This window comes from Nothoprocta perdicaria, unplaced genomic scaffold (genome assembly GCF_003342845.1).
Source record: "Nothoprocta perdicaria isolate Ctin4 unplaced genomic scaffold, notPer1 scaffold_6, whole genome shotgun sequence".
In the NCBI taxonomy this organism is placed as follows: domain Eukaryota; kingdom Metazoa; phylum Chordata; class Aves; order Tinamiformes; family Tinamidae; genus Nothoprocta; species Nothoprocta perdicaria.
This window is the reverse complement of record NW_020455865.1, coordinates 4,024,686-4,093,748: the sequence shown is the minus strand read 5'-3', so window position 1 is coordinate 4,093,748 and position 69,063 is coordinate 4,024,686. Positions and strand designations below refer to the sequence as shown.

General features: G+C 46.9%; 3 protein-coding genes across 7 annotated transcripts in view; 2 read left to right on the top strand and 1 right to left on the bottom strand.

The window, feature by feature from the left end:
* Positions 1 to 6,006, top strand: part of AIF1L (allograft inflammatory factor 1 like) — a 10,755-nt gene extending 4,749 nt beyond the window's left edge. Inside the window, exons 2-5 of the mRNA XM_026049327.1 lie at positions 205 to 271; positions 2,852 to 2,893; positions 3,920 to 4,082; positions 5,755 to 6,006. Of these exons, the coding sequence (XP_025905112.1) occupies positions 205 to 271; positions 2,852 to 2,893; positions 3,920 to 4,082; positions 5,755 to 5,842 (360 nt within the window). The 3' untranslated portion in view covers positions 5,843 to 6,006. The remainder of the gene's footprint in view (positions 1 to 204; positions 272 to 2,851; positions 2,894 to 3,919; positions 4,083 to 5,754) is intronic.
* A 2,706-nt stretch (positions 6,007 to 8,712) lies between these two features.
* On the top strand, positions 8,713 to 47,688 carry NUP214 (nucleoporin 214). 5 transcript variants are annotated; one of them, XM_026049338.1, is made up of 36 exons: positions 8,713 to 8,793; positions 9,912 to 10,107; positions 10,565 to 10,716; positions 10,853 to 11,057; positions 11,568 to 11,638; positions 11,934 to 11,997; positions 12,609 to 12,712; positions 12,889 to 12,995; positions 13,449 to 13,515; positions 14,095 to 14,218; positions 15,843 to 16,004; positions 17,115 to 17,571; positions 18,816 to 18,991; positions 19,691 to 19,782; positions 20,083 to 20,172; positions 20,555 to 20,704; positions 20,957 to 21,115; positions 23,128 to 23,231; positions 23,764 to 23,946; positions 24,518 to 24,603; positions 24,791 to 24,874; positions 25,136 to 25,372; positions 25,982 to 26,152; positions 26,655 to 26,763; positions 30,274 to 30,349; positions 30,872 to 30,980; positions 32,165 to 32,267; positions 33,233 to 33,306; positions 35,165 to 36,922; positions 38,433 to 38,506; positions 38,952 to 39,108; positions 41,004 to 41,153; positions 43,765 to 43,936; positions 45,845 to 45,987; positions 46,825 to 46,849; positions 47,556 to 47,688. In XM_026049338.1, exons 1-36 carry the CDS (start codon positions 8,752 to 8,754, stop codon positions 47,587 to 47,589), a joined length of 6,267 nt encoding a protein of 2,088 aa, XP_025905123.1. In that variant the 5' UTR covers positions 8,713 to 8,751; the 3' UTR covers positions 47,590 to 47,688. The 5 variants fall into 5 exon arrangements, with proteins under 5 accessions (XP_025905123.1, XP_025905122.1, XP_025905119.1 ...); XM_026049337.1 differs by having other exon boundaries at positions 25,136 to 25,381; positions 38,436 to 38,506; positions 38,955 to 39,108; XM_026049334.1 differs by having other exon boundaries at positions 25,136 to 25,381; positions 38,436 to 38,506.
* Positions 47,689 to 52,793: 5,105 nt separating this feature from the next.
* On the bottom strand, positions 52,794 to 64,227 carry FAM78A (family with sequence similarity 78 member A). The gene is made up of 2 exons (XM_026049464.1): positions 63,344 to 64,227; positions 52,794 to 56,590 (listed from the first exon to the last, which is right to left on the bottom strand). The coding sequence occupies exons 1-2, from the start codon at positions 63,604 to 63,606 to the stop codon at positions 56,062 to 56,064; spliced, it is 792 nt and encodes a 263-aa protein (XP_025905249.1). The 5' UTR covers positions 63,607 to 64,227; the 3' UTR covers positions 52,794 to 56,061.
* Positions 64,228 to 69,063: the final 4,836 nt, after the last annotated feature.

Below are 69,063 nucleotides of genomic sequence, written 5' to 3'. Positions count from 1 at the left end.
TAGAAATCTGAAGCCCTAGGAGCATTTCCCCCATACTAATGACAAGGCATGGAGGGATTCAGCCGATTTTCAGTCCTTCCAGCACCGTAGTTCAGATTTGGCTCCTGGGAATTGCTTAGCTCTTTTGGGTAGTGTTGCTGTGTGCATCCCATCTAGGCTGTTCTGCTTTGCTTTAACCTTGGGGATATTGTCTCTGTGTTTTAGGAATTTCTCTGTGACCCCAAGTTCAGCGATGAAGAAGATCTGGAGGAGAAGTTGGCAGTGTTCAAAGGTGAGAATTGGAGCTTTTCCATGTCCTTTTTCAGCCTGACTACTTGGTCTGAACACACTATTCTTCTCAGCAGTTGGATCTAACCAGCCTGGCACTTTGTGCTGAACAGTACGTGCGGCTGAGAGGGAAGCCCCACTTTGCACATGGAACTGAGATCTGATGTGCAGCCCAACACCGAGGCTCCTTCCCAAGCCCCTCGATGACAAGGCCAGCAGTAACTTCTCTAATTTTCTGCCCAAAGTCGGTCTGTTTAACTTCATGGCCTCAGTAGGTCTGAGGCTTAGGTCTATACTGAGTAGGCTGGGCCAGAGGATACAGAAACAGCTCAAAAGCCTGGATTTTGAGTGATTTTTGAGGCAGTGTCCTCTAAGGCTTCTCCGCAAGGTGGTTCAAGGGCAGGATTTGGCGGGTTTGTTCCGAGTGCATCCACTTCTCCTTCAAGAAGCGGCCAAAGGCAGTTCCTCTCCCCGTGACCGCCAAGGAAAACATGCGACCTGCGTCACGCTGCCCGGAGGTTTGTCCTCTGCCTGGCTATAGCCAAATAAAGCCTGAGGCTGCTCCCGTTGCAGGCACTGCCCGCTACTTCCCTTTGCGTTTTGACTTGGCTATCCCACGTGGAGGAAGCTGGCCGGGGAGCTGTGATCCTTTACCCTTCTAGGCACGGAGGAGCCTGATTTCCCCTTTCTCACGAGGCTTTCGCTTTTGGCTGCAGCCTTGAATTATTTTCCTGCTCAAGTTGGGAAAATTGCAGAAAAATCTCTGCAAACGTTGCAGTCGGAGGCGCAGAATTCCCTGTAAGGAGAGCCCTTGGCATCTGCTCCGCTGCCTCGTGCGCTTGTCTCCACAGCCTGTCCTGCTCTCCAACACCGCCAACAATCCCAGCAACAATGGGCTCATTGTGTGTTGATGGGGGTGCCTCTTCCCTGCCTTCCCTTCCGCTGCCTCCCTTACGGGAGTCCTGGGAGCCCTTGTGCGGTCGGCACACGTGTGTAAATGCACTCGGAAGAGGGACTATCGCTTTGCGGCTAGGGTGGAAGGGAAGGACGTGTGAGCCGAGCTCAAGGGCATGTGAAGCTGCCTCTGTTTCTGAGCTTCTGGCTGCATGGCAGCCAAGGAGAAAACGCAGGGCACAGCAAGGTCTGTGTCCCCTGGCACATGCTGCAATGCCTGACCCCTGCAAATGAAGGCTGGAATTCCTGTGAGCAAGGCCACTGCAGTGGGGCAGGGTTTGGGGAGATGTACCACATCAAATGTCACCTCGCCCTTAATTAAATGTGCAGCATGTGCAGCAATCCTGCTCGGTTCCTGACAAGAGCAATCCCCCAGCTAAGAGCCAGGGAAAGACCCGTGGAGCAATTCCCACTGTGCTGCTCATCGGTTTGGTTAACGCGGGATTCTCCTTCAGGAACACAGGTTTTGGAAAGGTGCTGATGTGTGAAAGAGCTCCTCTTTCCTTGGGCTCCTGAGATCAGCCTGACGCTTGGCAGTTCACCCTTATCGGCTTGCTGGTATCCCTGGAGCAGCAGAGGAAAAGATCTTTTCCCACTGGGGAAAAGAGCCTGAGCCTTGGAACCCTTCCTTAAGGAGCCCTTTGAGGCAGTTCTGGGTTCAGGCAGGGATTTCTCCTGCTATCTTTGGACGGATGGTGGCCACAGGTATCTTGCTCTTTCCCCCTAGCTGGAGGGAGGTGACAAGGAGCCCTCCTGTGGTGCTAGGTGCTATATGTTCCTTAAGTAAGACAAATCCTTGCATCAAGAGCTTAGCCTAAATGAGGAACAGATGGCAGGGGAAGGGTGGGAAGTGGAAGAGTGTATCTCGCAAGACCAGCAGCATGGGACTAAAATCAAGGTTTCCTACCTCAAATCAACGCCGTTTGCTATGCCCTGCCAGACTTCTTCTGCCCAGACCTTCTTGGGCAGGCAGTGCCCGCTCTGAGGATGCTAAAGCTGCCAGGTTCAGGGGTTTGTGGCATGAGATGGAGAGGCAAATAGCCTGACCTGGCATTACAGCTCCTAGGCATGTTCTCAGCTTTGCCCTTTCCATGCTGTTTTGGAGCATCTCTGCTGGCGGGTGCTGCTCTGTGAGCGCAGCACGGGCTTGGGAAGGCTGTAGTTTGCCCCTTGCTATTGCAGGAAACCACGTCATTTAATTCCTTCCCTAATCCGATCAAGCTTCATCTGAGAAGCACTCAGGGGGTTGTTTTTTCTTGCTACTCCTTCTGGGAGGCTGGTCCAGAGCCTTGTTTTTCTGGCTGGAAAGACTCTAAAGCTGTTCATGGCCAGCCGATACCTGCTTGTTCTCGTGCCAGCTGTTTCCCTTCAGCTTAAAAACAACGCAACCATAATTAAAGAGCACTTTAGAGCCCTGGACTTGAGGTGAGGGCGCTAAAACCAGGTTTTGAGACTGTTTTCCTCTCTGAACAGTTTCCTTCTGGCAGTATGTCAGTCTTATCCTCAAATCTTCCCGTTTCTTTAGTCCAAACAGGTAGCACTATGAGGGTCTGTGGAGACCAACTGCTCTAGTGTCTGCCCTGCTGGGGCAGCTCTCATCTGCTAACACGCTTCTCTGTGTCTCTTCCAGAGAAGTACATGGAGTTTGACCTGAATAACCAAGGCGAGATTGGTGAGTGACTCTCTGGAGGATCTCTGCTGAGAGGAGCTCTGCTGGATCTGCTTCCCTCCTTCCTCTCTGCTGCCAAGGAGGGAAACTTGCGGGTTGCTCCTGTGTCCAGCTTGGCTTGGCTCTTGATTCTCAAGCAAGGTCTTCCTCAGCTTTCCAGTTCCTGCCTTTAACTTTTTTCAGTCTTTCCTCACCTGCTTCAAGACCTCAGTTCCTCTGAGTCCTGTCATCTCCAGAGTCCTTCTCATCTCCTTTGCTTCCTTCTCTTCTAAACGCTTTTCTTCTCCCTGCCTCTCCACTGAGGCCTTCATCTTTGCAGTCATTCTTTTCAAAATGGGGAAGCTGCAGGGCTTGCACTGTTCTGGGTTGCCATGTAAAACCATGAGCTTTTCTACCACAAGCAAGTGCTTTAGTTTGGGAAGGAAGCAGCAGAATTGGGCTGTGAGTCTGGTCAGCAGTGTGGCCTGGTTTGGTCTGGAAGGGTTCACTTGCACCCGCTGTCTAAAGATCCAAGCTTCTCAAGACCTGGAGCTGACACCGAAGTGTCTGTGAGCTGGAATAAAGCCTGTCCTGCTGATTCCAGCTGGGAAGGAGCCACAGGTCACTGCACAGTGAGAATAACCTGAAGGAAATGACCTGTGGTGGTGGGCAGGGGTGTCTGTTCCATGGAGCCAGTTTGTCTCCAACTTACTTTCACACCGCTTCCCTCCTCCGCATCCCTGTTATTCTTGGCACCGCTCTCTGGGTTAGACAGCAGCATTCCTAAGTGTCTCTGGAGCATTTTGAGAGCTGTCCCTCTTTGGTATGTGTGGGGCTTTATTCTTGAGCTGTGGAAATAGGAAGGGATGGTTTCTACTGGAGGACTTTATTTTTTTGGCTCTTGGATAACTGTATAGCACTGTCAGTGCCAGAGTAGGTAGGTGAGGTGGGAACTCAAGCCGGCATCCCTAGGATTGATCTGTATCCCTAGGATTCATCTGTACTTAGGGCGTTTGCTGCTTGATAGCACTGATTGCTTTGCCCTTGCAGATTTGATGTCTGTCAAAAGGATGATGGAGAAAATGGGGGCTCCGAAGACCCACCTAGAACTGAAGAAGATGATCTCTGAAGTGACCGGAGGGGTTAGCGAGACCATCTCGTACCAGGACTTCGTCAACGTAATGCTCGGCAAACGCTCTGCTGTCCTCAAACTGTGAGTGCCTTTGGGGAGGAGTTGGGGGGAGCCAGCACCTGAGCTGGGGTGCTGGGGGAGCCTGGAAGCAGAAGGTGCTCTGGCTGGTGGAGCTGGGTGCTCATGAAGGGCGAACTCACCAGGAGATGCGAGGGATGGTGCAAAACCTCTAGCTTGAGATCCCAGCGGGATCTCAGCCCCAGAGCTGGTTTTTGAGGCTGGGCTGTGGATCGTCAGGCATTCGTGGCAGAGATGCCTGCTGTGTGTTCGTGTGGGCTTCCTCCTACATGCAGAGCACTAAGTTATTCCCCTCTTTTTCTCCCCGCAGCATGCAGGCGGTGAGCTTTGCAGGACCTCTTGTCTCTTCTCTTTGGCCTTTGCTAGCTTTGCACCCAAGTTTTGCCTGCAAACGGTGTCAGGGCTGGAGCAGCGTGTGAGCACCCAGCGGGGCTGGCTCCCCTTTGCCCCAGCACGCGCCGTCCTTGCCCGGTTTGGGGCAGCCGGGCAGCGTGCGTGCGAGTAGGTGGAGAGGGGCCGCGCGCTCCAAGCAGCTGCCTTGTGCTCACAGAGGTTTTCTGTGGCTTTTAGCTGCCAGCAGCAGCCTCCCACGGCCCCCTCTGCACAGGGCTCCGAGTCCTGCCCTAACAAACGGCTTCTGAGCTCGAGCTTGGCTCCCGCCAGCAGTGGGTGGATATGGAGCCGAGACAACCCACCCCCATTGAAACCTGCCTTTTGCCATCTCGGAGCAGGCTGGCTCTGCTTCTGTGTCTGCTGCTCCCCTCCAGCCCCCTCGGCCTTTTCCGAAGGCGGCTTTAGCAATGCAGCCGTGGCTGTGATGCTTTCCAGGGAGGAATGCTTCCTTGGGAGGAAGGATCCTCTTCCCATCTGTCCCACGTTCCCTCTGAGCTGCTAGCTGCTCACGAGCCATATCTCTTTTCTTCTCCACGTGCTGCCCTGTCTCGGCATGTCGGGGTGTTACTCTCCCTGGCACGGACCCAGTTTTTGCACCCTATTTGCAGGCTGAGCCTGCAACCAGTCCCAAACCTTCCCTCTCCCTTCCAAACTGCAGCAGCTTTCACAGATGAGCCCCCTTCTTCGGCCAACAGGCACCTCCTTGTCTGTTGGGCTCTGTTTGAAGCAGCAGCAGCAATGTAAAACCCGTCCCAAGCGCAGGGAAAGCTTTGATTCACCGGGGCAGCTGGCATTCCCAGCGGGGCCGCAGGCCTCGGGGAGGAAGACAGTGCTGGCGGCTGCAAAATGCTTAGGATTCCTTTGGCCGCTGCCTTACTCCTCATCTCTGCTGTCTTTCCTAGCCGCAATTCCTGTTACTTGCTTGGTTTTGGGCTTTTGAATGTCGTGTGGTGTTGGTATGTGTAAATATGCTATTTGTTTTTACACATCAGAAGTATTTAGCATGCAATGCCTGCCTGGATGTTGGAAACGGCCGTCTAAAGCAAACATGCTGCTACTCTGTGCTCTGGGAGGGAAAACCAGCAGGGGCACTGGGAAAGCCACCCCTGGAAGCCGCTGGAAAAGCAAAGCTGCCGGCTGCGCTGCCAGCACTGCCCTCTGCCTTTGTGTCCCGTGTTAGTTAGGGGACGCCTTTTGCATTGGAGACAGATGAGATAAATCCTGCGATGCCGAATAAAAGATGGACTTGTTCTTTTTATCTGTACCGTCTGTTGTCTTGCAGGGTCATGATGTTTGAAGGAAAAGCCAATGAAAGCAACCCAAAACCTTCTGGCCCTCCTCCAGAGAGAGACATAGCCAGCCTGCCTTGAAGAGGACAGGCTGAAAAATTGGATCCGTTTGCTTTGCCGGGCTGTGACGGAGGTTACCTGTGCTTTGTTACTCTTTACTTTGGACAGTCTTAGTTTTCAACTAACCTGCCTTAGGAGGAACAGCAAGGGAAGCTGGGGAGCCAGCTCACATTTGTCTACTTCATTCCTTAGCCAGGCTGATTTGTTAGACAAAAGCTGCAGTATGAAGTGTATTGTGAGACCAAAAAGGAAAATCCTGTGATTTTTTAAAAAATTTTTTTAACTATTTCCCCTGTCCTGTCTGCATTTTTTAAGTGACAAGGAGCTGTTTTCCTCTCAGCTTGGGGATTTGGAGCTGCTTGTGTTGCTAGGTGCTTCAAGAGCCCTGGGCATCTGCTTCATGGGTGCAAAGAATCAAGTGCCTTCACTGCTCCATCCTCTGCTTCCCGACTTCGGGCTAGTTCTTCCCCTCCTGAACCTGGCCAAAACACAAGCCAGGTTCCCACCTCTGTTGTCTAGTCTCTTCCTAAGTGAAGATGAGAAGGTGCATTGACACCAGAGATCTACTTGCAGGGCCTTGAAGCCTGGAGGTGGGCATGGCTTCTTGCAGGGACAGGCTTCTGTTTTTCCCTCGTGTTCCTGCAGTTAGGTCTTGGTGAATCTGAGCCACTGAGCTATTAAAGATCCCTTTCTAGTGCTCTTTAAGCAGATCTTAATCCCAGCTCTCAATGTATGCAGTAGCACACGAAACAAGAGTTTGTTCAGCCAGCATGTGATATTCGTGATGTGCCTGGGTCTTTGACGACCCTTGCCTGCTGCTGAGGTTGGGGTGGCTCTAGAGGACATCTTCTTTAGCCACCAAGTTCACAGCGAGGACGTTTCTTTGGGCCTCACCTGGAACAAAGTGCATATCCTAAGTATTTAGACAAAAAGTAGCTGGCTGAAGCCTCTACCCCCGCCAAATCAGGCTTGGTTCCTGAAGGGCTTGGGCCCTTCCACAACCACTTGCTTTCTGAGAGGACCGGATGAAATCTCAGGCAGAAGCTGCCAGCAGATCAGCCGTGCAGCCAGGATTGCACTGGTTCCTACCAAAAGTGAGGTTAGAAATGGCTAAGAATTTTCCCCACATAACTGCTTATTTGCTGCTGGCTGCAAAGCAAAGACAAGAACTTTCCACAGGTTGCTCTAAACCACAAGGCAGACTGGAGGGTGCAACCACGATGCCAACCCACCTGAGCCCTGAAGTCCTCCAAACCTAAAGGAATAATTATGTTCTACAGACCCAAAGTAGCAAGTTCTGCAGTCTGTCAGCTGAGGAAAAGTGTCAATATCTTGGGGGCCTTCCTCCCCTTTCCTGGTTTTCTAGGCTTCTCCTTGGCCTCCAAGACTTCCTGGTTACTCACAGGAAAAGAAAAAGCAAGCAGCAAGTCATAGACCTGATCTTAAAAAAAAAAAAAAAAAAAAAAAAAAAAAAAAAAAGGGAAGCTGCAACCCTATCCTGGAGGGGTGGAGGGTGCAACACCAGCCAGGGCAAGTGAGGAAGGCCAAAGCTACCTTATGGCTCATCCCTGCTAGGTCTCCGCTTGCATGAGATCCAGAGAAACCCTCCCTGGGTAGCTGTCTCCTCCATAAAATGTAGACACAGGCCTGCTCTTAGGTCCTTACAGCCCCTAAGGAAGGCCTAAGGGAAAGCAAACCTCGCAGGCGAAAGGCACCTGGGCGACTAAACCGAGCCTTGCAAGGCCTTGCAGACACAACACTGAGGACGAGGATCTTTATCCCGCTGCTGCTCTGGCTGTGGTTTTGCAGATCTGTTTCATTTTGTCCCATGAGACAATTAGGTGCATTTTTGAGGTAAAAAAATCTCTATCTGCAAAACAAGAAAGGTCGAGAGTGTGCAGTAGGATGCTGGGGTCCAGATATAGCTGGGACTGCTATCTGCCTTCTGGATACAGTGGTGATTCTTGCTCTGTGCATAAATTCTGGAATCCAGATAGTCGCTTACTTCCCCTCCCCAGTCTCTTACATGTTCTTGGCAGCTTTTAATGTTTTAAAATCACCCTTTAATAAATAATATTTTTTTTAAAAAGGAAATACGGATGATCATCACTCTGCTAGACTTATTGTTCCCGCCAAAGGCTGCACTTTTAAATAAAAATCTCACTACTGTGTGCGTGAAAAATGAAACTGTAATGGAGAAAAAAAAAAAGAGCAGTACCAGTCTACTGTAAAGACCAAAAAAATAAAACTTTTGAAACTCTACCCCGTGTCAGCCTGTTCCCTTCAGCTTCCCTGCAGCTCAGGACAGATGTGGGGGTCAGATTAAGCAAGCTGGTTTAATATAAACCCTGAACAGAACCTGCCTTGGCCTCCGGGCCTCCCTCATCTGATCTTTAATAACTGACTGTGCTTGGGGTATGGAGGCTGCCTCCTGTAACACAGCATTTATTTACTTATTTATTTATTTAGAGGGATATTTTGGGGGGGAAAAGTGTTTTAAGGAGTGAGAGGAACCCCTCATGAGGCACTTTTTGCCCTGGAAGGTTTATTTTCTGCCCTCTGAGGGTTTTTTCTGCCCTCTCTTCTCTTGCCGCTGCCACTCGCTACCTCAGAGCAGCTGAGGCTGGAGGCGAAGGGGGCGTTTTCTTGTGTTTTTCCCCTGTTTCTCCCCCAAAAAGGTGGCCGTGCCCTCAGCTCTGGGGCTTGTGGCTGGTGCTTGCAGCGCAGCTGGTGCCGGGGCAGAAAATGAGAGGGAAGAGGGCGGCCGTAAAGCGGCGGCCCTGGAGGACTCGCTCCCGCCGCCCGCCCCTTGCGAACCATCGAGAGCGGCGCCACCTCCCGCCGCCGGAAGCGGAAGCGGGCGCGCGGGCGGGCGGGCGGGAGGGTAGCGCGGCTGTGTGGCGTTGCCGGCGGCGCTCGGCGTTGCCGCCATGGGCGACGACATGGACGTGATCCCCGAGCGGGAGATGAAGGTGAGAGGCGGGGGGCGGCCAGGGGCCGGTCACACCGGCGCCGGGAGGGAGGCGGCCCGGGGAGAGGGGCTCCTTGGGCCGGCATGTGGAAGCAGCTTGGCCTGGGAGGAGGGAGCAGCCTTGGGGAGGGGGGAGGTTGGTTTGGAAGGGGGGCGGCTCGTCCGGGAGGACGTTGGGCCGAGAAGGAGGTTTGGGGGAGGCCCTTGGGGACGCCGATGGGGTGCAGGGCCTTTGGGGGACGTTTCTGGCCTTGGGGGCACTCGGGGCCCTCCTACCAGGCTCTTGGGCAGGCCCGGGGGCACGGGAGGGTTCACAGGCCTGGCCTGGCCACGAGGGGGGTTTGTTAGAGGGGTGAGGAGGGTAACAGACTTGGAGATGGCTCTGCCCCTTTCCACAGATCTTAGGGGAGCTGCTGTCTTGGGAAAATGGGGGAGTTTGTTTTGAGATTGGATTGATGCTGTTTATCAGTTCTGCTGTCTGTGCGTCTAGCACTGGAGGGGTCTGAGAATAGGAGGTGTGAGCACATCCTGCATGTGTCGGGATGTCACCTGGAGTGTTGTCTTGACCTTGCCCTTCCCTGCCCCTTCCACCCTGTCTCCAATTGTTTAGTGGGGGGACAAGGTGGACAGGGCTCTGTGCAGATGCCTCAGGCCCACATACCTCTTGATGCAGCTGCTTCTTGTTGAGGCATCTCCAAAAACAAGGCAGTGGGGCTGTTTGTCTCGCTGGAGGTACTGAGTTTCTGCCCTTCCTGAGGGCTTTGGCACCGTGAAATTCTAGTCAAGTGTTTAGTTTGTGTTGCTAGCCTTAGAGTCAGTGCTTTGTTCAGTGATCGATGCTTTGGGAGACCGGGCTCATCTTAGAGGGCCTAGTATTTCACCTGGTAACAGCATAACCTTTGCTGCTTAGTTCCTCTAGTTTGTGTTTCTGTAGTTTTATGGCTTCGGCAGGTTTACCTCACTCTGTTCTTCATGCTTTTACAAATGATAATGTAAAATGCTAGAGAAATGAGCACGCAAAATACGTTTGATTATACGAAGTAATCAGTGTCCTAGAGAAATTGAGTTGTTCCTCTTCAGTAGCCTACAAACAGCTCTTTCCTGGCTCTCTTGCAACAGGATTTTCAGTTCAGAGCGCTGAAGAAAGTCCGGATCTTTGATGCTCCCGATGACCTTCCCAAAGAGCGCTCCAGTCTCCTTGCAGTGTCCAACAAATACGGACTGGTCTTTGCTGGTGGAGGAACCAGCCTCCAGATCTTCCACACTAAAAATCTTCTCATGCAAAATCAGCTGGGAGAAGATCCCAATAAAATTGGTGAGGCATATTGATGTATTTTGTGGATTTTTATACGGGGACGTGATGGCAGAGTGCTCTATGCTAGCTCGTGTTCAAAAGTCATTCAGGTTTCGTGTCTTAACGTTCAGTGCCACGTGGTAAGACTGGCTTTTCTCATGGGAGAGTGTGCTACTTTCCATGCACCCCTACTCTTGACAGCCAAATTTGAGGCTTTGCTTAAGGTAAAGTGTGTCGGGTTATCTTTCCTCCTGCTTAGTGACGAAGGAAGGTGGATTTGAGAGCCTCTATTGAGTTTGTATTGATCAAGATGGAGGTTTTGCTTTCCCGTGGTGAATTTTCCATGTATCATCTCTGACAGCTGTTGTTTATAGGACTGTGTATTAGATGTGTTTTTTTTTTTTTCCCCCCCAGAAATTTTTTCTAACTGTATTTGACAAACTTGACCACTTCATTCTGCCTTTTTTTTGTTTTTAAGTTGAGAATGTTCAGAGTACCGTGGTTCCTATGAAGTTTCCTGTACAGCACCTGGCTCTGAGCTGTGATAACCTCACGCTGTCAGTCTGTATGATGTCCAGTGAGATCGGTTCCTTCGTTGCCTTTTTTGATGTCCGTACATTCCTAAACCAGGTAATATCAGCACAGTTCTGTTCACTACTCCTGTCTCTCACTAATTCATAGCAAGGCCAAAACCTTGCTGGATTAGGAGTCGGGGAAATCTTATTTTTGTGCTCAGCTTGGCCTATCTTTGCCTTTTCCCTAAAAGGCAAAACAGCAGAAACGTGCGTTTGCGTACCACAAACTAGCCAAGGACTCGGGCAGCGCCGCGATGGTCAACGACCTGAAGTGGAACCCTGCTAGTCCTGCCATGGTGGCCATCTGCCTGGCCGACGGCAGCATCTCTGTGCTGCAGGTCACAGACTCCGTGAAGGTCTACGCCACGCTGCCTTCCTCTGTGGCTGTGACATCTGGTGAGTGGCAGCCTGTGGAAACCTATAGAGTGACAGACACTTGGGAATGAAAATGGGTTGGTGGGTGTAAGAGGACAGGCTGTTTGTCTCAAGAGGTTTCTTCTGCAGTTGTCACAGAGGTGAAAGACTTAAGCTCCCTAAGACTCAGAACAGATCTCTTGGAATCTGACTGTTCTGTTGCGGTTGACTGGAAGGACTGCATCTTGTGAAGTGGAGCTGAATGTGTTTGTGGTTTGCTGTCCATCAGACTCGGCTGTCATTTTTGCAGTGAAGTAGGCGAATGAAAGTTGCTATCTGTTGCTTTTTTTTATTTTTTTTATTTGAGCAGCCTTGTTTTTTCTCTGACTGCATGTTTCTCGCACAGTCCAGGGTGCTGGGCAGGCTTGGAATAAATCTAAACTGTACATAAACTAAACCTAAGTTGTAGCATTTACTTCGTTGGTCCTGTTTTTGTGGCATCCAAATTCTCCTATTCCTTCTTGTTGATGACATTCTTCTTTTTTTGCCCAGTGTGTTGGAGCCCAAAGGGAAAGCAGTTGGCTGTAGGGAAGCAAAATGGCACCGTGGTCCAATATCTGCCTGTAAGTATTTTTGCCTGTAAGATGTATGTCCCCTTTCTCATCTCCAATGTGCTTTGCTTTTCTGCACCATCAGCTTTTTGGGTGAAGCTGACCAATCACTTCAGTAATATTAAAATATCCTGGATCAATGCTGGGTTTAGTTGGGTTGCCTCAAACAGTTGTGTTTTCAGGGTCATGTGATCAGGAGCTTGTGAAACAGTTTAACACCAGCTCTGTAGGCTTTCCGCAAAACTTGTTGGCTTTCTTTGGTAGCTGTTTGTTTTGTGCTTAACTGTAGCTTTCTTTTTATTTACAGAACCTACAGGAAAAAAAAGTAATCCCTTGTCCTCCATTTTATGACTCGGACAATCCTGTTAAAGGTATGTCTTTTGTTTGTTTCCTCTTTATAAATGTTTTTCTTTCTTTTAATACAACAGCTGCATAGTGCACTAGTTATTTAGTTATAACTTAATGTTAATTATTTAAAGAAAAGAAAATTCCTCTGGGTTGTATAGGAAAAGGTAACTGTGGGCTGAAGTCCCCCTCTCCTTCCAGAGTGCTTTTAAATATATACTTTAAAAAAGTAGTCAGTGCTCCCTGATGTGATAGGCTCAACTTGAGGAAGGTTGGATTTGCACATTAACATGAAGATTTCTAGATATAAATCTATTTTCATATATTCAAAAAATATTTCTTCATTTTGAGTCTTCAAAGAAATATAAATATAGAAAAACAGAAAAGTAGCAATTGGATATGCCAGAATGCTCTCTGTGTTTGGAAACACTGACGTTGTCTGTGATATCACCAAGCAAACCAATAAATGCTGCTGTTCTGCACTGCAGTCATCTAGAGTCTTGGTATTTCAGTGATCCCTCCCTAGTGGGGAGGGATTTTAGTTTAGCTTGTTAGCTGTGCATGGTTAAAATCACTATAAAAGCAAATGTCATTTTAACATTTTTTTGGTTGAGGTTCTTGTATTCCTCTCTTTCAGTCTTGGATGTTCTGTGGATTGGCACATATGTCTTCACTATTGTATATGCAGCTGCTGATGGGACACTAGAAACACCCCCAGAAGTGGTAGTAGCCGTATTGCCTGTAAGTACCAATGAGTGCTACCTACATTTCTACAGTCATAACTGTAGAAATATTTGTTCATTCTTGACCTGTTCATTGCAATGGCAAGCTGCTTTTATTACCCATATTAAAGTCTTGTAGAGTGGGTTAACTTGGTCCCATCGTTGGAAGGTAAACTATCAATTTTGGCCCTACAGAAAAAGGAAGAGAAGCGACCAGAGAAGTTTGTGAATTTTATGGAGCCTTGTTATGGGAGCTGCACTGAGAGGCAGCATCATTACTTCCTCAACTATGTTGAAGAATGGTGAGTGCCAGAAATTGTAATACAGTTGTTTTTTTTCCACAGAATCACAGAATGATTGAGGTTAGAAGGGCCATCTAGAGATCACCTAGTCCAATGCCCCCGCTCAAGCATGTGGCTTGGGTTTCTTCCTGCTGCAAGCTATGTAATACTTGAACATGTAGAAACTGCCCCTAACTTTTCAACCACCTGACTTCCTATTATCATAAATAATAGTGGTTCTCGACTACTGAATGACTCTTTGGTAAAGGGAATTGGCCACTAGTGAATAATTAAAATTGTTCTAAAGTAATGTAGCAAGTCATTTTTCCCCTGGCTTGTGCTGGTTGACAAGTCATTTACATGGTGAAATAATTATATTCATAGCTAGGAATTTGAGTAGGTGGTAACATTACTGTGATGACCTCATTATAGATTATTACATAGGTTTTAACATATTTGGTTCCATATTCACAGGGATCTAGTTCTGGCAGCATCGGCAGCTTCCACAGAAGTCAGCATTCTTGCAAGACAAGGGGATCAGGTAGTATTTTCTTCCTTCTGCATTAGTGTCTACGTAGCTCCCATTTCTACACATGCTAAGTAAATGAAATTTATAACAATGTATAATGAAATATTATGTTTAAAAAGAAAAAAAAAGGAAGAACTTGGGTTTTGCACTTAGTTGCAGAGCATCTTAAGTTAAATAAAAGCCTTAGAAGAACAAGAGTTTCTACTGACAATAAAGACAGAAACAGTAAACAAATATAATCTGCTAAGCAAGCACCAGAAGTCTGTTTTTCATTATTCACTTAACAGTCGAAAAATTTGATCAAGGGAGAAGTAATTCGTGGGAGGTCATGAGTTGAAGTGAAACATTAAGTCCGTCTGAGCCTGACCTCAACTCTGGCATGCAGTGCTGTTTGGGAAATCACAGCTATCTGTGAAGAGCACTGATGTTTCTGGCACTTCTGTTAATCTGACAAACTTAAACCTAACAGATTTAAAGGGTTACTCTCTATCTATTTCACAATTTCATATTTCAGCACACTTGATTGGTATTCCAGAGAAGGTTGGGAACAGACAAGCAGTAATCAAAACTATAATCTTATTTTTTTGGCAGACCTGGGAATCATGGGTTTTGGAAGACTCCAGCAGAGCAGAACTTCCTGTGACAGATAAGAGCGATGACACCCTGCCTGTTGGTGTTGCCATAGACTACACCAGTAACATGCCTATCCCTATCAGTAAGCTTTGCTGGTCTGTCTTGTGGAATAGTGCAATAATAGTAACATGGGATATTCTTGAGGGGGCAATCTACTGCTCAGGGTCCCAGGACAATGCTCTTAGAGAGGCATAGAAAATCTATCCTGGCTTTTTTGTGTCAAGCCTACAGCATGTGTGAGACTGAATTCTATGCATATGTATTCAAGTGGCTAAGGGTTAAACAGTTCTTCCTCCAACCTTTCAGCAGCTTGGAATACTCCAGTAATAGTCATGGGGAAAAAACACCTAGTTTCTTTCTGGTTTTCTCAGAGCCAGGATGATAAGGATGTTAAAGGAGTCGCATTCTTAACACTGGGAATTTTAAGCTGTCTGTGAGACTTTCGTTCTGCTTGTGGCATAGGTAGTTTTGCAGAACGGTTTTGTATTAAGTACACTTGCACTGATCTAAAAGAAAAGCGGGTTAATTTCAAAATCTGAAAAAGCAAAAAATCACTGAGTGAAATCCTTAGGCTTTCATTCTGCATTAAAGCACAAGTTCTGAACTGACTGTACCCTGCTGTGCCTTACATCCAACTGCTTGTGTTACTGCTGTACCTTCTGTGCTGCCTAAAGGCTCTTAAAAGCACCTTGTCAGAGAGTGAAGCTGAAGATGAATCTGAGCTATTGTATTGTACCCTAGTGAATTCTGCAAATTCTCCCCAGAAACCCAGAGAGAGATTGAAAGAGAGATGCCTTTAGGCAGAGTGGAAAGTTCTGCAGTCAGGAGTTTGTGAAGAGCACAGGAGGGTGCCGATTAACTGAGAACTGCAGCAGCCTTTACCTGAATGAAAATCTGCTGTAGGGAATTCAGGTCAAACTTGGTACTTTAATGCAAAATGGAATTTGAAGCGTATTCTGTGATAGCCTGTGTGCTTAGTGAATTAAGGAATCTGTCAGAACAGGTTTTTTAAGCACTGTAGTACTCCCTGAGAGCTTTCTGAAGGAATTCTGAGGAAGATTTTTGCAAGTTTTTTGGAAGCATGTTTAAAAAATGAGAGGAAAAAAAAATGCTTTTTGCATCTAAGTTGTACAGAATGTAAGCTTTAAAAGAACAGGAGTTTCTTGTCCCGGGCCTTTCTTGTCTGGGACTTTACTTCTATGTGGAAGAATCACATAATCAGAAGGATGCTTGCTTTATATTGCCTTTCTTCAAAGCAAAAAAAAACTTCCTACCTATCAATTCTGCTTTTGTACTCTGTGCAGTTGAATGTTAATGATCTGATGGGAAGTGAAACATGGGGATTGCTGAAAGGAATTGAAGGTTGGAGAAGGGAAAGTCATATAGGTGAAAACAAAATAATTACTTCAGAATGAGGGGAAAAAAGTTTGATGTAGGATTTCTTTGATAAAGTTGGCTTTTTGAACAATTCGGCATAGTTTGCCAAATGAAATAACTTTCATGCTTGAATTTATTAAGCATGAACTCAAGGAATACAGAAGAAAGAGACATTCTTGGGGAAGTAAGGGAAGAAAGGTGTAGGTGAAAGCAAGCAGGAGGTAAAGTGACAAATACTGTGCTAACCAAGTCAGGTGATGGGGACAACACCAAGAACAACAGAATAGGAAGCTTTGGCTGTGGGTTTCATATGTGTGGTTTTTCAACAGGTGATGAGAAGACCCTCCCTCCAGCTCCAGTTCTGATCTTGCTCTCTACGGATGGTGTCCTCTGCCCGTTTTACATGATCAACCAAAACCCTGGGGTCAGGTCGCTTATTGTGACACCCGAACCGTTGTTGTTAGAAGGGGAAAGAGTACCAAAATCAGCAGGTAAGTGCTCTGGTGTGCTAGGGAAGCACTTGCGTTTAAGGATCTTTGTCATCCTCAGCTGTAAGTTTGGTATTCAGAAATTATATTTATTTTTGTGCTGATAATGGAGAGATGTTCCTGGATGTATTGTGCTGCCAGTACTGTTTTCCTTGCCCTCTACAACTGAGTGAAATTGCCTAGCCCTGTTTATCACAAGGAATCCCAAACCCGTCACAAACTGTGTGCACTTAGACTCTATCATGAAATCAACCTCTGAGGCACACAGCCAAAGTAAATTAAATGCCAGTGTTGCACAGGATGCTCTAGTTCTAGAAAGCCCCTTGCCTAGCTTTGGGGTGATATGATCAGAGCAGCTACAGTGGCTGCAGCCTGTCCTTGGGGACCAGGATTAAACGTTATGCTTAATCTAAAGCAGGGTCTGCCTGTTTTTAAAAGATGATGGTTTTCTTCCATGTGTTTTGCCACGATAAAACATGATATCCAAATAAGATGTGAGGCTACCACGAAACTTACTTAAACAATAGTTTTCTACTGCACTGTGAGGATTGCTTTAGCAAGTGGTAAGTAGTATTATCAGAGTTTGTATGTATAGCCATATGTATCCAAAGCAGGCAGGCTCCTGTGCTGGGGTAGGCAGATAAGTTGGTTCTTTTGCTTCCCTGTATGCCTGCAATAAAGTTTGCAAAGATCCTGTTTTCTTCCTCAAGCCTCCTTCTCCACAGACAATGCTTTTGTTTGGCAGCATGCCTCTCTGCAGCCCTAACTGACCTGTGTGCTGACAGGCTGTTTTATTTGAGATGGCATGGACCATGTCCAAATCAATGGAGAAAGGTGAAGTCTTTTCATTGGAAATTCTAGGCAACATTAATTTGGACTGACTGGGGGAAAATTACATTATTGATTATAGCATGGAGTTTGAGCAGCTGCTATGTCATTGATCAGGCTTGGGCCTGGAAACTGCTCCCTTTTTTTTTCCTCACTATACCCTATATCTAATGGTGAGATGGTACTTAACTGTTCCCATCCACTAGCATTTGGCCTTGAGATACCTCCTGCCATTCGTTGGGACAGTGGAATGAGTGTCTTTCTCCCTGATTTCTCTCTCTGCAGGAAGTTCTGCCACACCCATGACCACTCCTCCAGCTGCTTTAAAGCCTGACACAGTGCCAGCTGTTCCTCCTGCTACTCCAGCCTTAAATCTCCCTCCAGCTGGGGGTGGAGCAGCTGCGTTTTCCTTCATGCCTTCAGCTGTGAAGGTGCCTGGCTCTACAACCGGTGACCCCCCGCCTTACCCCTTTGCAGCTGATGCCTCCAAGCAACCCCCTGGCCCCAGTCTGACTGGAGCAGCAACGTTCTCATTCTCCTCTGCATCTTCCAAAACATCCATGACTTCAACCCCTTCTGCGAGCACTGCTACAGCTACTACCACCTCCTTTTCTTTTGGATCCATGAACTTTAAACCAGCTGCAGAGAGTTCACCTGGGCCACCACTGTCCTCAACACCTGTGGCACAGAAGTCATCTTTCACCTCTTCAGCTTCTTCAGTCAAAGTGAACCTCAATGACAAGTAAATGGATGAAACAACTTATACAGTGCTTGGGTAGTTAAATCACCACAGACATGAACAGCATATGGTAGTTTTAAAGATCACACAATAGTTTCTGTCTTTTGCCCTGATAATATCCACCACACTCCAGAAGGAGCCCCAAGGAAAGCCCTCTGTGTGCAAAGTGTTGTTGTCTTGGCTATAAAAACCACACAGAGCTTCCCAAGCTACAGGTTATGTTCATGGGCCAAACGTTAGTCCAGGGAAGATGCCAAAAATAGTGATAATTTGCCAAAATATCAGCATTATTTTTCTGTCTTTGTTTCATAAGCATGAAACAGTTTTCTACTGTTTGGTGAAGGCTTCTTATGCAGAGCCAGAGAATAACTTGTAGGGCTGTATCCATAGCTGACAGATTCATTTTCTACTCCTGTGTTCAGTGTAGCAGCTGTCAGAGCTTTTATTTTGTTTTCAAATGACTCCTTGCCCTCTGAACACTGGACCTGCAATCTTCAAAGCTTTTTTCTTGCTGAGAATGTGTGCCAACTGGAGGAAAACTGATATTGACTGGAAATTACCCAGAATGAATTTGAGTGATAAACATTCTCAGATTTCTTATTCCCACTGTTCCCTCCAACTCGCGAGCCTTGTTTTCTATTTTTGGAAAGAAGGATTAAACCACAGAGGTATGTTAATTGTTGCTACTTTCTGTGGAAAGCAGTTTTCGCTTAAATATATCTTCAGAAATTTCTGATTGTTCAGATGATTATTTTCTAATTAGAAAAATCCTTGCACACCAGGATCTGATGGTAACTCTTAATGGCTTTTAGAATTTGATATTGTATACAAAAGGAAATGATATGCTTGCGAGTTGGCTGAATATTTAACTTGGCTGCCTTGAGGGCCCAGGTTTGAAGATGAATGGAAGTTTTTATTCGCTTGCAGAATTTCTGTTTGAAGTTGCTTCAAGGTTGGCCCTGAAAGGCAACTCGGATTTAGTCTGGTGGGGACTTTGGTGCAAAATGATGAGGTGCTTTTTGAAACAACATAGTCCTTGCTAGCATTTAGCTCTGCTCACTGGGTAGATCTATGCTAGCAGTCTCTGTGGGTCCATGTATTCTGCAAATATTCCTGAGTGACTGCTCCCTGCTTTTCCCGGTAGCCACACTTGTGATTTTGTATCTGGACCTTGGTTCATTTTTGTTTCCCAAGGATGCTAATTGTGTAGAGCTTAACGCTTCCTTTTGTTCTGTTCTTGCTTGCAGGTTCACTGCTGTAGATGCTTCTGCTCCCACTAGCAGTAGTGGTCAAGCCAGTTCCACGATGTTTTCGTTCACAACCGCTTCAAAAACCACCACTGGAGGCTCACTCAGCCAGTCCACCCCTGTCCCAGCCTCTCCTGCCACACCACTGAAAGCTTCTACCCCTGTACCTGCTGCTGGTAGGGATCTGTTATGTGCTGCTGAGAATAAGGTTCTCTTATGAACAATGCTGTAAATTTTAGCATCCAGTGGGATTAATTTGACTTTTTTCTTCTTTGTTTTTTTTCCTGCTGCTTTTACCAATGTCACAAGCCGCTTGTTTTGCACACAGTGATGATGTGATAGAGCCAGTACTGAAACTGATTTCTTTTTCCATTTGTGCACTTTATTCTTCACAAAGGCAGCTCTCTTTTCATACGTGAAATAAGTTCTTAAGTTCAGCCAGAAGTTCTGGCATTTTCAGTGCTCTGCAATACAGCTTTGGTTATGAATATTCCCAGGCAGTGTCACAAATCAGTGCCCTATCTTGCATCTGAGGTGGCTAAAGTTCCAAATGGTCGTGAGTTGCAATTAAATAGTTTTTACTTGTTAACAGAAATATATCTCTGAAATGCTCATGAGGCTGGAAATCTCAAGTTCCTTCAGAAATGGTCCAGCCAGATATTCAAGAGTGTCAGTCATAACTAGAGTCTGCAAGTCTAGCACAGAAATTTTGGGTGGGAGTAAAACAACACTTGAAGAAGGTGTTATTACGCTGGGACCTGAGCAGCTATTGCTGTTGGATTTGACAACAGAAATTGGGCTTCACGTCTAATCACAGCCTGTTTTACCAAGCATTATACGAGTTTGTAATTACTATTCTTGTCTTTAAATTTCAGTGGCACGTCCTGCTCAAAATATGCCTTCAGCTTCTTTATTACAGAAGACTGCCAAAGTCACCCCTTCTGCAGCGAAACCAAGCTCTGCTCAGGTAGTGATGACTTGATATCTGAACTTTTCTGAAAGGGGTGAATGTTTTTCTGTGGCCTATGAATTATTTGGAATTCATTTGACAATACTTTGAGGTCAAAGGCTCCAGGTAGTCTGCAGCATGCTTTGAACATACACATGCTAATGTTACTTTATTGTGAGGTGAGCACTCTAGGTTTATAAAAATTGCCTCACTGATGATGACTGGCTGAAAATAATTTCTATCAGCAGGCCTTTTGTGAGCTTCCTGTTGCTAAAATTACATGATTAATGTTGTTACATGATTAATGTTGTTTTTCAGGGCAAATCAGCACTCCCCAGCACTGGTACTGAGAAGCAGGTCCACCAGTGGAAGGATTCAGACCCTGTCATAGCAGGAATCAGGGAGGAGGTGAGATCTCGTAGGTGGTTAGGTTCATCTTGAAAGCTAGAAGACCACTGTGTGGGCACACAGATGCTTCTCTCCAGTTTATCCATGTCCCCCTTGTATCTTTCAGTAACTTAGGAATCAAAATAGAGGCTTTTCATAGGGTAACTTACCTATTTTGTGAGTTCATCTATGTCCTGGTTGGCTGGCTGATTTAGTTCCAAACACTGCATGTGCTGGAAAGTATGGATGTTCTTTCCCATTAAAATACGAGAAGAATTTCCTGGTTTGCCCACAGTGGCTGGTGTTGATGACACTGTAGAAACATTATGCTAAAAGCTACAGCATTTGTTTTGGTCCCTGCTGTGTCTCAATGGCTGCACTTTCCTATCCCTTAACTTTGTAGATTGCCCATTTCCAAAAGGAGATGGAGGAACTGAAAGCTCGCACTTCCAAAGCCTGTTTCCAAGTGGGGACTCCAGAGGAAATGAAGATGTTACGAACTGAGTCTGAGGATCTTCACACCTTCCTCTTGGAAATTAAAGAGACAACAGAGGTGAGTAATGTGACTAAATATCCTCAAGCTATTTGACTCCTGCTTGGAACTTCTCAGCAGTGGTTTTTAACTCACCTGACATTTCTACTTAACCTGCTAATACAAAAGCAGTGTAGATGGAGCATCTGAATACGCTGCTTTACCTGCAGGTGGTGGTTGCGTTTATGCTTTCAAACACTTCAGGAAGCCTCTGTGTTAGAGATGGCAATGAAAATGTTGCTGTGAGCCCTGTACTGTCTGTTCTCTCTGCAGTCTCTTCATGGAGATATTAGTATTCTGAAGACAACCTTGCTGGAGGGATTTGCAGGAGTAGAAGAGGCTAGAGAGCAGAATGAGAGGAATCACAGTTCGGGATATCTACACTTGCTCTATAAGAAACCTTTGGATCCCAAGAGTGAAGCACAGCTTCAGGTATTAACCACATTATTTAAAATTCTAAATTAAAATTTTAAATAAAACGAACTTGAGACTTGTGTTTACAAGCTTTGTCGTGCCCCCATATTTGCTGTCCCAAATTTGCAAGGCAGGGCTGAAAATCCTCTCCTAAAGCTACTCTACGTTGTTTTCATTTGTATTGATGAGACAAGACTCCTGTGGAAGGGAAGCAGTTCTCATGAGATCCAAGTCTATCCTAAGCTTGGCATAGGATTCTTGCCTCTGTATTCCTTTTCAGCCAGTAGTGTTTGCTCAGGGGATTTTATTTAAGGAATATTTTTGGCAAATGTCAGTTAATTATTTCAACACGTAGAAGTAATTCCAAGTCACTTTTAGAATCTTCAGCAAATGCTTTATAAAGTACTTTTATAATCTTCAGCAAAGGCTTTAGAGTAATTTGATTTATTATGACTTACAGAATTGTGCAGATAATTTCATGGATGGCGGAGCATAAAGCCAAATGATTTTCTGAAAGTCAGAGCACAAAGGCAAATAACCAGTGGTACCTAAAGAGGCTCTCAAAGGCACCAAAGAAGCTAGGGAGGAAGCTTTCTTTTTGTCACAGTTTGCTGATGAGAGGAATCTACTGTTGTATTTCCCCCAAAGCAAAATGAAGTACTTTACAAATGATATTTGGTCCTTCATATGCTGGCATGTTCCCCTGTTAGAAGTTTGATTAGCCAGCTGAGGACATAATTGCGTGTCATTGTTGTTGCAGTAGGGATCAGGAGCATAGCAGGGCGAGCTGACATGCAGGGATTTCTTTACAGATGGGATCTCTAACGTTCACCTGGAAGCTTGTCCATCTCGCAGGGAGCTGTAGGCTTGCTTTGATGTCTGTTATTCCCCTGACTTTTTGCAAGTTATGCTCATGACTTCAAAGAGATGATAATCTGTCTTGCAGTGATGACTTCACTGATATTTAGAGAGGATTACGAGGAAAGAATAACAGATGAGAAGGGGGTGGAATATATGGAAAGGGCTTTCAGGTCAACCTTTGGGAAGGTTACTAGAAAAACAGCTCTGGTCTGTTGTAAGTCTTGTTTAGTTCACTTGTCGTTCCTATTCTATCCAAAAAAAAAAAAAAAATTGAAGGAATTAAATTTTAAAGAATTGAATTTTAAGGAATTTGGAAGCTCTTGAGGCTTTGTTCATGTCCAGCCATAGTGATTTGCTGCTTGGAGAGTTGTTGATATATAGTGCTCATAGCTGCTGAAGAGAAGAAACCTGTGCAAAGCCCACAGTAATACTGGACTTGCTTTCATATTGGCTACATCCAGTTCTGTTTGCATGACTATTTTACGAGCTCAGACTTCGAGACACGTTCGTGCCATGGCAGGTCTGCGTGATGACAATTGCAAGGCAGGAAGCTGGTTTTGTTTAGGGAGCTGGGCTTGTAGCCAGTCTTTGGCTTAATTGTGCCACTTGTGCAACTGTGCGGTCATGGATAAGTCACTCTGGTCTCTCTGTGCTGCTTTATTTGTCTTTCTTGTTCCCCCCTCTCCTCCTACCTATAAAAATCAAGTTAATTCCTTGCCTTCATGTGGGAGCTTGGAGCATTTGTGAATGCTTTCCTGAATCATAGTCTGGAGCCAAATGAGCAGCCTGCAAGGCTTTGATCACCTTTAGTTGTTAGAAAGCTCAATAATGTCAAACAGGAGCAAATGATTCACTTTCTGGAAAAGAGGCTTGAAGTAAGGTTTGTTTTGTACAATGCTTGATGTTTGTGCTACCCTTTCAGTCAAGTCCCCATGGTATTTTGCAAGTATAATGGAAAAGATTAATCCCTGTTTTGTGGGGAAAAATGGACAAGCCAAACCCTGTGCGTAGCCCACTAATTGGTAAGTTATTTTTCCTGTGCTGGATAGAACATTGCAGGCAAAAATGTTGGGAAGTGCTATGTGACACTGGTATGGATCAGCCCAAAGGATTTTTGGCTGAAACTGAGTTTTCTGAAGGAAATTAAAGGCTGGCTTTTTGCATGATAGGAAATTCGCCGCTTGCACCAGTACGTGAAGTTTGCTGTTCAGGATGTGAATGATGTCCTGGATTTGGAATGGGATCGGCACCTGGAACAGAAGAGAAAGCAGAAGTAAGTAACTGAGGCTGAAATACACAACAGGAGCATGTTAGTGAATCAAGCATTAGCACCTAGTCAACAAATAAGAATCGCTTTCTTCTAACAGTGCCTATTAAAGTACTATTTCAAGGTGTTTTATTTAAGATGTTTTTTGAGTGAGGCTTGTTTGAGACATGCAGTTGGAGTTACAGGTTCAGACTATTTGACTATGCATTTGTTACATGCTACAGCTTGCATTTTATAAATTATACTTAACAGAAACAAGGTATAAAAGTAATTTATTTACAGACAAAACTTGTCCAATGAGTATAGATAACAATACCCATCTAATGAGTCAAGTGTCTTGTAATACACTGCAAGTTTCCTCAGTTAGTTTATCTGAAGGAATAATGCAGAGCAAAGTGAGACAAACTGAACCAAACCATGTTTGACCTCATTGAGTTAAGTAGCTAGAACTACTAGAAGCTCTTTGTGTACGTGTAGTTGCTTGTGGCTAGATGTATAGGATGGTCTTTATCCTTGTCTCCTGGTCTGATGTCTTAAGGCGCCTGGTGGTTCCCGAGCGAGAGACTTTGTTTAACACCTTGGCTAATAATCGGGAAATAATCAATCAGCAGAGGAAGAGACTAAATCAGCTGGTGAACAGCCTGCAGCAGCTCCGCCTCTGCAATCGGACGTCTCAGTGGAGAACTCCCAGCGATATGTCTTCTCTGAGCAGTGCCCACAGGTATGGGAAATGCTTAGGAGCTGCTGAGTAGTGTTGGGGCTGTCTCTACATTGCTCCCAGCAGTGTGCAGGAGGGCATCATTCCGAGGAATGATGTTCTGCCAGTGTGGAATGGGAGGACATGCTGTCCTAAAAATGATACTGTACTATGTCCAGGTAATACAGAAGCTCTGTGGTTATAGTCTGAAGCTCACTGTCTGATACTGATGTTTATCAGAGGTTTCTTCCTTAAATGTATTTTATAATAACATAAGCAAGATCATAGAACCTCTGGGCTGAGGTACTGCCGTCTTCTGTCTTACAAGTTTGGGGAAGAAGTGATCAACTTCTAGACTTGCCAAAATAATTCAAAGTTAATGCATTTAAGTAGCATGGTATCTAGAGAAAAAGGTTCTGTTCTGATGGATTTTGTGTGCAAGTGTCTGCTCTAACAGGTTACCTTATGAACTGATAATTCTTGTGGATAAGTCGATAGTTCTGATCATTTGGGGCCATATTGGTCCCTTTTTGCTCTTGATTCTGTTGTTTTCTTCCTGCTGCTCATGGGTTTTCATTACTCTGCCTTCTCCCAGTTTTGACAGTGATCTTGAAAGCCTGCGCAATGCTTTGTTGAAAACTACCTTGGAATCACACACCAAGCCCCTGCCTAAAGTACCTGGTAACTTATTCACTTATTCTCTCACTTTGAGAGGGGGAGGGATGAAGGAGAAGGAAAAAGGTTGTTTTGTGGTGGTAGTGTGAAGAGTTTTTGCTTAGTTATTGGTGGTGGTGGTGTTTTTTTTTTTTTTTTTTTTCTTTAATTTTGCCCTTTGGTTATTGTTTAATGACTCTCTTCTGTTTTCCAGCTAAGTTATCCCCTGTGAAGCAGGCACAGCTAAGGAATTTTCTAGCCAAGAGGAAGACACCGCCTGTCAGATCTACAGCACCAGGTAAACCTGTAGCTACCTTAGAAGTCTTAAGTTTAGCTTTTTCTAGCTTCTCAACCCCTCCTTTTTTCTTCATGCTCTCCTGTCTTTCCTCAAATGGAATTCCATTCAATTACTTTCTTGCCAAAGGTTGCTTTTTCTGGCGGTTGAGAATCTTAGCAATATAGGCTTAAAACAAGGCAGCACGTGGGCGTTTCTGGCTTGCCTGCTGCTTCAGATGGTCACCTTGCCTTAACGCACATTGTGTTGTTCCCGATACTGCAGCAAACTTGTCCCGATCTGCCTTCTTGTCCACGAGATACTACGAAGATTTGGATGAAGTCAGTTCAACATCTTCCGTTTCCCAGTCACTCGAGAATGAGGATTCCCAGGCAGTGGACCAGGAGGAGGAGCCAGCTCCTGTGCCAGTGTCCCGTCATGCGCCTGTGGTCCGTACACCCTCTATCCAGCCTGGTTTGATGGCCCAGTCCCCATCCTTTGGGAAGCCGCATGCCCCCCTAGGTACTTTATGTGAGTACTTCTTGCAGCGTCTCTTCTGTATATATGTTTGATTAATGGACAGGCTCTGTGTGTAGGGTTTTTTTTCCCCACTATTTTGGTTGTTTCTTTTGTCGCAAAGTCTTTCTCACATAGTTAACATTGTTTTCCTTTTAGTGTCTTCTTAAAATAAAGCACGAGAAATAGGAATCAAAGATGCTGCTGCATTTAGTGGATAGGGCTCAGGTTAGGACTTCTGAGCCCAGTGAATAACAGAAAGAACTTTGTGTTCATATACTTGATTTTCCCAATTCAAGCAGTTTCATTTGTTTTATCTCTAATGCCAAAGAACTGAACCTCTTAAATGAAAAAATGTGTCAGCAGAAGTGACTATGATAGCAAACTGAAGAAAAAAAATGGATTGAAATGGCAAACGTTGAGGCTTATCTGCCTTATTCTTTGAGATAGAGAGACCACCTGGGCCAGATAAAGTGCCAACTGTTTAAAAAGGGCTATGAATCAGTCTTCAGGGAAAAAAAGAAGTGGACTTAGAGGAACTGAAGTTCAACAGAGCTTCAAGACACTTTTTTTGCAGAGATACAGTAAACTGCTTTTTTTTTTTTTTTTTTGTAGTTTTTGAAGCGCCTACATCTTCAAGCAGAGTCATACCCCAAGGAGCGGACAGTACAATGCTGGCAACGAAGACTGTGAAACACGGGGCGCCTGCACCCACAGTCACTGTGCCGGCACCACAAGCAGCTGCTGCAGCAGCTCTACGAAGGCAGATGGCTAATCAGCCCCCAGGTAAGTGATAGCTAATTGCCCAGATGATCTCTGGGCATTTAAATTGAGGTCTCGCAGAAACCTAGTGTCCTTGGAGGACAAGACCTTCAAACTGTGTGTGACACAGGCAGGATCTCTATGAGCTGCCTCTCTGAGATAACCTCAGGTTTATTGTTATCTTCCTTCATCCCAGTTACCTAAGTGCAAAGTAATTAGGCAGGTTGTATTTGTTAACCCAAGATGTTATAATGTGGGTAAGTGACATCTTCTAAGTATAATTAGATTTAGTCAGCCAAGAAGGAAAATGTGTGAGGTCTATATAATGCAACCCGCTTCTCTAGGGGTATTTAAGGCTCTGGTACCCGATGTTTTGGGTTAAATAGGTGGCATGCTTTCTAGAAAGCCTTGTGGATTGCTGATGGAGGTACTTGTACACGGCATATTATATGAAATGCTTCGGTGGAGAAGACATTTAGCTCTCCATTTATGGATTTTTGTCTTGTTTTGTTTTCTCCTTTTAAAGCTGTAAGCACGTCCTTGACTGAATCAACTTTGAAGAACGTTCCTCAGGTGGTGAACGTGCGAGAACTCAAGACTAGCACGATGTCTCCAGCTGTTTCTGCAGTGATAGGGTGAGTGTGGAGAAGACTCCTTTCTTTCTGGGAGCCTTCAGCTGCACTTGCAATAGAGCCCCTCTGCCAGTGGGGAGCAGTAGTAGTGTTTTAATTTGTCTGTGCCTAAAGTGGATCCATTTAGGGGAGAGCTGAATGTTAGGCAAAAAAAAAAAAGAAGCAATGCTTTTTTTCCACATCATTCAGACTTGCTAATAGCTTGACCTGCACTAGCAGTGAGAGCAGCATTAACATTTTTCTCTGTGAAATGTATTTTAGTGCATCCCCTCCTGTTGGGATCCAGTGGTTTAATCACTAAGACGCATGCAGCATCTGGAATCCTACAGTTACTAATGCATGTGCTCTGTGCCTTTCTGGAAAGGAAATGTACCTCTCTAAGCATAGATGAAGCTGCCCAAATGTTCCTTTTCCTATGTGTACTCACCTGGATTCACTCTTTGGAAGAGGGTGAACTCTGGCTCTTTTGGAAACTTGTCTCAGAAATTTCTTGATGTCAGAATTTTTGTCTGAAGTCAGTAGGGATCGATCACTCTGGGAAAACACAGAGCTGCAAGCCTGTCTTCCACATGAGTAAATTATGAATGTGGGTTTCTGGTACTTAACCTTAAATTTCTTAAGATTTCCTCTGAATTGACTGTAACTCTTGGCTTTCCTACACTCTGTGTCCCACAGACAACAGCCAGCTCAGCTCATTCCAGAGATTTCTCTCTTATCTCCAGGCTCTGTCACTAGCCACAGAACTAGTTGTTCTTCCTGTTGTGGTAATGACCTTGAAACTGTCTTCTTGGAGTTCCTGTGATCGCTTTAGCCCACGATAATGGCTGTTTGAGAGCTGGGGAGGCAAGGGCAGTACTGAAGTATTTGAGCAGTATCAGGGACTGCTGCATTTCTGTCATGGTATAGTCGCATTAAAAGCAGGATAAACTTGACACGTGCATCTGATAAGTGTATGTGGAATTGCAGATGCTTTATTCAGATATGTGGGCTAGACATGCAGCTCTTGAAACAATTTCTGTTGTCACATTACTTCTGGTTGTCTCACACGTGTACATTCCTCGCTGTTGAAGAGGAAAGTGGAATTCCTTTGATACTGCTTATCAGAAAGGGAGCAGTCTTACAGTACGAAACTCATCTGCTGACCTCAAACCAGAGATTCTGCATTTTAACTGGGAGACCGTTTGAGAGTTTTTACTCTTGTATTTTCTCTCTAAAGTGATAAATTTGCAGGGGAATTGCGATTATATTAAGTAGTTTGCAAACACTTGTGCTTGGAAACTTTGCTAAAATAAATATGATCGGGAATTTTTCACCTTCATTTGGTAGTGTGTATATTAGAGATGTCTTTTTCATCATAACTATGAGGAGCTAAGTAAAGAGTACAGGCTATGCGTAGACAGGGTATGAGTGATATATGTTTAAGATTGGTATTCATCTGATATGTAACTAAAGACCTATTTTACTTCGGAGTAGTTTTAGAATGATAATATTGAGCGTCTTCCTTAACGAAGAGCACCATCTAGCTTTACATCTTGGCGGCTTTTGTAGTCTTATTTTGTAACAAACTTCATTAAAACTAAAACTAAAAATGCTACCCAAATGAACTTGTGCCTGCCAGCCAGGCTTGGCGCTGAAACGAAGAGCATTCACCCAGCAAAATTAATTGCGACTTCCCACGTCCTGTCTCTCTTGCCACCACAGCACTCTCTTTGGGGCCTCAAGCAGTAACTTTTTTGGGGGGTTTTTACCAGTTATTCAGTGAGCTGTGCTTAGACATCCTGGTGGTCTGTCCAGTTATTTGCATATCCTGAGATTAAAGCTGATTTTTTTTTTTTTTTTTTTTTCTTAGTGTTGTCAGAGTAGCTGTTGGCTCTCTGGTCTTGAGGACCTTCCTGTCTAGATCTGTTAGAGAGCCCTGCAGATATGGGTCAAAGTTCTGTTGTCTGAAACGCTCTGTGGTTTTGCGGAACTGCCCATATTTCAAATCCCAGAAACAGAGAAATATGAAATTCATATCTTCCACATGCATAAATCACATTGTTGAAATAGCTTGAGAAGACTTAGAAATGCAGAAAGTCATTGCTGATGAACTCAATTACCACCTTTCAGATCTTTACAGCGGTGTTTTATTTTATGCCCCTGTTCCTTGTTGCTCCAGTGAAAAGGAATGGTAGCCTTGTATAATCAGAGGCGAAGGCTCCCACTATCACAAATTTCAAATAATTTCTATTAGTTTGTTTGTTTTTCCATCATTCACATGAATTTCAGCTTTACAACAGCTCCTTGCCCATATGGATCCTCTCAGCTTTCTGGTTTTGCTGTTATGCTTTTGCTCTGGGCAGAGGGTAAATCCAGGCCATGCAACAAAGACCTCATGGCTGTAGGGAGGGAAAGAAGGAAGGACACGTGAGCACTGCAGTGCTGTTTAAGGCACAAAATCCTATCCAAAAAGACGTTGGCTGCACAAAGCTGTTCTTGCATGCATGTCTCCTTTCTCTAAAATATAGCAGGAAATTTCTGTCAGCTGGCTCTTTGCTGACCAAACAGCAAATGAGGTTTTTAGTAAATGAGATCTCATGGTTTATCAGAAATAGAACTTCTGATGCCCGCATTCAGTTATTGCCTGGGGTTTGCAGCCTCAGCTCTTTACGTAGTTCCGAGATTGCTTCTGTGCATTAGAGAACAGCAGGCCTGTGTCCAGATGGAAACAGCCTACCAGGTTACGAGAAAGGCAGCCTTTGCTGCGCGGGGAATGCAGTCTCTGTGGAATTTGTTACACCTCTGAAGGCTTCTGGCACCAACCGTGTAAGCTGATGAATCTTGTGGGCCCCTGCCTTGAGGAGAGGCTCCAGCTGGATGGCAGCACCCAAGTTACGGTAATTGGTGTGTTAATGGCACTCAGGGTGCTTCATCCCAGAAATAGCTGTCCTTCTGGAGGACTTGTGGGCTCAGATGCATGATATATTCCATGATTAGGAATTCCCAAACCTATCTTGCAAAATACATGTTAATCTTATCACCGTTCTTGTCGTGAGGGCATTAATATTTATACTACACTTCAAAGGCCTGCAGCAGACTTCCTTTCCCCAGCTTTGTCTCCTTGCTCAGCACTTCTGAGAGTTGCATGCATTTGTCTGGGCTCGGGAACATAAAGGAAGCCTCTTACAATTTTATGCCTGCTGTATAACAAGTATAATCCCCTTACCTGCTGTTTTTTTTTTCAGTTTCCTGTGAAATAGAAAGGCTTTCCTTTTCCAGAGGCGTAAGAAAGTGTGAAGAGGACTTGATCATTTAAGTCCCGAGCTTTAAACATATTTGCAGGCTTCCTTTGTTGAATGAGGCCGATTCGTTTAAGAGGTTTATTCCCTAATCAGATTTATTGGTTTGGAGTCATATGAGGGAATCTTTGATAGCAGTGGTTGCTCAAGACTGCCTCCCCACTTCCAAGAGGTGAAGAAATTGCCCTTCTAGACTAGACATTCATGTCACATTTTGATTCTTCTTTTTTTGCAGATCATCTGTACCTCACTCTGCAGCCCAGGCAGTCCACCAAGTTCTGGCAACCGTTGCTACAAATCAAGCTAAACAGGTATCTCGATAGAGAACACTCTCCTTGGGTTGTTCCATACCCAAGCAGATTCAGTGTAATTTAGGGGTTTTATTTTTGGTCAACAGGCCATCTAACTCTTTTCACAGCTTGTCCTACATTCTTGGCAAACCACTTATTTATCTGTGACCTTGGCAGGGTGGTGCCAGACCTATCTCTGTTGTGTCCTGACTTTTTTTTCACCCAACTTTTAAGACTCTTAAAGCTTTCTAATGGCCACAGCTTTTCAGCAGTCAGGGTTGCAACCAACAACAAAGCCAACTGTTAGCTTCACGTTCCCAAAGGTCACCAGAAAAGAGTACTGAGCAGTCAGTGGAGAAAATATTTCTGCATCCCATATTTTGCTGCAGATATTTGTTACAAGTGTTTTGACCACTTTCCTTTAGTTTGCCCTAAAGTCATTGCATGACAACCTTAATATTAGACTATCTTTCAGGCCTTCATCAATGAACACAATGCTCTGACCTGAAATTGCTTTATGGATGTATTTTGTTTTTGTTTTAGACGTCTTTAACAAACTCACTTAAAGTACAGACTCCACATTCCTCTGCATCAGTACCTTGTGCTATGGCTTCTACAAGTGGTCCAACATCCACTTGCAACAAAGGCTCAGGTTAGTAGTCTTTGGAGATGGAAATAATGGCTGGATGTCTCTTGCCACCGGTCAGGCTGCCCACTTCTCAGAATGAAGATGTTAAGGAAGTGAGATCTGCTTTTGGGAGGCTGTTGTGCCAATCATCTGGTTATTGGTATCTAGAATTCAATGATACAACCGTTCTCCTTTCAGAGGGGACCCGGAGCATGTAACCCTTAACCATAAATGTTCAGAGCACATCTCCCAAAAACTGCTATGATTTGACATCGTCAAAGGGCAGCCGTCCTTGCTGTTTTGATTTTCAAACATGACACCCTTGCAAGAAAAAAACAGTAGTATTTTTTCCATATATTGATACCTGATTGGAGTATTTCTATGCTGTAAGCTGTGGTACTGAAGCAAGATTTGAACTAGCTTCAGGAAAGCTAACTCGGATTTTGTCTGTGCTAAGCTCTAGGCCGTGTGACCAATTTAAAAGCTAATTCATTTACCTTTATGCTGCACTGTGGTCTGTCACCCAGAGCATAAGAGCTTCTGTGAGAAGAAATGTTTAGTTTACAGCACTCTGCAAATAGGAGAAGAAGGAACTGTTTGTAACATGTATTAGATAATGATGTTTGTAGTGAGCATAGTTCGATAAAACTTTTGAGTAGATGTCTGAAATGTATCTATGTTACTATGTTGCCTCTTAGGCAGGGATGAGAAGTAGTAAAAAATAGCCATGAATTGGGTTTGACGTAAACCAAAATTTAAGAAGCAGCTGTTATTGAAGACGTCAGCTTTTGAATTCGATTGCACTTCCTTTTTGTTTGAAATGTGTTTTGTTATTTTCAGGATTTTGTGAGAAGTTTTGCCAGGCATTTCTTTTTATTTAATTTTTATTGTAAAGACCATGTCCGTTCTCTTTGCACTAATTAGATATGTTACTGCCTTAAATCTGTGAAGTAATTCACATGGCTTCTCATGTCTTAACTGTAACAGAAATGTTTCTAGACTCTGTGTAGGTGGTAAAAAACAAGCAGAAACTTCCTGAGGAAGTGACTTGCGTTTTGAAAGCTGTTGTTTGTCTTGATTTTTGTTTCCAATCAATAAAACTGTACACTGTGTATAAGTATGCAAACTATTCCCTCCTCTTTTGAAAGCTGAATGACACACTGCTGTATTTGCTTTATAGTAATCCTTGCTGTATTTGTAATTTGCAGGACAAGGAATGGTAAAAACAGTTGCAGCTGTGACTTCTGCAGTGACATCAGTACCAGCGACAACTGCACAGATTAGCAAGGCCTTCTCATTTTCTTCTGTTAGGTCTGCATGAACTTTCAGATTTCTCTGTAGTTGCCATCAAATAGTTGTATCTGTTCCAGCATATTTATCTGCAAGCTACCTTGTATGATGAAAATGACAGTGGCAACATTAAGTATACTGGGGGAGGGGATCAAGGTTATTTTTTGGCATCAGAGTTTTTGGAAGTCCTTCTAGTTGGCAGACACTCACCTGAGCGTGAGGTCTTAAGATCTGTAGTGTCTTACGTTGCTTTGAATCCTTTGGTCTGTAACAAAACAAGAAAAGGGAGCAGGTACTTCTAAATGGGCTTTCTTTTCACATTTATCTACAATGGGCTGTACATCCTGCTGTTTGTTAGCCTTAGACATTGGGCAGTTTGCCAAGTGATGACTTGAGATTAAAGCAGTGTGACAGTGATTAAAGTGCCAGCTCACAGGTTGATGAACTGGCTTCACTGCCTATTTTCTCCTTTATAAAGGAGACTAATATTAGATATTTCAAAATTGCATACTTTTGAAGAGCTATTTTAATTCCATCTTCACCATTTTATGCTAGTTTGTCAAGTAGGTGACATGGGTAACAGCTTGCTGCATTGTTCAGATAATCTTTCTGAGAGAGGAACTCAAATTTAATAAAATAAACAAACCTTTCCTTTGCTTCAGGATCAGTTCCTCAGTCTGTAAAACATATACTATACAATGCTGCAGGCAGGGATGTTGTGTTATGCAGCCTGACTTGTGGAGCAGCAGGCTGTCTTTTAAAAACAGAGGACAAAGCAGTGAGAAATCAGAAAGTACCTGGGAATGCGGGTCTCCAGAGAACCCAAATCATCATTATGAGAGATCACAGTGTCTTTGTAAGACAATCTCTCTCCTGTGCAGTAGTCATGTAGAACTTTAATTTCTGCCTTGCCATGAGTCATGTGGTTGGAAGCTTCAACACTTTCAGCTAAATGTCATTTTTTTTTTTTCCTCCTTTCCTTCTAGCTCTGGATTTAATTTTGGTGTTGTCACATCAGCGGCTGCATCACCAACGCCACCCAGCCTCACTTCCTTACAAGGTAAGCTTGGAGAAGTGTCCAGGCAAGATCCCTTCTCTGCTAAGAGAAAGCTTACTCTTAATTCACATGTCTCTTACTTTATGTTGAAGTTCTAATATTAAAATAACAGTAGCTGCAGTAACTTTTTTTGTGTATGCTGGATTATGCCATGTACTGCACGAGAATCTAGGCCACCTGCCTTTCATTTATGAGTAGGAAAAATTCATGCTGCCAGGAACATCGAGGAGATATTAGTTCATAAAAAGGGTAGTATGTGAAGTTATTTCCTCTGCGGTCTTTAATGTCTGAATTTTCAAGTTGCCAAGGTAGTCTGCCACAAAAGGCTGCTATTAAGTGGAGTGAGCATTTAGTAATGGGAGGGGAAGGTGTGGGGTGGCTTTATGTTGCTTATAAAGTTGATTTGAAAATAGATTAGCTGTCTTTCCTGCTCCATTTCATAAGTAGATCATATTCATCCTCTCCAGAAAGAAGGGCCCAATACATCTGCTTGCTATTCTTGAATTGCTGCCTTGAATTCACTGCCTGTATTTCAGCCTTGGAAAAGAGCTTGTATGCTTGAAAGCTTTTTTTTTCCTCTCTCTCTCTCTCTCTCTATTTTAATGTTATCAGTTGTTGTAATAAAAGATAACATCCCGTCCTACAAATCTTGCCTTGCTTATCTCCACAGACCATCACAGCCCCAGCATTGCTGCTGCTAATCTGTTATCTTCAGCAAAAAAGCACCAGCTTGGCTGAAAAGTTAATGATTCAGTTAATGTAAAAGTTGAGCTAAATAGCACTTATTAAAGAGGAATGGAAGTAAAGAGGAAGCATAAAACTTGTAAAGCACAGCATTACATATAAGCAATTACCTTAGGCTGCTCTGTGGAGTGGTAGGAGCACCTTTGCCTTTGTTAGCTGGTGATGGGAGAAGAGAAAACCTCAGTGCCTCAGGGAAAAAGAAAAGATGCTTTATTTGCTGTCAGCTGTTAATGTGCTTGTTTGTTCATTAGGGTGAAAAACAAGCATATTATCTGTGATGCTTAAAAACCTCTTGTTCTGTTTTACTTGACCCTGATGCAGACTTCCTGCACCTTGTCTAAAGGTGCCTGGATCAACCCAGAGCCAAACACCAAGGCAGTATTGCCAGGTCAAAATGTGTCTGGTGGTGCACAGAAATGAAATAAGATATCAAATATAACTTGTCCAGTCTCCCCTAAAAGCTTCAGCTGTTTCACGTTCCTGGACAGCAGTGTATCTAATATATGGAGCTGCTGTAGTACTTGGATTTGACAACTTCTCTATAATTTTTCAAAGATGAAAAAAAGGCTACGTATAGAGCACTGTCCCCTGTTTCTAAATAGCTTAATTTGTAAAGACAGATTTAATTCTTTAGAAAACTATTCAAGTGCCAGAAAGCACTTTTATGGCCAGCCTGTGTGTCCTGAGTTTTAAATGGACATCTCTGCAGTGAGTGTCAGGACTCATTAAGGTGAAGCAGGTAAGAAGGGGTGTTAACAGCAAATAGTCTGTATTGATCAGGTCTTTGCTTTTGCTATCAAACTGTTGCAAAAGGATAGAAGCCAAAGGCAGAAATTCTGTGCTTTCAAGGCAAGGGATGGTTAAGTGGAGGCTATGACATAAGAGTTTTCCATCACTGCAGCCCTGTCAGTGGAAGCTTCACATGTCACTGTGGTAGTTTCCTGAATGCACAGGGAAGTGACAAGTACTTAAGGGTTGGGAGGTTTTGTAGTTTTTGATGCAAGAGCACTGTCTCTCTGCTTATCTGTAAAGCACTAAAGCATGCTATCATTGTAAGAATAATAAATGAGCTTTGCATACTTTAATTCAACCTGTAATTTCTGTATGTCTCTGACAGCCCCAGCTAAGGAGTCCGTCCAGCCTGATTCCTTTTCTCCTGCTGGGGCCTCTAAATTTGGAGCAGTTCCTGAGAACTCCTTTGCTTTTGGGTCCCTCAAGCCAGCAAGTGCCTCAGGAGGCTCAGCAGCAAGTAGCGCTGCAGCAGATGGCACCCAGTCAAACAAGCCTGCTGCAACAACTGCTTCTGCTCCTTCTGCAGCCTCTGGCAAGTTGGATATCACTCCATCCAAGCCAGCAGATCACTTGTTTCAGAGCAATATAGGTGGAGAAACTCTTGGGAGCTTCTCAGGACTCCGGGTTGGTCAAGCAGATGATATCAAGGCTGCCGCTAAAGGACCATCCACCAGCATTGCAGGGGCACAGTCAGCCAAAGCTTCTACAGTACCTTCTAGCTTCATCTTTGGCACCCCTCTGCCATTAGGAAAACCTGGGGAAGCTGCTTCGACATCAGTTACGACTGCTGGGCCAGCATCTCTGTCCATCAGCACGACTGCCACAGGCAGTCTCTTTGGTAACGTCCAGATAACCAGCACAGGATCTTCTGGGGCATTTAATCTTGGAGCATCTAGCGGCAACAAACCCTCCTTTTCATTTGGTATTCAGCAAGCAAACAGTATGGGCACGGGCACCGCTGCCCCTTCTGCTGCCACTGCTCCAACGTCACTGCCGATTGGGAGCTTCTTGAGTTCAGCCCAAACTCCAGTCCCTGCTGCAGCTTCTAGTAAGAGCGCAGGGGATGTCAAGTTACCATGTGCATCACCTGAAAATGAAGTTGTAACAGCTGGGGCTTCACCTCCCTTGTCTCAAGCACAGTCACCACATCCCCAGATCCAGCTTTCAGAGCCTGTTAAAGAGTCCCCTTCACCTCAGGGCACAGCTGGGGACGCTGGCGCTGTGGGTCCTGGCGCCGCGTCGGCAGCACCTCCCCCTGATGCAGTTGCTGCTCCTGCCTCCACCAGTGATTTGAAGGCACCGGAGCCTCCTGCTATCTCTACGTCTCCCCAACCAGATCAGAATATCTCCACAACGACCTCTACAACTAACATTGCCTCTCCTGCAGAAGCTACAAGCGCGTTGTCCATTACGTCTGTTAGTACCTCTGTCCAAAGCCCAGCTGCTGGTGCCTCTCTGTTCGTCCCCACCTCTGCAAGTTCCTCAGTGTTCCCTCAGCCTCCAAGTTCCAGCTCTTCTGGCTCAGCATTTAGTCAGCCGACTGGTGATACAGCAACCGCTCCTTCCACGCCACCTGTTTTTGGACAACTACCAGCAGGTACCACAGCATCCTCTCCCTTTGGGCAACTTGCCACCAGCACGTTGTCCACTGCCACCACCACCACCCAGGCTGCCAGCTCCGCTTTTGGGACCTCTGCTTTTGGCACCACCACCACAGGAGGGTTTGGTCAGCCAGCTTTCGGACAAGCCCCGACCTTTGGGCAACCAGCAAGCAGTTCTGCAAGTGGCTTCACCTTCAATCAAGGCGGCTTTGGGGCCATGCCCGCCTTCGGGCAGCCAGCAGCTTCCACGGCAGCGTCGAGCAGCGGCGGCGTTTTCGGAGCACCGTCGAGCACCAACAGCGCCAGCACCTTCTCCTTCGGCCAGCCGCCCGCCAGCACTGGCGGCGGGTTGTTTGGCCAAAGCAGCCCTCCAGTTTTTGGGCAAAATGCTGCCTTTGGGCAAGGGGGCTCCGTCTTCGGCAGCGCTGCCGCTGTCACCACCACCACGTCGTCAGCTGGCTTCAGCTTCTGTCAAGCTTCATGTAAGAACAAAGTGGAGGGAGATGCTACGCGCCAGCGGTGCTGTCTGGTTGAAGCAGGGAGAGCAGTGTATCACAGGGGAAAGTAGGACGTGTTTTGTGCCTCTTTTCCCCTGTGGCAGCTGATGTATTTTATTTTTTCCCCTTCCTGAAGATAGGCGATGCAGTGTGTGTGAGAGGGGAGGCTGATGTTGGAGGTTTGGGAGGCTTTCGGTCTGCTTTGGCACTCTTCGAGAGGCCTTTGGGTGTATCCTTTCCAATTTTGCATTCAATTTATACTCCCAAGGCTACCTTGACATAGTTTTGTATTATGTGTCGTGCTGCCTCTTGCACAGTGCGTACATTGGGTGCAGTATAATGTAAAGGAGCTCAGGAAGCTGTTTTATATTGTCGTCCTGAAGTAGCTAGACTGCTTTGAGGCCATGATAGAGCAAGTGAATGCAGAGGCAGCACCTTCAGTGGGTTGCACTGAGTACCTCCAACAGCAGATGTGTAGCCCCATAGACCATCCTGATCATGACCTGGGATGGCAAAAAATCTATTAAGCGCCCAAAGGATTGGACTGGCAAGGAGCTAATCTGTTAAATCCACTTTTGCCTTTGCAAACACCTTGAAATTAAATATAGCAGTAACATGATCATCAGCTAGCTGTCTGCACAATTAAATTTAGTATTTGCCCAGGCCAAATATTGTCTGCCAGTCTCCTGTTGTTCTCCATGTTGCTACCATCTATTCTTGTTTTTTTCCAAAGCCTTCTCTGTGCAGTCTTCAGAGAGCTCCCAGGAAGAGGGGAGAAGCGCAGAGTAATAATAGAGAACATGTAATTTTCAAGGAAGAGAAGCTTATTAGGCTCCTTTAATTAAAAGTGATGGCACTGTAGGCAAGCTGCTCGCTCATTTTAACTACAGTAACAGAGAATAGTTAAATTATGAAAGTGAACTCTGCTAAAGGAAGGTGTTCCTAATTATAGAAACTGCAAGTATTATTACAAAATACACATTTAAGGGAACTTGGAAATGCAATGGGGAGTTATTTTTTTTAAATCAAAACATTTGGTTATCTATAACGGGAATCTTTAGGTAACAAAGCTGAGATTCTCCCTACACAAGGGAAATCAAAATGCTGCAGTACTTGTTCGTGGCTTGCAGCATTATTACAGAAACATGAACAGAAATCCAATTCTTTTATATTGTCAGCAACAATCCCATATGTATAAGGGCCTTTTATTTTTCTGTATGTTTTCAAATTGTCTGGAGAGAAAAGGAGAATGACTTTCAAATAAGCTTCACTGGAATTAACTGTTTGAATGTTGACACATACTCTGAATCTGGCCAACCTCAATACATTTGGTAATGTCATTTGTGCCCCTCCTGGATTAGTATTGGGAAGTGAGGAGGGGGTTGCTTTCTTTTACTGGAGGCCTAAAAGTCTGTTCTGGGCAAGTGTCAGCTGCCTGAATTGTCCTGTGTCCTAATAGTAACGGTGCTAATTTTATTTTCCTTTCTTTTTCCAGCAGGTTTTGGCTCTAGCAACACAGGGTCCGTGTTTGGGCAGGCAGCTAATACTGGAGCCACTGTCTTTGGCCAGGTAAGGGTTTGCTGGATTTGCTGGAACAAGGGCTGTTGCCTGCAGCTCTCTGATTCAGGGTACCCTGCATGTTCTGATGAACAAGATCCCACTTGGTACAGTAGTAAAAACTGTCCCGTTCAGCATTCATGGTATTTCCTGATGTAGGAGGCATTAGCACAGGACCTGCATAGTTTATTGTAGAGGTGTGGAGGGACAACCAGCTCACCAGAGGGAAAATAAGGTGAAGGATGCAGAAAGTCACCTGCCTCTGTCTCACAGTAAATGGAAAGGGAGTCTTTCCTCTTGTGAACAGTGTAGGACAAGTCCCCAAGGAACGTTCTGTCCTGTAGACAAGGTTGGAGATGGTCTTAGGATACTTTGAGGAATTAAGCAGAAAATCAGCCTTGGAGGCATGTGCTTCTCTGCATTCTCTATATTCCCTTTTGTCCCTTTTGTTTGCTAGCAGCCGTCGTCTTCCAGCGGAGGCTTGTTTGGAGCTGGGAGTGGTGGAAGAGGTGGAGGTTTCTTCAGTGGTTTGGGAGGAAAGCCAAGCCAGGATGCAGCCAACAAGAATCCCTTCAGTTCCTCCAGTGGAGGATTTGGATCTGCAGCTTCCCAGAGTAAGTGAAGGCAACAAGAACACACACAGTGCTGTGATCCCATCTGTTTTTGTGTTGTTTTTCATGGAGTAAATTCTGTGTTAGCAGAAAGGCTTATGGGGGTAACAGAAACAGATGGTGCGTGTGATGTGTGCTTCTACTTTTCCCTTCAGGTTTTGGGAAAATGAGCAGGGAAGCAGTTGAAAGAGACAAGCAGATGCAAGAAGTGTGAAGAGTATTTCTTCTGTAGGGATTTCTGTGGTCCAGTGCATCTCAAAATTCAATACTCTAAGTTCTTATAACTGAATTCCAGCTTCCAACTTGGTTGGAAATTAAAAGTTTTAATTATTGCTCATTGTTTAAAAGGACAAGTGAAGAATTCTATGCTAAAGTGAAACTAAGTTAACAAGTATTTAGTAGATAAGTTTCCTCCTTAATGTCTGAGTTTTAGGCAGGCTAATTTATGAAACCTTATTATAGTAATTATGTTAAAGCTCTTTTGGAGAGGAGAAGCTCAGCGCTTGCCCTTTTTCTTGCTCCAAGTGTAAGATAAAAGTCATCAGTCAGCAGATGTGATTTAGTTAAATCAATCTGCATGTGAGGTGCCAAATCAAGTCTCCCACACATTGCTTCTTGCCCAGCCTAACAAAAGCAGGCATGGAAAGGAGGTAAGAATACAAAATAAGGCTACCTCCAGGTTCATTTGCACAGGGACTTTTAGAAACTGCTTCTAAAAGCTTTAAAAGATTAATTGTTAGTGCAAGAGTCAATCCATGGTAATTAGTTTAAAGACTTTTTCTTTCTCGGGTTATAATCACATTAGACTTGAGGTTTCTGGGCTGGCAAGTCTTGGTTATAGTAACCTAAAACTTGAGCTGAGATACCTAGATCCTGTTGTCTGCTATAGCCACTAATTTAAAATACTGGTAGGCTTGTTATATTCATTTGTATGTTATAAAAGTTATTCTTTACCTTTTTGTTAGCAGGGGCTTTTATTTAATAAAATCACCCAGCTTTGTTGTTTTATTGCATTGGATTTTGAGGCAGGTGGGAGAGGAGGAGTTGTATCTATCAGGGAGAAAACACAGAGACGTTGACTAAATGTAAAAACTAAGGAAATTTGCAGAATTAGCTGCATGTGGTTATAAGTAGCACTTAACAGATGTTCTCTCCCAAGATTTTACTTTTTATTACCCCTTTAATGGTTCGTTGGTATTATTGGTTGAGGCTGGTTCTGTATCCTTTGCTAGTTTATTTCCTCTTTCTCGTAGGTTTTGGGTTTTATGATGAAATAAAAAGTCACTAGAGAAAAGCTTTAGTTATTCTAGGTCCTGCCACTAGGTGTTGAAAATCTATAGCCTAGTGCAGGGTGAAATCTTGAGTCATTTCTCGGGCTAGAAGAGTTTGGCTCCTGCTTTAAAGGGTTACTATAGAATAGTTATGTTGAGAAATCTTGACAGTTGTCAGAATCGCTGAACATCTTTAATTCCTCATGAAGTCTGGATATTTGTGCTCTTAATAGTGACTGATTCTGCTGCTGTGATCTCTTATTTGAAGAATCAGCTTTCAGGTACTGCAGTGCAGGCTGTAGCTGAGCAAATGATCAATCACTGACTTGCTGGAAATCTTACTATTAAAACTCTACTATTAATTAAGATTGCAGCAATAAAATGCTATTAGCGATCCATCAGATCCAAAATCGATGGGTGAAACTATGAAATCCTACTGGAATAGGGAAAATGAAAGAGATAATGAAATAGGGAAAATGAAAGGAATGAAACCCTACTGGAATAGGGAGCACATTCATGTGCTTTGGTGCAGGGGGAATAGAAGAGATTCCCTTCCTTCTGACCCAGTTAGTGAAGTGTAACAGAGTGTTGTTTTTTGAGCTTCACAAATGTTCTTCCTCTCTGCAGATTCCTCTAGCTTGTTCGGAAACAGTGGAGCCAAGACCTTTGGATTTGGCAGCTCATCTTTTGGAGAGCAGAAACCTACAGGCACCTTCAGCTCTGGTGGGGGAAGCGTGGCGTCCCAAGGCTTTGGGTTCTCTAGTCCCAACAAAGCAGGTACTTTAACCACTCCACTATCAGCATCACATTAATCTGTGAGATATTTAGTGTTGTACCATTTAGATGCCTACAGCCTAGATTTAGTGCACGCACAAGAACAATAAATCAGCTTGTGCTATGAGTGTATCTCAAAAAAGGAAGAATAAACAAGAAACTAATAGGAACAAAAACCCAATGGCTCCTTTCAGAATTTCCTGTTGCAGTTTTAGAGCAAATTGTTGTGTGAATTACTGCTGGTTTTACATAGCATATAGAGAAGGGTGCAGAATTTAACAGATGTTGTCCTTGAAATACTGTGTTTGAGCTTCCTTCTAGGTTGTGTTAACCTTTCTGCCCTCCAGTGAGAACTTCCCTATAAAATTCACATCAGGCATGCTTCAGATCTTTATCCTTTGAAATCAGTATTACCTGTCATCATCACTTCTCCTGTGGTTGAGCTGTTGCTATTTTTGTTGATTGACTTAATTGAATCAAATATTGGAAATCTTACAGAGCCGCTTCTTGTTACTGTCGTGCGTCCAAAGGAAGAGCAGCAGGAGCAGCGCTGACTGTGATATGTTGTCCACGAGAGCTGAATGGCAAAGTGTGCCTTTAATTAATTACCAGGCAAAAAAGGAGGTCTAAAGGGTCAATGAGAAAAGAGGTTTCTGCTGTAGCTTTAGACCCTTCTTACAGAGAACACCAATGAAAGTGGACGATGGCTTCACTGGAGCTTCAGCCCTGGAGCTTGGCCCTCCTTGAAGTAGTTGTTGAGACAGTGGGGACAGCTCAAGCAGCTGCTTGAAAACAAGCACAGCAGCAGCTTGAAAACAAGGCAGTGTCTGCTCTGACAGGAGCTGCATTGTGGTGCTGGTGAAGTGGCTGAGAGCATTGGGGTGACACTACCACATTCAGCAATCATTGGTGGGCTTTCTTGCAGCTATTGCATGGTAGTGGACTGAGTTTTCTATCCCAGGCGTGGCTCCCATCTGTTATTTTGCTAGCAGAAGAGAAGGGCGTTGCTGAAGGACATTCTTTTTTTCATTCTTCCAATAACAGCTTTCTTATTTTTGACTACTGCAGTTCCAAAATTCACCCCGAGGCAGGATTTTTGAGAGGTGTCTGCAAAAGGCATCTCTACAGAAGGCATGTCCAGTTGTGCAGAGCCCCTCATAGACTTTCCTCTTTTGGTTAGATTTGTTAAATATTGAATGGACTGATGTGTCATCCTCTTGAAGCTGCAGTGGAAGGACTAGACTTAATTTGGCTGCTCTTTTGTCCTAGTTTTACTCCTGCATATTTCCCTTTCCTCTCTAATGTTTGTTATCGTGTTTGTTAACATTGCAGAAGAGAGTGTGTCCTTAGTAAAGCTTCAGCCCCTGTGATAATTAATCTTCCTTGAGATATAGGTAATGGGATACCTGATCTATCTTTAAATAATTCAGGCTCAGCATTTATTTTTTTCCAGACCTTTTGTGTTTGCAGCCAAACAGTATCCATTACTTTGACATGGACTGGAATTTCACCTAGGTTATTAAAATGTGGGGTGGTATCCCAGTTCTCAGCACCGGTCAGACAAAAGAGCAGCATCCTTCACATTCCACAATGTCACTTAAAAGCAGGCCAATAAGGTCAACAGAATGAACTTAGAATAAAATCATCTGGGTAAAAGTCACTTAGAGCAGCAGCAGAAGGAGCTAAGCCCTGAGTAGAAACTGCGGAGAGTCAGTTTTTGGCTCCACTGCAGAAATCCTGTGCTTGCTTCCTTGGCTCTGTTATTTAATCCTTGCATTTTCCACCATTTAAGCTAGCATGCGAAAATACTCTGCCTGCTGAATCTCCTGCATCACTGGAGCACCGCAAAAACAAGCTGGTTTTAGGAGCTGGGATGGAACTTGCTTGTTGCATATGGAAATTCCTTCAACGTAAACACTTGTGTGCATCACAGCCTGTCCTTTCTGTCCTCAGGCACATCTAGCCCTGCCATCTAAACACAATAACAAACCTATGTGAAGCCAGCCTCTCTGGGAGAGTTTTCATCTTGCATTTTTGCATGCAGCTCCTTTAGGCAGTGCCTTGCCTAACTGGTGATGAGCAGAGATTTATTTTAAAACTGAGTACATAAGATAAGCTTTTCTTGATAATGTTTTCATAATGGAAGATGCATACGCTTTTTTAAATAGTAAAAGCATCAGTCTGTTACCTGTTGTTTTGTAATTTTTCTCAGTAACTTTATTGTGCATGCTGGCCATCTCACAATCAAGGTATTCCTTTCTATAGAAAGCAAGCATGAATTATATATTGTCACACTCTAGTATATCTATGTAAGTTGAGTTAATTTTGTGCTCAAATATTGAAGTCAACACGATTTTCTTCTGGATAGTCTCTTAGTAGAGTTGCAGCTCATTGTATGTGTTCAGGCACTTTGCTTATTCCTGCCTTCTGTAACAAAATATCCCACAGTTTGGCAGCTTTGTGGCAGTTCATTTTATAAATAATACCGTGTCCATATGACAACGTCCACAGCCCCATTTCAGAGGTTGTCTGCTTAGAAATCTGCCTCTTCTTTTTGCTTTTCCGCTGTTGTTCACTTGATGCTCTTGTCCCTTTTTGCCTCTGTTTTGCTCAGGTGGCTTCGGTGCTGCTCCAGTGTTTGGCAGCCCTCCCACTTTTGGGGGGTCCCCTGGGTTCGGAGGGGTGCCAGCATTCGGTTCAGCCCCAACCTTTTCAAGCCCTCTGGGCTCTACGGGAGGCAAAGTGTTCGGCGAGGGTACAGCAGCAGCCAGCGCTGGAGGATTTGGGTAAGCTAACCAGGACCTAGGCTTTATTTTTTAAATTGCTTTTATATAAAGCAATATTTATGCATGATGTAAACGTGTATGCTCAGCTACCCCTTCGTTGTGTTCTGCAGTTGGTCGCAAAGCTGTAAATGTCCCTGGTTTTTTGATTTCTATTTTAAAGGCACCCAAAAGGAGTGGCGTAAAACAAGCGCCTTTAACCCCAAAGGGGTTCAGGTCCCCAAAGAAACTGGTGCGTGTGATCATTTTAATTGTGTGATTCGTTTAAATGCTGAAAGGGTTATTTTGAATCTTTAGCATTGGAAGGGAAACGTGAGCCGTCCTGCATGTCTAACTGAATGCAGGAACATTTTCTATGTGTCCACTTAGCATACATTCCAGTCCAGATCTACAAACTATGCCAAGCAAAGAAATAACGAATGCTCTTATCTGCAGCTCTGTCTAGCTGCTTTACCCCAAATCCTCCAGGTAGGACTGAGATACTGATGAGAAGCCAGTGCATGTAGACAGTGGTGAGCATTATAGCAGCCTGTGGTCCAGAATGACTTGTGTTTATCCTACACTGATTGTTTCTATCTGATTCTTTATTCCTTAAGCCTGTGTTTGACACCAGAGTAAACAGCACCTTATTCCCTGTTTTGCTCAGCAAATACAGCATTTCAGAAGTGGCCAAGCTGCTTCTGCATAAGGTGGCAAACATATGTCCTTGTCATTGTTATCAGCAAGTAACTCTCCTTTGTGCCCTACAACTATGTGCAGGCCAAACATCCCATTGAAAACCCGCTGATTCCAGCAGAGAAAAAAACAGGAAACCGAATCTTACTGTTTACATATTTTGCAAGTGTTTGTCCTCTGTTTCAGGGGTAGTTGTTTGGGGTGGGTGGTTTTGTTGTTGAGATGGTTGTGTTTGTGGTTCGGAGCTAAAGCTCTCTGAGGGTTACACAGGTCAGGAGCCAAAGCAGAAGCACAGGGAATGGCTAACAGGCTGGGAGCTGCCGAGTCACTAAAATACCCCCTGTATCCAAGGGCATCCGTGGAAGCAGCGTGTGCAGTCACCTGTATCTGGGATGAGAGAGAGGACTTCCTTTACCGGGTGAATTGCTTGTCACACTGCTGCAAGGGTTGTCTTGTATCCGGAAAGATACGTTTTGATGCTTAAAAAAAATCAGAATCTCTACTAGATCTGGATGGATGGAGAGGTGAATTAACGTGCTGTCACATCACATTGCACGTCAGAACTAACGGGCGCTGGTGTGAGGCGCAGTCTTGCAAAGCTGGCACACAATTTATCGTGGCCGACAGTGTGCTCGGGAGAGGAGTAGCACCAGCTTAGTGTTAGCAGCGCTGTGCACTGGCAGAGTTTGTCATTGGGTTGTTTTGTGTCTGCTTTTTGCCCTATTTAAGACAGAGCAACACTTCTAAGTATGTTGTTTGAGTGCATCCTGTACATTAAGAGCAGGAGATGTGTATGTGGGGGGCAGAGAAGCACGCCGCACCAAATTATCACGGTCTCATTAGTGTGTCACACTGATGGCTCCATAATGCTTGGTTGGATGGAGTGGGTGGAGAAAGAAGAAGCAATTTCCATATATAAAAACCCTTTTTTTCTTATCCCTCTCCCCAAAAGCAATTAGGGAAGTAATCCAAAGGCAGTGGAGAGAAGTGTGAGAGAGGTGCAGATCTTCAGGAAAGCAGAGGAACTGTGCGTGCCTGAAACCAGGCTGGGATGAGGAAAGAACAGGGAGACGTGGAAGAAATTCTCATGGGCAGAGGATGAGGTGCTGTCTGACAGCCGGGGGTCTGGGTGCTGAATCTAGACCCTGCCCTCAATCCCTTCACGTGGGCAAAAGGATGACAAACTATCAGCATAAGAATCTACTTGCAAACACATGTTTTCTCCTTTAAATATAGGTTTGGAGGTACCAGTAGCAATACAGCATCGTTTGGCACTCTGGCAAATCAGAATACCCCAACGTTTGGATCGCTGTCCCAGCAGGGTCCCGGTTTTGGCACCCAGAGTAGCGGATTCTCTGCTTTTGGCACAGGTGGAGGAGGTAAGAGACACTAAATGCAACAGCCCCAACAGGCCCCGTGTCCCCCGTTTTCCTGGGAACACCGTTGTGGCTCATTCCTTAGCTCCGTATCAAAAGTCTGACTGAGCTTGGACCTGTAATGGGAAAGGCAGCAGGGCCTGATAAAATGAGTCACAGGGTGGGGATTAGCATCTTCTCGCACTCTGTCTCACAATTCCTTCACTGTTTTGCTGCTTGGCATTTCAATAAATTGCTTACCTTGACCATGCCTCATCTCCCATGTTGCTTTCCACCCTTTTTTTGTGGATTTGGCTTTCTCGAACGCAAATATTGAGGAAATAATGAGTCTCTTCATATAGTACCGTGTTGCGTGTAAGCACTTAAGTGTCAAAAGAACACGCACTGCAAAACTGAGCTCCAACACCAATAACCATTCTTTTAGCTGGTGTAGTTCAGTGGAGCCGCAGTGATTTACCCAGGCCTGAGAACAGAGCCTTTAGGAGAAGATATCTTCATTGGCTGGCCAGCCCCACTGGCTTGCATTAAGCACAGACCCCATCTTCAGAAAGCAATCCTCTATTTGCATGGGGAGAGGAATAAACCGGGCTTATTGTATGCAGTGGCTGCTAATGAATGGGCCTAGCTGATTAGCATTGAAAGCAAATCCTCTCAGGAGCAAGGCAAGTCACTTCTCTTCCAGATGGAGATTTGACTTGCATTGTTTGCCCATCACTCTTTGCCTGGCCTAGGGCGGGAAGGAAATGTTTTTCAATCTGTGTGATGCAGGGGATGTTTAGTATACATTTTAAGCATTTATTATAGCTCTTAATTTTTTTTGCAATCTTGCGTTTCTTTCAGGGTTTGGTTTTGGATCATCTAACACGTAAGTACCATTTTGTCTTTAATTCTGTATTCAAACTGTATAGGTAGAACCAGAGTTCAGTGTTATGCAAGAGTAAGCTTTAAAAGTAGCAATAATATACAATAAAAAAAGCACACACACAGCCAACACTTTGCTTTTCCTAAGTGCCATTGCATAGAGCTGAAAGTCCATACTCTTAATATGTGCTTTCCAGTGGTTAATCTTTTGTATGAAAGAATTTTCAGTTAGATCATCCTCTTCCATACTCTACCTCGAGTGTGTTTCCAAGCCGTGTAGACCTAAAATCTATTCCATTTGTTCATTTAAAAATAAATATGAAGTAAATCATCACCTTTCTGGTGTGATTGATACAGTGATTTACAATTAAAGACCTGGACTGAAAACTGGAGCTGTTGATTCCAGCATCCACTTTGCCACTAGCTTGCTGGAATACTCCTAGCAAATTTCTTAGTTTGTTTCCCTATCATCTCTCTCTCGCTCTCACATCTCAGCCTATCTCTCTAGGTGATAGGCACTAGAATAAAGTTAATTATAATCTGATTAGTATGTGTTGACTCGGTCTCAGGCAAAAGATGCTGGAAATACCAATGCATCGTTTTAACAAGCTTCTGGTCCTAGAGAAACTGAAAGTTAGAGATCTACTAAATTAATACTGCCTGGGGGAGATTCTAGCTCTCATTTGCTGTGCTTTGTTTCTGCTCTACAGATCCTCCTCCGGATTTAGTGGCTGGAGAAGCTAAGAACATCCTGAACTTTCCCCTGCAGAACTTAGGTTCATGCGTCACCTTCGTGATCGATATCCAAACAACTTTCCTTTTAAATACAAACTGTCTTTTTTTTTTTTTGTAAAAGAAAAAAAAAAGAAAAAAAAAAGATGCTTATTTTTATGCAACACTTGTTCTTGCTCTATATTAAAATATTTTATCTGCCTTGATGTTATTGGTATTGGAAGGATTCCTCTCCCTGGACCTGAAGAAGCACATGTATTCTGTGACTATCATTCCATAGTGGATGTAGCTTCCTATTATCATTACTGCTTCTTACCTATTGCTAGACAGCAGAGTACCCCAGGTTGTTTCCCAGCACATTTTTCATTGAAGAGAATGGCTGATTATATCCCAGACTCCTAAGAAGCGACTAAAGTTTGCCCTGCTAATCTTAGGCTTGGGATGGGGCCTGTGCTTATCTTCCTGAAGTGCTAAAACTGAGTCATGTGTGAGCCAGAGGCTTAGCTGAAGAAACAGGAAATTATCTGCAAAGAACAGGCAATGTGCAGAACATGTTCCCATGGCAGTAGCATTCAGCAAAGAGGTGGGAAGTAAAAGCTTTCCTTTTTGTGCCTTTCTGTCAATTTTGTAGAGCCGGGAACTTGGAGCTCGCGTTATAAGGGGAAATTTTGGGTTCTTGAATTAAGCGTGACCTCCATGCAGAGGCATTAGTAATCTTGCAGCCAGTGGCTTTGGCTGTTGGAATCTGTCAGCAGTATTTTTTTTTTTGTGTGTGTGTATGAGATTGACTGAAGCTAAGAGCTACAGGGAAAAAGTACAATAACATTTGTGAAATTCTCCTATGTTTATACTTGAACGTACTGCACAAATGTTTTAAAGAATGCCCTGAAGGCAACTGTGAACAAACACTTTTTCTATCCGATGCATCTGACCTCCACGAAACCTCTAAATGATGTAATGGGTTTTTGTTGCACCATGAAAAATGCATTTGAAATGACAGCTTAGGTATTAGTTGAGTACATGCTGCTTGTGTGGCTTTAGCTTTTGGATTTGGGGCCCTCGGAGGGCATTTGGAGGCACCTTTTTTTTTGTAGCAGAAATTTTCTAACATTTTCTTTTTGAATACTATAAAACACAATGACTTATTTTGGAGTAATGGCTGCAAGTGGGTATATGATCACTTTTTGGAACTGTAAATAGCTGCAAATTGTTTTGTAACCCTGGACGGAGAAAACAACCGAACACTTATATGTATATCAGCATTTTCTGAAGAAAACTTGTTTCCTTTTTTCCTTTTTTTTTTTTGAGGTTGACCCAAAACATGAGTATTTGAACTAACTCCTGCCCTAGTTGCAAAAAGATTCACTGGCATTTCTACAAGTGGGGATGTCATTGGGTCCGTTTCCTTTAAAAAGGAAGACCACTGTCCTGCAGAGACTATCCTGTTCAAGGAGGACTTATTTTTAGATGTGCAGCGGCTTTGCAAGGCTGAGGACTCCGAGGCTTTTACATCTGCCCTGGATTTCGGAGCCTGGGTGTGCAGAATGTCGCCTGAGATGCTGCTGTTTGGAGGGTGGTGCTGGTTGTGTTTGTTGGAGCTTCCTTCTCGTGGAAGAAACTGCGGGTTCACAGCGTGGGAGCACCGGGGTGCACGGGATTCGTGGAACAGAGGGGGAAAACTTGTGAAATTTGCTGGTGTGGAGATGGAAGAGGGCGTGAGGAGAGGTTGAGCTGTGCCATTCCAGCACGTTCTCCTGGAATGGGCAAAATTCCTCCGCCCTGGAGGTGATATTGCTGCTCTTCTCTCTTCCTACCTCGTTATAAATAGCAGCTGGCCCAAACCATTGACCTTAAATTCTTTGCATGAATCCCCCGTAGCCGTGGCATGCGACACCTCCTCCCGAGGCCGTATCAGCTGCGCTCCCCCGGATAGCGACGCAGCCACTTGCCGTGGAGAAGACTGGCAGGGTAAGAATGCGAAGTTGGCATCCGGGGACATTCAAAGTTTCTTTTTTGGAATGATGGGAGCAGTTGGGAGTTGTCCCTGCTGTGCAACTTGGACCCATTTAACTTGTTTTCTGCAGCAAAGGCACCACAGGAATTAGCACAGACCCTATCAAACACGAGGGTTTTTTGGGTAAGGCTTCCAAATTTGCGGCTGAAAGACCCCCATGATCTCAACTATTTGCCCGTGAGAAACGGGTGCTGCTCCTGGTTTCCACAGCAGCTGCAGGAGCCGCTGAGCGTTGCAGAGCGGCTCATCGTGACCGCGAGCCTACAGAAATAGGGATAAAACGGAGCAAAGTCAACTTTGAGAAATTTGCAGTTTTATTAGATGACTCAAGGGCTCGGCGAGCGCGTGTGGAGCGGGGTCGGTGGTTGCCAGAGCTCTGATAATGTCACCTCATTAGGTGGCCCATCTGGGAGCCAGGGGCCTCCATCCAGTCCAGGCTGGACAGACACCCACTGTCCACCCAAGAGGAGCTCTAACCTGGTGGGGACCCATTGCCGCAGAGCTGGTGACGAGTGCGTGGCCCGGCTGGGCTCGGAGCTGCTGTTGAGTTGCTGTCCGTGATGGTTGATCCTCACGTTAACCGGTAGCGGCACCTCAGGGCTGCTCCGAAGGAGCTCACGGTTTTGTCAGTGCATTTCATATTCAGTTTCATTTTCTCCACTTCTCTATTTTAGCAGGAGGAATCTTTCAAGACCATTATCAAAGGCTGTATTATTATACTATTATTATTATTGCTAAAGAAATAAGACTTTTTCCTTCTTCTTGGACTATGTTCTTAGCCGCAGGGCAGTGGCCTCAGCTGCAGCTCGGTGCCGACCGCCGCGTGCGGATGTGGCAGGAACGGAGGGGCTGCCTTGGGTTGTGCTCCCCGAGCCCTGGGGAAACCCATCCCCATCTTCTGCTTCTTCCAAGACCAGAAGAGTAACAAAGAGGGCTTCTTTCCTTCTCCTCCTTTGCCCTTTGGGAAAGGGGCGGATTGCAGCCCGCACACCGGAGCGTTGTGTCCGTGGGGAACGTGGTGCCCTGCAGCCCGTCAGCCGCATTCCCACCCCTGCGCTGACGTTTTTATTCCTCCATTCTTGGTTCTCGCGTGTCCTGCCCTTGCGCGTCACTCCGGGCGCTGCCCCGGGAAAGCTCATCCCGGCGGAGGCTCCAGCGCAGGAGCGCGCGGCGGGAACCGAGCTCCCGGCGAGGGGTCCTGGTGCAGGGAGCTCGGACACGGCTCCGAGCTCGGACACAGCTCCATTGCTCTTCCACACGGCTCCAAATAGGCTTTTAGAGCCTATTTAAATTAATTTTAAAGTGCTGTCAAAGTAGAAATAAACCCAGACTGTGTTTTGAGGTGGGGGAGATGCAGTGGGACGAATCTGAAATTGCTGGAGCTTCAGCCGTGACTCCTCAGTGGTGCTGCCTGCCCCTTGGGAATCTCCACGCAGGTTCTCCGGAGAGCTCTGCTCTATGAGCGTGCAAGGGGCTGCTTTTTTAGTGGATTCGGTCAATTCAGTGCATTGCTAAAAGAGCTTTTGCTTTAAAACTTGCAAAGGAATAAAATCTGTGTGTGCAACAGTTTACCAAGCCGGAGGAAAGGGGAAACAAAACTGCATTTGTATCAGCAGAGGGAAGTCCCCCGCGCAACCTCTAGGCTGAGGTTAACGTCGGGTTCTGCAAGTGCAGGAAGCAACGGGACCTTTGTGTCACTTGGCTTAAAGCTGGGGGAGAAAATCAAGAACCGAAGAGACAAAATACCTCAAAAGTGAAGTTTAGATTTGCCGCCTTAGCGGGCACTGGAGTGAAGGATTTGCTCTGTGGTTCCCTGAAGCTCCGTGATGGGACTGGGACTGTCGGAGGCGACCGGCAGCCCCTGTCCTGGCCGCCCTCGTCCCAGTCCTTCCTGGGGGTGTTTTTGTGTCTCGGTGCAGTCGGTGACCATTGGGGTGTCACCCAAAACAGCTGCGAGTTGGCTGCTCTCCTCCCTCTGTCCTTCGCTCCCTCCAGAACTAGGGCAGCTAAATTTAACCTGCTATCAACAGATGAGGCTGGAGAGTTTCCACTGTGGAAACGGACCCGCCGTGGAGCCTGTCTGCTCCGCCGGCGGGGCTCCATGGGCGCCGATTCCTGCTTGTGGTGCAAAGCCGCACGGTGCCCGAGTTGGGCTCCCCGGCAATGGGGTTGTCCGCGAGCTGGGCAAGGCTAAAAGAAAAGCATTTGCAGGGAGAAACCATGAAATTAATGCAAGGTGGTGTCTGAAAGCTGCTCAGGCCACAGTTTTTCAGCTCCCTCCTGGTGCTTGCGAGGGTCTGCAAGGCCAGGGCTCTTCCCTGGGCTCCCGGAGGCTTTAGGACACATTCCCCTCTCCGGGCATAGGATTGCAGGGAGCACTTGGCCGGTGTTTTGCTAAATAAGCAATCAGGATCAGGAAAGGAAAGCGCGCCGAAGTGAAAGGCTCCGTGCCCTGCCGGCGGCTCCCAGCCACATCAGCTGTGTCATCCCCTCACAAGAGGCACGGCAGCCTGGTCATGAAAAATGCAGGACGCTGGTGGGTATTTTTAACCAGGAACCTCGCCGCTTTCTCTGGTGCGGCGCGAGAGCTGGGGCAGAAATTGCACGCGCCCTCAAGAAGGTGTTTGGCGCAGTCTCAACGCACGTGCAAGCACAGCCCAAGGGTTTGCTTTAAAATAAGCAGCACCCAAGCAACTCCAGGCAGATCTGTTTGAAAATTCCACTTTATTTTCTGTCCGTTATAAAAGCAGGGTTTTGTTTTTACATCTGTGTTAAGTGTCCCGACTTGGTACAGCTGGGTTTTATTTTCACAGTATCTCTGCAAGACCAAGGACGATTCTTATTGCTGCGCCATGGACCAGGGCTGAATGCTAAAGAGAAACCACTGTTCCTAGGCTCGGGTAACCACTGTCTTGCCCCCCAAATACCCTGGGCTCTGCGTTGCTCTGGGTGCTCTGGTGTTGGGGAGAGAGGTCGTGAGTGGAGGGTCTCAGTCGTGGCTCGTCCTGGGCCTCGCTCATCCCCATCCTGCACCCCCAAACAGGGCCCTTGGGTTGGACACAGCACCAGCACCTCGAGCTGGGGGTGATTTGGGGCTGCGAGGCGCTGGGTATCGCCCATGGGCGAGGTTGGCTGCCAGGTCCGTGGGGCAGAGGCAGAAACAACCGCACGTTGGTGCCTGATCCCCTCCCCAACGTGTCCCTGTCTGTCCCTCGGCTGCCAAGAGCCAGCAGGGAAGGAGCTTTATCTACCCCTGCTGATGGTCTCCACAGGGTACCCTGGACAACCGAGTCCCACGGGGGCCTCTAAATCCCCGGTCTAACTGTGTGGTCGTTCACCAGCCAGCTCAACAGTGGTGTCTCTAGCACTTGTCACTTCCAGCCACCATGCCTTTTATGTTCAGTCAATCTGTCCTCGTCCGTTTTGTAACGAAGCAGCATTGGAAAGGAAAAAAAAAAAAAAAAAACATCACTTTTATTCACAAAGCATGAAATCTTGAAGGAGGCAGCGCTGCCTTTCTATGCTGTGTCTGGTCACGGAGAGGGAGGGCATGTTTGGAAGGAGGCACGGGCTAAAGGCATCCTTTGGGAAGGGAAGAAGTCCATGCAAAGCTGACCCCAACGTGAAACGTGAATTTCAGATTTACTGCTCAGCTGGATCTAATCAGTGCAACCGGGCAAATTAGCTAGGAGGTTGGTATCAAATTGCATGGATGCATCCAGTCCATCAGGCTGAGGGAAGAGGGGAGAATCGCTCACTTAGTGCGCCGGGAGACTAAGTCCAACACAAAGAGAGGTGGGAAAGGACGTAGGTGTTCCCTGAATGTGATTTTTGGTGACTGAGAAGAAATCTTTCCTTGGAATTCCTTCGTGCAGCTAATTAAGACAACTGGGTCCGATTTCTTGGACCCAGGCTGACATCAGTGAGAACTGTAAGTACTCAGCACCGAAAACAAAGTGAATGCCAGCCACGAGCACCCCTTCTGCTCCCACCCGCGGGACCCCCGGGACACCCAAGCAGCAGCCACGATGCGTGTGAGTATTATCCGTTATTCCCCTGCAGCTCCAGCGTTGTCCTCTTCTGCACGTATTGCCTAGGAGCAAGTAGAGGCAAGTCCCAAGGGGCCGTGCCCGTCGAGCTGTGATTGGGATGGGAATCCACGTGAGGAGGTGGAGTGTGACGGAGAGCGCGACCGTGCAAGGCCAAGTCTCCCTAACTTCATCCGTCAGTCCCAAAGCTGGATTTGGGCTCCCTTTGGCTTGTGGATTTGGGGTGGGATGCAGTCCGGTTGTTTGCGAGCTGCTTGTAACGCTGGGCTTCCTACCTCGGGAAGGAGGAAGCAGGGAAGAGGGAGCAGGGCTTTCCCTGCCTCCGCAGCCGAGCATCCCTGGAAAAGGACCCGGAGGCGGGTGCGCTCTCCGGAATATGGGGGAATACAGTTGCCAGGACGGGGTATCCCTGTTTGCTGGTTGGAGACTCTCATGGTGGACGTATCTTCCAAGTGTCCTCAGGCAGGGGGTGATGTCGAACCTCTTGCCAACGTATGTGGCTTTGGAGGGAGAATTCCTTGCTGGTAAGATCCCGTGGGGAAGAAGGTGGTAGCGACTGCAGCTACTTGGTGTTTCTCCGAGGAGAGCCTTGGAGCTACATGTGCCGGTGGGAGCTGCTTAGGCCAGGTCTGCAGGGCCAGGCCTGGCTGCGAGGTACCGAGCGCTCTCCAGTCCAAACTCTTGAGGCCAGTCGTGAATAAGAGGAAGGATTGTTATCTTGGGGGAAGGAGCCGCGGAGGAAAGGGGAAGCGATTTGTCTGGAGCGAGCAGATCTCCTGTGCCCTGTCCTCCAGATGCCACTTCCACCCTGCGACTTCCCCTGCCTGCAAAGCTCCCGTTCCAACTGCTCTTCCGTATCCCTTGCTCTGCAGAAAGGCATCTGGTTATCTCTGAAGCCGTCTGGACAAGGACCTTGAAACCTACAGGTCCCTGCTCCAGCTGTACCTTATTTCCTGCAGCATCTTCACCCAACATCCAGGTGTTTTCCTTCTTGCACCTTCTCATGCACAGTCCTTAGCTAGGTAGGTATTTGTCCCTAGCCAGACAGGTACGGTGTCACCTATGGTCCTGTCCATGCCCCATTCGGAAAGTCAAGTAGATGATGAGATCATTTGGAGAACAAATTCTCTGTTAACCCCAACATGATCTGTTATCATAGGAAGAAGAGAGTTTTTTCATAGCTTTTTTTATAGTGTTTGCTAGAATAGATGCCTGTTATTTCCAGGCATAGCCATTCCTGAATTATGGATATAGCTGGGTAAACTCAGTAGATAAGATCTGCCCTCGCTTACAGTCTCCAATGACTTCAGAAGGATCTTGTGGCTATCCTGCTCTTCCTACAGCACCATCCTTGGGATTCCATGGGAGTGAGGGGCAACAGCAGCCTGCGTGCGAGCCGTGAGCTGTTAACACCACGAGAAAGAGAGATCGGGGGCGAGCTGGCAGCCAAACACCCTCATTTTCTCAAGACAAACACAGCGGAACAGCTTCCCTCTTGATTTATGTTGTCTCATGGGGCTTCAATTCTAGCTGCTGCCTTTGCCTATAAGATTATCCCATATTATAACGCTAATGGGAGACAGGTTAGCAAGTGGAAGCAGCACGAGCTCACTTACCACCCCTTCTGTGAAGCAGGGAGGTGGCCTAGTAGCTCCCGCTCGAGAGACATTCTGCGACAGGTTGGTTATTTGCATTGCTTTGAAACCCGGATTATTTCCATGCTCCCTTGTTCCATGCTTTAAGACCAGGAAGACCTGATTTTTTGTCGTGCTTCTTCCAATTCCATGCCTTTTTCATCTGCCTGTGACACATTGGCAACCTCCTCCTTGTTCCAAGACTTTCTCCCCGCAATCCTGTAGGAAGGACATTCTGCCTGGTGGTATTTTTGTTTCAAACGTAGCTTTAAGGCAAAAGTTTGGCAATGCAAAGCAAAGTCTACATAAGGCCGCATGACTTGGATTTGCAACTCAGAACCTTTACAGCTGAAAAAAAAAAAATCCTTATTCTTGACTTAAATAGTCAACTTTTGCTCCAGGAACTTCTGTTCTCAACTAAAAAGAATGAAAGAAAGACTCCTAAAATCCCAACTAAAATGTTCTTATTGTTCTGGGCAGTCTGGGCAAGCTGATGAGCCTGAAGTTCAAACAGGAACTAAAGTAGGGAAGAAAAAAAGCTGTAGGGATAGACACTAATGTTAGTTTTCTTCCCTTAGGAATCCAGTGATGAGACAGACCCCAGCCAAAGGTCTTCTCGTTAGCTTTAGCACAGTGAAATCCGTCCCAATGGGAGAAGGTAGAATGATTGCATTTCTGTTGAATGGAGAAAAAGTGCATTTTGATTTCGCTCCGATTATATATATATATATTCTAATACCTAAATGTTTTGTTTTCTCCCTTCTGGTGCCGGGACGCCAGGCTGCTCTTACCGGTGTTTCGGAGGTATCACCACGAGGGCTGGCCCATCCTTTGGCCGCCACATGAGTACCTGAGCATCGTTGGCATTGGGTTTGACAAGGGCACTGGGTGGTATTGGCTCGTTCTTGCTAAGGACCTGGGGCTGCTCTTGGGCAGAGGGCTCCTGCAGCTTGGCACGCTGCCCCAGGGGTCTGCTGGGGTTCACCTCTATGCCCAGCCTCATGCGCCACTTGATAGTCTGCAAGGTCACCATCTCGTTGGTGGCCGTGTTGGTTGCCACCAGCCACGTGGTGAAGCTCTGATCCCGGTGGATGCTCGTGAGTTTGGCCACGTTGCTCTCGCTCACGGGCACGGCCCACGTGACGCTCGGGTAGAAGTTGTCGTTCATGCTGATGTTGAACTTGGATTCCTTCTTGGTGGGGCCCACGATGGTGCAGGTTTCTGTGGTGTTTCCGTACCAGGGATAGTTCACTCCGTCTGAGTCACTTATGGCCTGGATTTTGCCGTCTAGTAGATCCGGAAGCTCCCAGCTCGACCTGCCACAATCAGCAACAAATTAGGGATAACACATTAATTGATGAGCTTGGCGCCATGCAGGGCTTTAAGCAACAAGATGAAACGGTTGTGAACGTGTTTCCCCTTTATATTTTTTTGGAATTGGTGGCCCTCATGCAGGCAGAAGCAGCAAACCTGGAGTGAGCCCCTGATATTGTCAGGAAAGGAGTGGAAATCAGGTTGCTCCCAAAGGCTCAGCTTGCCCATAAAAGTTCCCTGCTCCCCTGAGTGCTCCAGTTTCCCCATTCTGTTCTCATCTCCCTTCCAGTCCATAGCTGCAAACCTTTATTTGCTTTTTCTGGAGAAGCCCTGGTCCCTTTTAGCTCTCTGCAGCGCTGCAAGTGTAACCCGGCCTTCCCAGGACCAGGAAGGAACCTGCTTCAAAGGCTCCAGGGTCTGGATGATATTACAGTAATTAGAGAAACAGAGGTCAGCTACCCTCTAAAACTGCCCGAGCCAGTAGTTTGTGGGGCTGCACGCTGTGTTTGCAAGCCTGGCAAAAAGGTCAGGCTTTCTAGCAAGCCGTTAAGTGAAAATGCTCCTCCATCACCTTAAAATACTGATAAAGAAAAACTCTGGAATTTAAAAACATCAGTTTTTCATTTAATTTTCAGGATGGTCAAGGTAGCTAACTACTACTTAACTACTACATCAGATAGAAAAATGGCTAGAATTTTGCAGAGTAAAAACACCAAATAAGCTTAACCATAAACCACACCATGTGCTCAAAATGTACCAGGTATGTTAAGGGCCTTCCTTAAAAAGATCCACTATTCCCTGCATCTCTGATGGAGATCCGGGGAAAAGGGACATGTGACAACAGGTCATTTGCACCAGTTTCCCGCGTGGGGTTTTCACTGGAGCCCGTGTCGGGCTGTATACAGAGCTGAACAAACAAGCTGGGCAGTTTGCAGCTCCCTGCTGCAGACGGTGCCACGAGAAGCAGTTATCTTTGGAAATAGAGGGATTCATCTGCAGTTCATCACAGCAACTGTCAAAGTCTTTAGTAAGAGCCTGGGGTTGCAGCCTAAAACAGCCCTTTGGCTGAGCCCTTTGGTCGGCCCACGGGGGCATCGTTTGGGACAAGCTGCTTCACCCGTCGGGAGCAATATCCCTATCTCACGAGGCTGTTCTGGCTCCAAGATACCTTGCAGGACTTGGTTTTCATTATGGATTTTCCTAGCAAAAGCCTCCCCCGTGCTGCCTGCACTGGGGTGGGTGCTGGGCTAGCGGCTGCTCAACCCCACGACCTGGGACGTTAGCAGCAACCCGGGGCTTATGTAACCTCTGCGCTTCCCTCTACGGATCCACAGGCCAGCACAAAAACTGCAGCAATTCAGGGATTTTCTCCATCGAAGCTGATGGCCTGCAGGCAGAGGGAGTCCTTTCCCTGGATGAAAATGCTTGGAGACAGCCCAGAGGAAATCCCAGAGCAGCCCCTGCCCACCGCGGAGATGCCTGAAGCTGCTCGGCCCCAGCCACGGTCCTTTGGGCTCCTCAGAGAGCCAAGGGGAGGAAAGCTCCAGGGATTTGGAGCTGGGATTTTCCCTTGGAGGGCAGAGGAGCCGGGGGTCCCATCCTCCAGCCGCTGCCCGGCTCTCTGCTCCCAAACACCATATGGAGGCGGTTTCTCGGCCGCGCAGCAGATGGGTTGGGATTACGCTCCATTCAGCCAGCGCCTGAAGCTCTGATGGGGAGGAGATGGGACAACTTCCCTCTCTGTGGCGGATGTGGCGCCGAGGAGCAGAGACTCTGCGGGTGCTGAGGTGCCAAACGGGGACCGAGGAGCTACGAGAGGCTGAAACTCCACCCTGGGCTGCACCGGGAGGACAGGACGTGCAGGGATCCCAAGTGAAGATGCAAATGGGCAAAGGATTTGGATCCTTCTTCATTCCCTGTAGCCATCACCTGCTCCAGAAGGGCAGGACCTTCTCGGGCTTTGCATAAGGTTTAAATGAAAGCTGAAAGGTGTTTGGAGAGAAGCAGCTGCACCCAAAGCGTGAGGAGCAAACCCAAAGCACCCAACGCGCGTCCTGCGCGAGGAAGGCGTAGGCAGGAACAGGGAAGAAGAAACGGTTTCGTTGCAGAGCACCCTGCGCCTAATTCTAGCGCTTGCGGTTAACTGGGAGGTTTCACAACCGCTGTGCCCGTCTGCACAGCTCGGCGCTGCAAAAAGCCTCGTGAGCATCCAAGGCTGGAGCGAAGCGCTGCCCGTGCAAGGTTCTTTGTCTGCACCGTGTCCTTCAGTGAGGATGTCGAGCCGGAGAGGTGCCCGGTGGAATCTCTGCTGACCATAACAGGCTGGTGGAGAAACCCACTTCTCTGATTTCATGGGTTTGTTATAGCCCAGTGCTACAAAATCACTAGGCTGTGGCTTGTAACACTGGCGAGATTTGTTTCTGCCACCTCTGACTCCTCAGAGTCAACGCGAACATCATCTGGGCGTCACTAGAGACAGGAATTGCCAACAAACTATTTGATGTCCTCTTGCTACCGGGCGAAGGAACTTTCACCTCTACCTCATGCCGCAACAGTGGCCTTTACACGGGCCCTAGGCTCCTGATTCCCATTCTGGTGCGTTCCCTCCTATTCCGCAACAAGAAACCAAGTCTCCAGCCTCTTCCAAGCTAAAGTTAACCTTTGCAGACAGGCATCAGACACTATCGCATCCTCCGACCCTCTTCCTTAAAGCCATTGCCTAATTAGTCACAGGACGCCCGGGCTTGCATAAGCTGATGCCTGCGGCACCCTTCCCTTCCAGCAGCTCCTGGAGCGGGACGGGGTGCAGGTACCGGCGCGGCGTGCGGGCGCAAGGGGAAGCTGTCACGGGTGCTCTGCGTCACCCACTTCACCCGTCTCCCCCGGCTCAGGGGCCCGTGCTGGTGACAACCTGACACTCGGAACTGCTTAATTTCCAAATTGTCCTCTACAGCAGGACCCACCTGCATCAGCAGGACAAGCAAGTGAAGCCAGGCTCAGCGTGAGGAACGGGAGAGGAATTTCCACAGCTGTTTAGGCCAGCCTGAACCCTGCTGCTGTCATCCCAGGCTCTCCTGCCCCATCCTCCAGCTCCACAGTCCTGCTTCATCCCTCCACCTGGTGCTAGTGCTCATCTGATGCACAGCAAGACGGCTCAGGGAGCAAAATTAGCAAAAAAAAACACCTGATATTAAGAGAAAGGAAGAGGTTTCTGCTGGTTTAGCTGGGCAGGCTCACGTCAGGGCTGCGCATGCTGCTGCAGAGAGGTCTTATCTAACCTGGCTAAGGGGCACCACGGGGCGCAGATAAAGGCTGCAGGCCATGCGAGAGCAGTAAAGGCTTTTCCTCTAAATCCCAGGATTGAGATCTCTATTTTTTTTCTTATAAACTGATGTTATTTGATCCCCAGGGAAAGTATAAACTTTTTTTTTTTGTGCATCCCTTTTTGCTGCTGCTGTGCAGGGGGTTATTTTCCTGACCGCTGAGTTTCGTTACCTCCTTGCATTCCCGTTCTAGGACACGGAAGGCGTCATCTCCACCAAGACAGAGACCCCTTCTATGCAGAAAGCCGCCGTAACGCAGCCCGGTGCTCCTGTGAGCCTTGCAGGGGAGAAAACCCTACCTGCAGCTCATCGAGATTCATGGCTGCCTGCAGCCCAAGTCTGCCTTGTTTATCTCGCGCGTTTGCATATCACCATCTGCGCTGCTCCTTGCACATCTCCATGGAGATGAAGAAACAAGGCGGGATAATTCCGCTCCGGTTTTGCATCCTGCTCGCTCCCGTGCAACAGCAGCCCAGGAAGCTGCTCCCTGCCCCGAGCGCTCCAAGCAGCGGCGGCTCCGGGCGCCGCGGTCCCGCTCGGCTTCCTCCCCGAGCACACGGGGTGCAGCTCTGCTCGGGGGGAACAGCTCTAGCCACACCGGGGGCAAATGGGGGGTTTCCTCCACTTTGCATTGAAAGGGCTCAGAGAAGAGTTTCATTTCCTCACGCAGGGCTGAGCGTTTTCCATTCATTGCATCATTGCAAGAAAAACAACCCCAGCAGTGACATGCTGATTTTTCTTCCTTTTTTAAAATGCTTTCTAAATGTTTTTAGACAAAAACAACATCAACGCCACTTTAAATGTGCCTGTTGAAGTGATCCCCTCTGCAGCTAACACCCTATATGAGAGCTGTGCACAGCTCCATCTGCTCCAGTATTTCTCAGCTGCCTCTCTCCTCGGTGTAATGGTCAGCTTAGCCCCGGCTCACAACTTCAGAGCACGAAAGTGAAAAATTTAATCTAAAGCCTGCTATAAGTATTGATGCTCCGGGCGACTGGTGGCTTTTGGTTTCGTAATTTGGAGTTTGCTGTTTGCCACAGTCACTTTAATCACCACGGTGATTAAAAATATATATATATACGTTCCCCTATCCTGGCTTCATCATGGAAAGTTGGGACAAATAGTCTGTTGGCACAAATCAATGCAACTCCATGGGCAGTGGAATTACATGACTTACATGAGCTAAAAACTTGGCCCGTTCTTTCAGATGGGTTTGCGTGCTATCTCTCTCTCTATAAAAAGCTCTTCCGATGTTTCATTGACATTAAAAGAGGGCTTTCTTCCCCAACACCTTTATTTATAGCTTTCAGATGGTGACAGGTCAAAAGAAGCAGCGTGGAGAAGCAGACCCAATCTGAAATGTGTTTGGGTAACTTTTATATATATATATAGGTTAAATATGGGAGGATCTCATGGAGAAAAATCTTTCTTTTCCCATGAGCTTCTGGATAACTTCTGGAATTTTATTTCTACATTCCTGAAGTGTTTCATTCTGACTACCTGTTAACAATACTTTGCTTTTATATATAACTTTCTGTCTTGCAGTCTCAAAGCATTTCAGGGAAGGCTCTACCGAATCCTCATTTGGAAGCTCAAGCGCACAAAAGTAAGACAACGTGCTGGGATTTGCAGTGCTGCTCCACAACAGCTCCCTGCTCTGTCTTTACTCTCCTGGATGTGATCTGTATTTATATACAGGGGACTTTTCTGCTTTCCTTTGCAGCTGGCCACTAAAGACCGGATTTCTAAATGATCCTGAGAATTATACATCCAAAGCTCGAAACCCTGGAATTGGAAACATCTGAGCAACAAATTCTCCTTGCTAAAGATGATTCTGGAGCCAAAAAGCCTTCAGACTTTGAGTTCGATGTAAGTACTGTTAAAATCAAGACCAACTCGTCTGCTCCCACACAGAGCTGTGCTCGGCTGGTCCTCGCCAGGTGCTGGAGTTGGGCTCTCCAGGCATTTTCTGCTCGAGCAAAGAGTGGAGAGGGGAAACGGGGACAGGAGACGGGAACAGTCTGTCACTTCTGGCTGCTCCTTGGCGTTCCCTTCCCTGCAGCTTCCAGTTCACTCTGGGATGTGGAACCAGTGCCACCACAGGCAGAAGGCAAGGACAAAGGGCTGGGAAGCAGAGGTGCGTGTCCAGGCCCTTCAGGAAGGCTCTGCATCAATCCGAGTGCTTCCTAGCCCTGCTCGGGGTCCCCATCTCCTCCCACCTTCAGGTTAAACGTGACCCTCTCATCTCTTCCCCCCTCAATCCCAAGGCTGGGCAGCATCAGTGCCACCAAGCCAGGCGTCCACATCACACCCCAAGGTCAGGTTTGATCCCAAGGCAGGACAGACAGACGGGCCCCTGCGGTGCCACGGGAGCTGCAGGGCTGCTGCTGGGTGCAGGCATTTCGAGATCACATCTTGCTGCTGCCTTGCCCGTGGCCCAGAGCCTGCAGCGGGGTTGGCACAGGCAGCCGGCGCGGGGCGAGGGATCACTTTTAAGAGCAGGGAGGTGGCGTTTTAATGGGGCTCGCCCTTGTTCCGTTGCGACTGTCTGAGCAGCAACACTGGGTTTGGGGGGAGGTTGCAGCTCCCGGATTCCTCCTACCTTTTAGGCATACATATATATTTGTATTTTTCTACAGATGTATTTGTATTTTTCTACATACATACAGATGCATATATATACACCCATATATACACTAACTCTCCATATGTATATTTTCCCACTCTTACATTATCCAAAAGGAAAGCAATGCAATTTTTTTACCTTACTCTGGGCTGATGCAGAGGGTTTTAATTCCCAGTGGCTGCCTGCTGCTGCGGGCAGAGCACGGGGACTCATCCCGGGATGCTCCTCCAAGCTCCTGGAGCTGCAGGGCTTGCAGCTCTTGGCCAGCGGGCACTGCAGCAGCAGCACTGCACACAGGGGACAGCAAAATGCCACCAGTGTTCCCCGGGTTCCCCAGGGCTTGGAAAGGGGCAGTTTTATCCCCTAAGGGCTGCAGAAGAGCTTTGCTGAATGCAGGGGACCTGCTCTTGTGAAATGCTTAGGAGGAGAGGAGGAGCGCCCTTCGTGCAGGGCCGGCTGGGGAGGGCAGGAGCTACCAAGCTGCTGGAAAGCTTTTGGAAAATGCAGCATTACTTTTGGGTTGCTACGAGAGTGTGCTTTGGGTTGAGTACGTGACCATTAGAGGACAAGGACACCCTCTGCTTTCAAAGGTGCAGGAACAAACCTTCTGCCTTTTAAAAAAAAAAAAAAAATTAAATTAAAAACATCCTGTTAAGGTACTGAAGAGCTGCTCTTCAAATATAAATCAACGGGGGTATCAGTTTTGGCTTAATCCACTCTCCTGCCCAGCCAGGCCCTGGTTCTCCTGCTCCCTTCCCACCAGGCGCTAGCACGCGCACACTCACGCGCTCCCGGGCAATACTCACATTCCCTGCTCCCCGTAGTGATTGTAAAATTCCATATGGCTGCACGCCTGAATCCAGCCCACGATCCAGGTCTCCTTCTTGGGAAGAGGGGGCACCACCACTTGCGCGGAGGCTCGGAAGTGCGGGGTCCGGTAGCGCAGGACCACGCTGGACGACTCGTCTATGCTGGTGGGAACGGGATCGATGGAAGCTTTGACTTCAACCACTGAAATGCTTTCCCGGAAAACTTTGGATTTGCAGCTAATGCTCTGAATACAGCCCATGGCATACCCCGAGTACAGTCCGACGCAGCTCCTCGGGTACTCCAGCAATCCCGGGGAATACTAGGCATTGAACTTATCTGGTGCTAGATCAAGTATAGATCTTCTGGGTTTGCAATCGCAAAACTGATATCCATAGGATAGAAAATTCGTCATGAAAAGCCTTAATTTGAATGTCTGTCTTACAAGCACGGCTCCCGTTTTGAGGATAGCTGCATTTCACAAGCACAAGGGCCTTTCACATTTTTTTCCCCTTTCAATGACCCATTAAATCTTTTCCTCAAACAGTCTTTGGGTTAAAAAAAAAAAAAGAAAAAAAAAAAGGTCTACTGAGTTCAATAAATAACAGTGTTGTTCTTAGCTGATATATTTAGTCCTTCCTTTCCTCAGATGCAGTCTGTCATTCACCATCAAACATAGGACAAGCCGGTATTTCCCTTTATTCTTTGGATGAAAAGCAGAATGTTGATCGACACATCTATATAAATAATGAAATAGTTCTCAGCCCCAGCTTGTCACAACCGGTGTGGATTTCCACTTCCTGACTTGCAGTTGTTCATAACTTCCTTTCGCACAAAATTACAATAATACCAGAAAGAAACGGTGGGGTGGAAAAAAAAAAAAGCCAAAAAAAAGAAAAAAAGTCGGCAAAATCTCTCCGGCTTGGGAGGTTTCTCCAACAGCACTGTTAGGGCTTTGGCATGTAAATATATATATTTTTTCCCCTCGTCTCTTTTTCCCTTAGCAGGCGGCGGAGCCCTGCATGCTGGGCCGGGGGTCTGGGTGCGCGGGGCCGCTCAGCGCCGCACAATCGTCGCCTGTGACATCCCGCGCCGCTCCGCGCTCTCCTCCTCCTCCTCCTCCTCCTCCGCCGCCTCCTCCTCCTCGCCTTCCTCGCCGCGCCGCTCCGCGGCTCCGACCTCCCTCTCGGCCGCTGCGGCTCCGGGGGTCCCCGCGGGTCGCGTCCCTCCCGCGGGGCTTCAGCGCATCGCGGCGGCTCCGCGCTGCCCCTCGGCGCTGCGCGCGGGCGGCGAGCTCCGCGGAGGCGGCTGCTTCTGCTGCTGGCTTTTAATTTTCTTTTTTTTTTTTTTTTTTTTTTTTCCCCCCCCCCCTTTTTTTTTTTTTTTTTTTTTTTCTTCCTCTTCCTCCTCTTCTTCGCTAGACGCCCGCGGAGGCGAGCGGAGCAGCGCGCTCGGTCCCGCCGCCCCTCGGCTGCCGCAACGGGCCCCCCTGGCCCCCCGCGCATGCAGGCGGGGAGGGCGCGGGCCCCGGCGCTCGGCGGCCGCGGCGCTCCGGCCCCGGCATCACATCGGTACCGGGCTCCGAGGCGGCCCCAAGCCGGGACCAGGCAGCCCCCGCCCGCCGAGGCTGCTCCGATTGCCCCGGCAGCAGCGGCAGGTCCCGCTCTGCCTCCCTCCTCCTCCTCCTCCTCCTCCTCTCAGTGCCATCCCTCCCCCCCGTATTTCTCTTTTAAACTGCAGCTGTTGGAGCTAAACCTCCTCTGCGAAAAAAAAAAAAAAAAAAAAAAGGCAGCATTTCCTCCCACATATCCGTGAATTGTGGGTATTGTAGTTTTTTTAGAACTAAACCCATTTTTTTTTTTTTCTTCCTTTAAACGCAATGTGTTTTGTCTTTGGTTTGCGAATTGAGATTGTTCCCTCCTGGCTGGGGCTCTGTTGATGCATCCCCTAAAGGGATGTTCTCCTTGCTCACAAAACCCCATAGTCCAAGGCTGGGTGGTGATTCAAGCAATGGGAAGCACAAAGCTCGACAGGGTGGCCCCGGTGCTGGGGAGGAGCGGGACTAGATAGACCTTGAGTGCATCTGCAGCAGCGATGGGCTGCGGAGAAGCTGTAAACTTCTACTGCAACCACGTTTGCTAGGAGTGCAACCAGCTGTCCCGAGAGGCCATCAGCTGGCCCAGGATCTGCTCTCAAGGCATCTCAGCATGTTATGAGCTGCAGGTGATGGTGGTTTTTTTGGTAACAGCACCCCTCAACTGCTCAGCCTTTCTAGCACAAGATGTCCTGTCCCTGGCTGGGACCTCGTGTTGTTCTGGCAGCTTTGTCTCCTGCTTCCCTCCTCATCTTACTGTATCCTGGAGCAGGAAGAGCCTCCGCACTGGCGAGATGGTGAGTTTGGCTTCCTCTCTTTGCCTGCTTTAGCACTCCTGGAGCAGCACTGGGAATCCCAGGTGTTCGAGCACTGGGAAGACTTCCTTGGCCAGCAAGCTGGTGGCAGCGAGGACCCAGGACAAAGGGGTGACAAGGGGCAGAGAGCAGCAGCAGCAGTAACTCCTCTCCCATCCCAACTAGGCTTTGCATTCTCTATGCTCTTCTCTCAGCAGCAATGATCTTCCAGGCTCAGTGCTGATGCTGCCCTGGGCATTTTGCAGCCATCCTCCTAGAGCCTGTGGGGCTGCCGAGTTCAACCACCTAGGCAGAGACATCGTCTCTGCATGGGAGATTTTGGAGCAAATCAAGCAGCAGGGGTGGGGAGGGCCTGCTATATTGCCGTATTATTGTACTACACAGAAAATCTCCAAGTTTAGCCTAAATGTTTATCTGCTTCGAAATATCACAAGGTTTCTGTGAGGGCCTATTTACTGTTACTTGTCCTGCAAGAGATATCAAAACTCTAAATGTACTTGAGTTCCAAACAAGCAAATTACTATACGGCAGTACCAAAAAGATAGAAATGAGCATCCCCAAATGAAAATAAAAAAATCCAGTTGCTTCAGCAGCCTCCAGAAGGTGCTGAAATGCTGACATTTCCAAGACTCTTTCGCGCTTTTCAAACAAGCTTGTCACAGTTTCCCAGAGCATCCTGAATTTTGTGAAATGGGATGCTATGAGAGTCTGGTTTTGCTGAAACTTCAGCTAGGCCTTGCTTGAACCTGGCTCTCCATGCTGCTCTGGTCAGCTAGGAAATTGTATGAACTTATTGGAATTAAATTTGCTTTTCCTCTGGAGTTTGGACCTGCCATAGCACTGTTTTGGGTGGTTAAAGCATCAGCAAATTGCAGCCTGCAAGGGGCTGTGTTAGGCTGTGCACAGGGTGGGATTGCTGGAGTTTGGCTTTTGCGGCCAGATGGGATAAGTGGCTATCAACACTATCTGCAGATGCTGCACATGCCGATGGGCCTGACTAGCATCGCTGCCCATCTACTGTGAATATTGCCCAAATATCCCTTTTTGCTCCTAGAAAAAAAAAAAAAAAAAAAGAACTCATGGCAGCTTGCAAGCTCCTTGCTTGCAGCGCTGGCTGCCGTTCCTCTGCACCCTGGAGGCCGGGCCGAGCCGGTGTCGGGGCGAGGGGACGTGGCGGGTGTCCCTGCACGCGGGGCGGGCGCTGGCAGCTCTGCGGGCGCCGCGGCAGCTCTGCGGGCAGCGCTGGCGCGGAGCCCCGGCGCGCGGGCCCGGCCACTGCAGCGGCTCGCGCACACGCGCAGCGTGGAGCGCGCCGGGATCGCTCCGGCTGGGAGTTCTCCAAGGTGCTAAAATAACCTCTGTACGGATCGAGTTGCAGGCCCAAAATAACCCGGGCGGCTGGGCCCAGCCCGGCCACCAGCCTTTCTGCGCGGGGATTATTTTTAAACCCGCGATCTTTGCTCGCTTAGCGAGCCCGGCACATCTCTGCAGAGCCTGCGGCGTCTCTTCCCCCCACGCCAGCATCAGCACAGCGCTCCGTGCGCCGGCATTCCCAGAGCAGCACCGGGAGCGCTTCCCTCCGGAGCCCGACATCTGCAGCTCGCATTGGCGGCTCCCGCCTGCCTGTCTGCAGCAGCCCCGCGCGGCCGCCTCGCCTCCCCTGCTCGCCAATGGCACAGCAAATTGCTCTGCTCTGCAATTCCACTCGAGACACGGCAGCGAGGGCTCCCTGCGCTTGCTTCTCCACCTCCTTCCCCCGTCGCTTGTGCATTAGGCTCCTGCGTGGAGGCTGCAGAAGCTGCACACGGAAGGCCCAGATATTCCCCCGTACCTGGGAATGGCAGTGGCAGGGATGACAGGCGGCAGATTAAATTAGCTCCTCGCTCTTTCAAGGTATTTTTTCCTCAGTGAGAGCGCTGCGGGGACGTGCTCGGTGACAGCTCCGTGCCCCTCCACACAGCAGGAGCCACGAGCCTTTCTATTTTTGCAGGGTTTTGGTTACCGCTGCTCGAACCTTCTGCACACAGAGGTTTTGCTGTCGCTGGGCAGGGAAAAGTCGGCTCTAGTAAAGCTGGAGATGACACTGGTCATCTCGCCGGCCACTGTCCCGGCAGCTGAGGTTTCCCATGTGCCCTGGCCTGCAGCATGGGATAAAAGCATTGGATAAAGGCATAGGATAACCCCCACATACAAGGGTGCTGACTTTTCCCATAGCAGGAGAATGCAGCTGTCTTGACAGTGATCAAATGCAATGCAGCAGCATCCCTGTGTCCATATGTGTGTCCGGGCTGCCTCCACCCCGAACAGGAATTTGCTGCCTGAGCTGAAAGGAGTCACGAATCAGGGGACAACTAAGGAAGGATGTAGGACTGGGGCAGAGCTGCTCTTCCCCTAGCTAGGATATCATCGCAGCGTGGTCATAGATTCTCGGAGGATGTGATTCAAGAATAAGCTGACGCATGTTATTTTCCTTTGATTCATAGTGGAAGAAAACAGGAGTAAAACCGAGGAGTCAAGGCTCCTTAGTATTTCCGAGGCTAATTTGCTCAGCTAAGTGTGGGACAAATCTGTCAGGAGAAGTTTGTCGGCAAGAGAGGCACAGAGCGGACACCCAGCGCAGCTAGGGCATTTTGAGAGCTTTTGATAAAAATTGCCAAGAAGGGGAAGAATTAGCCTAGCCAAGAATCACATTTCATTTAGCACATGAGCTCTCCTCTGCATTCTGCACAGGACTTTTAAAGGAATGTAGGTGCCTGGTTCCTAATGCGGGGACAGGGGGATGGGAACTCATTAGCAGAGCAGCCTCTCTTTTAATCGAGAGGAAGATGCCGCTTCTCCTTGGGCTCGGATATGGGGTTAGCACCGGGGATGCTGTGAAGGGACCCCGAAGGGCAGGAGGGCTGGGGCTGAGGTTGAAGATAGGGACACCATGGAGAGGACAGTACAACTGAGGTGCCCCATCGGGGCATAAGATGCTGCAAAACGATAAAACTAGGGGATGCTCTCGGGCTCTGTTCCCCCCATGCGAAGCCCCCAGGGAGGCCCTGTCCCTGGGGATTTTAAAGCCAGGCTGGACACGGTGCCCTGCAGGCCACATGGGTCCATCACAGGGATGCGCAGGGACTGCTCCCTCCCCCGGCTCCGATGCTCACACAATAAAATATGAATTATGCTGCCAGGAAACTACATCTCCCAGTCTCCCTTGCAACCCCAGGGAATAAGCAATTGGAAGATTTAAATAGACCAGGCCAGAAGCAACCAACCTTTGGCACGGAGCATTTCCCTCCTCTTCTTCCAGTCTATTGGCTGC

Bases quoted from the DNA above. Each gene is read 5' to 3' on its own strand.
- NUP214 (XM_026049333.1), top strand. From the start codon at position 8,752: ATGGGCGACGACATGGACGTGATCCCCGAGCGGGAGATGAAG. The intron at 30,981-32,164 runs GTTAGTAGTCTT...TGTAATTTGCAG, and splicing joins CACTTGCAACAAAGGCTCAG to GACAAGGAATGGTAAAAACA. The intron at 36,923-38,432 runs GTAAGAACAAAG...TTCTTTTTCCAG, and splicing joins CAGCTTCTGTCAAGCTTCAT to CAGGTTTTGGCTCTAGCAAC.
- FAM78A (XM_026049464.1), bottom strand. From the start codon at position 63,606: ATGGGCTGTATTCAGAGCATTAGCTGCAAATCCAAAGTTTTCCGGGAA. The intron at 56,591-63,343 runs GTGAGTATTGCC...TGATTGTGGCAG, and splicing joins CACTACGGGGAGCAGGGAAT to GTCGAGCTGGGAGCTTCCGG.